At 45.2% G+C, this 72,089-nt stretch overlaps 1 protein-coding gene across 2 annotated transcripts; it reads right to left on the reverse strand.

The window, feature by feature from the left end:
• Window positions 1–33,204: 33,204 nt before the first annotated feature.
• LOC109755827 (mitogen-activated protein kinase 2) lies at window positions 33,205–39,624 on the reverse strand. 2 transcript variants are annotated; one of them, XM_073503391.1, is made up of 10 exons: window positions 39,210–39,624; window positions 38,250–38,349; window positions 37,991–38,050; window positions 37,297–37,390; window positions 35,902–36,119; window positions 35,434–35,563; window positions 34,907–35,044; window positions 34,478–34,810; window positions 33,896–34,079; window positions 33,205–33,688 (listed from the first exon to the last, which is right to left on the reverse strand). In XM_073503391.1, the coding sequence occupies exons 1-10, from the start codon at window positions 39,622–39,624 to the stop codon at window positions 33,516–33,518; spliced, it is 1,845 nt and encodes a 614-aa protein (XP_073359492.1). In that variant the 3' UTR covers window positions 33,205–33,515. The 2 variants fall into 2 exon arrangements, with proteins under 2 accessions (XP_073359492.1, XP_020170307.1); XM_020314718.4 differs by lacking the exons at window positions 37,297–37,390; window positions 37,991–38,050; window positions 38,250–38,349; window positions 39,210–39,624 and having other exon boundaries at window positions 35,902–36,446.
• Between the last annotated feature and the right edge of the window lie 32,465 nt (window positions 39,625–72,089).

The following is a 72,089-nucleotide window of genomic DNA, read 5'->3' on the forward strand; positions in this document are numbered from 1 at the left end:
CATCGATTTCAGCATCGGGAAGAGCTCGGGAATTACTTTCGTCATCCCTTGCATATTATAGTTCATCACGAAGTTCTAGTAACTTGGTGATAGTGACTAGAGAATTCTGTCAATTACTATCTTATCTAGAAGATTAACTCCCACTTGATTCAAGCAATTGTAGTACCCAGATAATCTGAGCACATGCTCACTAGTTGAGCTATTCTCCTCCATCTTGTAGGCAAAGTACTTGTCAAAGGTCTCATACCTTTCGACATGGGCGTGAGTCTGAAATACTAATTTCAACTCTTGGAACATCTCATATGCTCCATGGCATTTCAAAAACGTCTTTGAAGCCCCGATTCTAAGCCGTAAAGCATGGTGCACTAAACTATCAAGTAGTCATCATATCAAGCTTGCCAAACGTTCATAACGTCTGCATTTGCTCCTGCAATCGGTCAGTCACCTAGCGGTGCATAAAGGACATAATTCTTCTGTGCAGCAATGAGGATAATCCTCAGAACACGGATCCAATCCGCATTATTGCTACTAACATCTTTCAACTTAGTTTTCTCTAGGAACATATCAAAATAAAACAGGGGAGCTAAACGCGAGCTATTGATCTACAACATAGATATGCTAATACTACCAGGAGTAAGTTCATGATAAATTTAAGTTCAACTAATCATATTACTTAAGAACTCCCACTTAGATAGACATCCCTCTAATCATCTAAGTGATCACGTGATCCAAATCAACTAAACCATAACCGATCATCACGTGAAATGGAGTAGTTTTCAATGGTGAACATCACTATGTTGATCATATCTACTATATGATTCACGCTCGACCTTTCGGTCTCAGTGTTCCGAGGCCATATCTGCATATGCTAGGCTCATCAAGTTTAACCTGAGTATTCTGCGTGTGCAAAACTGGCTTGCACCCGTTGTAGATGGACGTAGAGCTTATCACACCCGATCATCACGTGGTGTCTGGGCACGACGAACTTTGGCAACGGTGCATACTCAGGGAGAACACTTTTATCTTGAAATTTAGTGAGAGATCATCTTATAATGCTACCATCAATCAAAGCAAAATAAGATGCATAAAAGATAAACATCACATGCAATCAATATAAGTGATATGATATGGCCATCATCATCTTGTGCTTGTGATCTCCATCTCCGAAGCACCATCATGATCACCATCGTCACCGGCGCGACACCTTGATCTCCATCGTAGCATCGTTGTCGTCTCGCCAACTACTGCTTCTACGACTATCGCTACTGCTTAGTGATAAAGTAAAGCAATTACAGGGCGATTGCATTGCATACAATAAAGCGACAACCATATGGCTCCTGCCAGTTGCCGATAACTCGGTTACAAAACATGATCATCTCATACAATAAAATATAGCATCATGTCTTGACCATATCACATCACAACATGCCCTGCAAAAACAAGTTAGACGTCCTCTACTTTGTTGTTGCAAGTTTTACGTGGCTGCTACGGGCTGAGCAAGAACTGTTCTTACCTACGTATCAAAACCACAACGATAGTTCGTCAAGTTAGTGTTGTTTTAACCTTCTCAAGGACCGGGCGTAGCCACACTCGGTTCAACTAAAGTTGAAGAAACTGACACCCGCTAGTCACCTGTGTCCAAAGCACGGCGGTAAAACCAGTCTCACGTAAGCGTATGCGTAATGTCGGTCCGGGCCGCTTCATCCAACAATACCGCCGAACCAAAGTGTGACATGCTGGTAAGCAGTATGACTTGTATCGCCCACAACTCACTTGTGTTCTACTCGTGCATATAACATCAACGCATAAAACCTGGCTCGGATGCCACTGTTGGGGAACATAGTAATTTCGAAAAAATTCCTACGCACACGCAAGATCATGGTGATGCATAGCAACGAGAGGGTAGAGTGTGTCCACGTACCCTCGTAGACCGAAAGCGGAAGCGTTAGCACAACGCGGTTGATGTAGTCGTACGTCTTCACGATCCGACCGATCAAGTACCAAACGCACGACACCTCCGAGTTCAGCACACGTTCAACTCGATGACGTCCCTCGAACTCTGATCCAGCCAAGCTTTGAGGGAGAGTTCCGTCAGCACGACGGCGTGGTGACGATGATGATGTTCTACCGACGCAGGGCTTCGCCTAAGCACCGCTACGATATGACCGAGGTGGATTATGGTGAAGGGGGGCACCGCACACGGCTAAGAGATCCAAGGGATCAATTGTTGTGTCTATGGGGTGCCCCCTGCCCCCGTATATAAAGGAGCAAGGTAGAGGCCGGCCCTAGAGGGGGTGCGCCAAGTGTGGGGAGTCCTACTAGGACTCCCAAGTCCTAGTAGGATTCCCCTTTCCTTTCTGGAGTAGGAGAGAAGGAAAGAGGGGGAGAGGGAGAAGGAAAAGGGGGCTGCACCCCTTGTCCAATTCGGACCAGAGGGGGGGGGGCGCCTCCTTCCTTTTGGCCTCTCTCCTCTATTCCCGTATGGCCCAATAAGGCCCAATACTTCTCGCGGTGAATTCCCGTAACTCCGTGGTACTCCGAAAATACCTGAATCACTCGGAACCTTTCCGATGTCCGAATATAGTCGTCCAATATATTGATCTTTACGTCTCGACCATTTTGAGACTCCTCGTCATGTCCTCGATCTCATCCGGGACTCCGAACTACCTTCGGTACATCAAATCACATAACTCATAATACAAATCGTCATCGAACTTTAAGCGTGCGGACCCTACGGGTTCGAGAACTATGTAGACATGACCGAGACATGTCTCCGGTCAATAACCAATAGCGGAACCTGGATACTCATATTGGCTCCCACATATTCTACGAAGATCTTTATCGGTCAAACCGCATAACAACATACGTTGTTCCCTTTGTCATCGGTATGTTACTTGCCCGAGATTCGATCGTCGGTATCTCAATACCTAGTTCAATCTCGTTACCGGCAAGTCTCTTTACTCGTTCCGTAATACATCATCCCGCAACTAACTAATTAGTTGCAATGCTTGCAAGGCTTAAGTGATGTGCATTACAGAGTTGGCCCAGAGATACCTCTCTGACAATCGGAGTGACAAATCCTAATCTCGAAATACGCCAACCCAACAAGTACCTTCGGAGACACCTATAGAGCACCTTTATAATCACCCAGTTACATTGTGACGTTTGGTAGCACACAAAGTGTTCCTCCGGTAAAGGGGAGTTGCATAATCTCATAGTCATAGGAACATGTATAAGTCATGAAGAAAGCAATAGCAACATACTAAACGATCAAGTGCTAAGCTAACGGAATGGGTCAAGTCAATCACATCATTCTCCTAATGATGTGATCCCGTTAATCAAATGACAACTCATGTCCATGACTAGGAAACTCAACCATCTTCGATTGACGAGCTAGTCAAGTAGAGGCATACTAGTGACAATATGTTTGTCTATGTATTCACACATGTACTAAGTTTCTGGTTAATACAATTCTAGCATGAATAATAAATATTTATTATGATATAAGGAAATAAATAATAACTTTATTATTGCCTCTAGGGCATATTTCCTTCACTTGCAAGGCTTATAGTGATGTGCATTACCGAGAGGGCCCAGAGATACCTCTCCGATACACGGAGTGACAAATCCTAATCTTGATCTATGCCAACTCAACAAACACCTTCGGAGACACCTATAGAGCATCTTTATAATCACCCATTTACGTTGTGACATTTGATAGCACACAAGGTGTTCCTGCGGTATTCAGGAGTTGCATAATCTCATAGTTAGAGGAATATGTATAAGTCATGAAGAAAGCAATAGCAATAAAACTAAACGATCATAATGCTAAGCTAACGGATGTGTCTTGTCCATCACATCATTCTCTAATGATGTGATCCCGTTCATCAAATGACAACACATGTCTATGGTCATGAAACTTAACCATCTTTGATTAACGAGCTAGTCAAGTAGAGGCATACTAGGGACACTTTGTTTGTCTATGTATTCACACATGTACTAAGTTTCCGGTTAATACAATTCTAGCGTGAATAATAAACATTTGTCATGATATAAGGAAATATAAATAACAACTTTATTATTGCCTCTAGGGAATATTTCCTTCAGTCTCCCACTTGCACTAGAGTCAATAATCTAGATTACATTGTAATGATTCTAACACCCATGGAGTCTTGGTGCTGATCGTGTTTTGCTCGTGGAAGAGGCTTAGTCAATGGGTCTGCACCATTTAGATCCGTATGTATTTTGCAAATCTCTATGTCTCCCTCCTTGACTTGATCGCGGATGGAATTGAAGCGTCTCTTGATGTGTTTGGTTCTCTTGTGAAATCTGGATTCCTTCGCCAAGGAAATTGCTCCAGTATTGTCACAAAAGATTTTCATTGGACCCGATGCACTAGGTATTACACCTAGATCGGATATGAACTCCTTCATTTGCTGCTTCCGAAGCAGCTATGTACTCCGCTTCACACGTAGATCCCGCCACGACGCTCTGCTTGGAACTGCACCAACTTACAACTCCACCATTCAATATAAATACATATCCAGTTTGTGACTTAGAGTCATCCGGATCAGTGTCAAAGCTTGCATCGACGTAACCATTTACGACAAGCTCTTTGTCACCTCCATAAACGAGAAACATATCCTTAGTCCTTTTCGGGTATTTCAGGATGTTCTTAACCGCTGTCCAGTGATCCACTCCTGGATTACTTTGGTACCTCCCTGCTAAACTTATAGCAAGGCACACATCAGGTCTGGGACACAACATTGCATACATGATAGAACCTATGGCTGAGGCATAGGGAATGACCTTCATTTTCTCTCTATCTTCTGCAGTGGTCGGGCATTGAGTCTGACTCAACTTCACACCTTGTAACACAGGCAAGAACCCTTTCTTTGACTGATCCATTTGAACTTCTTCAAAACTTTATCAAGGTACGTGCTTTGTGAAAGTCCAATTAAGCGTCTTGATCTATCTCTATAGATCTTGATGCCCAATATATAAGCAACTTCATCGAGGTCTTTCATTGAAAAATTCTTATTCAAGTATCCTTTTATGCTATCTAGAAATTCTGTATTATTTCCAATCAACAATATGTTGTCCACATATAATATTAGAAATGCTACAGAGCTCCCACTCACTTTTTGTAAATACAGGCTTCTCAAAAAGTCTGTATAAAACCATATGCTTTGATCACACTATCAAAGCGTATATTCCAACTCCGAGAGGCTTGCACCAGTCCATAAATGGATCGCTGGAGCTTGCACACTTTGTTAGCACCTTTAGGATCGACCAAACGTTCTGGTTGCATCATATACAACTCTTCTTTAACATATCCATTAAGAAATGCAGTTTTGACATCCATTTGCCAAATTTCATAATCATAAAATGCAGCAATTGCTAACATGATTCGGACAGACTTAAGCATCGCTACGGGTGAGAAGGTCCATCGTATTCAACTCCTTGAACTTGTCGAAAACCTTTCGCAACAAGTCGAGCTTTGTAGATAGTAACATTACCGACAACGTCAGTCTTCTTCTTGAAGATCCATTTATTCTCTATGGCTTGCCGATCATCGGGCAAGTCAACCAAAGTCCACACTTTGTTCTCATACATGGATCCCATCTCAGATTTCATGGCCTCAAACCATTTCGTGGAATCTGGGCTCATCATCGCTTCCTCATAGTTCATAGGTTTGTCATGGTCAAGTAACATGACCTCCAGAATAGGATTACCGTACCACTCTGGTGCGGATCGTACTCTGGTTGACCTACGAGGTTTGGTAGTAACTTGATTTGAAGTTTCATGATCATCATCGTTAGCTTCCTCACTAATTGGTGTAGGAATCACTAGAACTGATTTCTGTGATGAACTACTTTCCAATTCGGGAGAAGGTACAATTACCTCATCAAGTTCTACTTTCCTCCCACTCACTTGTTTCGAGAGAAACTCCTTCTCTAGAAAGGATCCATTCTTAGCAACGAATATCTTGCCTTCGGATCTGTGATAGAAGGTGTACCCAACAGTCTCCTTTGGGTATCCTATGAAGAAACATTTCTCCGATTTGGGTTCGAGCTTATCAGGTTGAAGCTTTTTCACATAAGCATCGCAGCCCCAAACTTTAAGAAAAACGACAGCTTAGGTTTCTTGCTAAACCACAGTTCATATGGTGTCATCTCAATGGCTTTAGATGGTTTCCTATTTAACGTGAATGCAGCCGTCTCTAAAGCATAACCCCAAAACGATAGCGGTAAATCGGTAAGAGACATCATAGATCTAATAAAGTACGATTACGATGTTCAGACACACCATTACGCTGTGGTGTTCCAGGTGGCGTGAGTTGTGAAAGCAGAAGCGGAAACGAGAAGGGGAGAGTGTGTCCACGCACCCCCATAGACCAAAAGCAGAAGCGTTAGATTAACGCGGTTGATGTAGTCGAACGTCTTCACGATCCAACCGATCCAAGAACCGAACGTATGGCACCTCCGTGTTCAGCACACATTCAGCTCGATGACGTCCCTCGAACTCTTGATCCAGTAGAGGGTCGAGGGAGAGTTCCGTCAGCATGACGGCGTGGTGATGGTGATGGTGATGTGATCCGCGCAGGGCTTCGCCTAAGCACTACGACATTATGACCGGAGGAGTAAACTGTGGAGGGGGGCACCGCACACAACTAAGAGAATTATTGGTGTGTCTTTGGGGTGCCCCCTGCCCACGTATATAAAGGAGGGGGAGAGAGGCCGGCGGCTAGGAGGGGCACGCCATGGGGGGGTTAGTAGGATTCGCCCCCCTTTTTCCTTTGTTCCACCGGAGGGAATAGGAAGGAGAGGGAGAGGGAAAGGGAAGGGGGGTGCCGCCCCTCCTCCTTGTCCTATTTGGACTCCCAAGGAGGGGGGTGCACGGCCACCTCCCGCGGGCTTCCCTCTCTCTCCCTTAGGCCCATGTTGGCCCAACACTTCTCCGGGGGGTCCGGTAACCCCTCGGTACTCCGGTAAAATACCCGAATCACTCGGAACCATTCCGATGTCCGAATACAACCTTCCACTATATGAATCTTTACCTCTCGACCATTTCGAGGCTCCTCGTCATGTCCGTGATCTCATTCGGGAGTCCGAACAAACTTCGGTCACCAAAACACATAACTCATAATTATCGTCATCGAATGTTAAGCGTGCGGACCCTACGGGTTCGAGAACTATGTAGACATGACAGAGACACATCTCCGGTCAATAACCAATAGTGGAACCTGGATGCTCATATTGGTTCCTACATTCTTTATCGGTCAAACCGCATAACAACATACGTCATTCCCTTTGTCATCGGTATGTTACTTGCCCGAGATTCGATCGTCGGCATCCTCATACCTAGTTCAATCTCATTTCTGGCAAGTCTCTTTACTCGTTCCGTAATGCATCATCCCGTAACTAACTCATTAGTTACATTGCTTGCAAGGCTTATAGTGATGTGCATTACCGAGAGGGCCCAAAGATACCTATCCGATACATGGAGTGAGAAATCCTAATCTTGATCTATGCCAACTCAACAAACACCTTCGGAGACACCTGTAGATCATCTTTATAATCACCCAGTTACGTTGTGACGTTTGATAGCACATAAGGTGTTCCTCCGGTATCTGGGAGTTGCATAATCTCATAGTCGGAGGAATATGTATAAGTCATGAAGAAAGCAATAGCGATAAAACTAAACGATCATAATGCTAAGCTAACGGATGGGTCTTGTCCATCACATCATTCTCTAATGATGTGATCCCGTTCATCAAATGACAACACATGTCTATGGTCAGAAAACTTAACCATCTTTGATTAACGAGCTAGTCAAGTAGAGGCATAGTAGGGACACTCTGTTTGCCTATGTATTCACACATGTACTAAGTTTCCAGTTAATACAATTCTAGCATGAATAATAAACATTTATCATGAATAAGGAAATATAAATAACGACTTTATTATTGCCTCTAGGGCATATTTCCTTCACTACTCTTCTTCAAGTACTCTGAATGGTTCATGATATATTAGCCAACTATTACCATAAGCCCATTATAATGTGTCATGTATCAATATTTAAAAAAGGTGAGTGAAAAACAACAACAACAATAATAATAATCAAACAATTACAAAATTACGGTCATTTGACCTGGGGTGGGGGCATAGGGAGAAAGGAGAAGTATCGAAGACTATTAAATATCAATATCAATTTCGTCATAACTTGCACTCTCACTGGTGCTTCTCTAAAGAAACAACAACATATGATTAGTACTTCGATTAAAAACAATTGAATGAAAACGCATACAACAAACACATATAGATTTAGAGTGTAACGTCCCAAATTTTCAATTTGGAATGTTATACATTAGATCATCATGCATATCATATTTTATTGCATTTTGATTTGCGATCCTAGAAATTTCACGCAACTCAAGGACCCACGGAGAGAGTTGGGGATTTCGTTATTTACATATTTGGGTTTTCTCAAATTTTGAAAATAGGATCATTTGTTTTAATTATTTTTCTCTCCGAAAATATTTCATATCAAAATATATGAGAGGGGATAAAATGACTTCTCCACAAATAATGAAATATTGGAGGAAAAATATTAAAAACAAATATTTGATTCTATTTGGATTTTATTTGATTTTATTCGAATTAGGAAAAATACGCGTTTTTCAAAATTGCATTTTAGGCCCAAATAAATGTTCATCTTGTCCGGAATATTTTTATAGGACCGGGAAAATTTATTTCGGTATTTTTGGAGTCCGTTTAGTATTTCTTTTCTTACTTTTTCTGCATGTCCGATTTTTTTTAAAAAAGTCAACCGCCTTACGGGCCGTGTCCGACCCGGACACCTCAGCCCGGCCGGCCTTTAAAGCCGCGGCCCGAGCCCCGCCTCAGCCCAAGTCGCTGCCGCCCCGAAACCCTAGCCGCCGCCGCCGCCCGCGTCGCCCCGCCGCCCGACCCGCCACCCGCCGGAGCCCCGCCGCCTCTCGCCCGACGCCGCCACCCGCCGGAGCCGCTCGCCGCCGCCGCCGTCACGCGAACCGAGGTAGCCACCGGTTTTTCTCGAAAAACCGTTCGGTTTTATTTCGAAACCGAGATGCGTTTTTTTATATTAGATCGGTTTATTTTTTTTCCGGTTTAGTTAAATAGCGTGGTTTTCAATTTTTTTACAGACAGCGAACGTTCGATCGTTAGCCTGTTCGTCAGTTTTTCTTTTTCTCGGATTTTCCGCGATTATTCTTGATCGCGATTTCCGATCTGTTTTTCGTTTTAGTATAACTTTTCGCTCGTTTATCGGAATCAGGCGATTCAAGCTCCTAGAGTTTCGTCTCGAAATTCTCTTTCCGTTTAAGCAACTCAAACAAGTTTTTGCTACTATAAAATTTGACTTAGATCCAGATTAGTAAACGAAGCTTGTTTCTTTCGCCGTTTGACCTTCGTTGCTTCGTTTGAATTGATTCTTTTTGCAAACCGGAGTTCTTAAGTTGAACTTTCTGGTTAGATCTATTATTTTGAGTTTTATTTCGTGCACCCTTGCTTGATTGCTTATGTATGTATTGTTTGTTTGCGATAGAGTATCCGGAGTGCGAAGCGTGCTACTACGAGTCTCTAGGTTTCACGGATCATCAGCAAGGCAAGTAACACTTTGATCATACTTTCATCACTCAGTTTTATTGCATTAGATCAATCCTCAAATAGTTGCATGATTAGGATCTGATTTATATGTGGGTTTTGGGAAGTAGATGAGGTAGTACCTATTGTCCTGTTTACTATCAAACCTTTGGGAGTTACTTCTACGTTGCTTATATTGCTATGCTATGCTCGTAGACGTGGATTGGGTTTGAGTGAATTCTTCATGACAGATGTGAGATTATTAATTTATGGTTCAACTTAATGAGGCTACTTTAATTTACATCTGGGTGGATTGAGGCACCTGGAGAAACCAGTGTTGCCTGTATTTTTGGATATCCCGGAGTACCCGTGTGATCATCCTATGGACCGCCACCCAGACTCAAAGGGATCATGAGATTATTCATGTAGAAACTTCCGTGTGCAGCCACAAGCTATTATGGGCTCTAGCATAGTTGAGTAGGTTACATGACCTCTTGAAGAGGTGGGCTAGAAGATGTAGGGGAAAGTAGGTGTAACTGTCCACCCGGAGTAAAGAGTAGTGTTTCTGAAAGACTGTGTCTCGGTCATCCGTTTCTCAAACACCATGTAGTGCGAGAAATCAAGCGGAGGCGATCGAGTTTTGTGGGGAAAAGTGCACAAACCTCTGCAGAGTGTACAAACTAATCATGATTAGCCGTGTCCCCGGTTATGGACATCTTGAGTATCTAGTTCTTGGATTATCATGTGAATCTCATCATCATGTTACTTAATTTAATTTGATTGGGTTAATCACGTTCTTAATTGGGATTGAGTTGGAGGTACCTTCTCAATGTTTAACAACCACCATGATAGTTAAATAAAACTTATTCCTTTGTGGTAGGGAAAATTGGCTTTTCGCAAAACTGTAACCATGGAGCTTTCCACCAGCCAAATATGCATGTAGTGATAGCATTATTCTGTTCATTACTCTCTATGTGTTACTTTGCCAGCATATTCCATGTGCTGACCCATTTTCGGGCTGCAACGTATCATGTTGCAGACTTTTCACACGATGAGTAAGGAGCCTTAGGTCGTGGTCTTATACTCAGTGATGCCGTTGGAGTTGATGGACTCACTTTATCTTCCAAGCCTTCCGCTGTTATCGTATTTTAGATGGCCTTAAGCCATATTTATTGTATTGAGTTCTCTTGAACTATTTGATGTAATAAGTGTGTGATTGCTACTCTGTTATAAATCCTTCAAAGTACTGTGCGTGTCAGCATTACCGATTCAGGGATGAAACTGATGCACAGAGACTAGACTGTTTGAGGTCTGATCGCCGCAGAGATGGTATCAGAGCACACGCTGACTGTCGACCACTAAGCTAAAGCCCTAGATCACTACTCTCTTCTCATTTTTGACTCCTCTCCTTTCTTCCACTCTTTTAGGATGGCGGATGCAAGGAACAAGTTCGCGCAACCAGATGAGGATACACCTTTTGGACGACACTTGAAGGAAGTTACTAAGTACCTGAACATCGGAATACCAAGCTTCACCGGAACCTACAACACCACACTACCAGAAGAGGAGCGCTGGATGATTCAAGTTCAAGTTCCAGGAAGGACGTTCACGCCAATCACTGAGCCCATAGAGTTTTCCTTTGATGCACCAACCTGGAGTCTAGGAAAGAGCATGGCAGCCCACATCACCATGGGACGCATTGGAGAAGTGTACCACAATGATCTCAAGGATACTATCTATCAGATTTTTGGGCGCCGAGACGAGCAATGGGAGATGATCAGTACCAGGAAGGATAGATCTATTGCAGCTTTCATCCAGGAGTTGAACCAGCACATTCGTCGCCAGGAGAACCAGATGTGCGTAGACATGATAGAACTGAAGAAGGCAAAGACTAGGATCATGGAACTGGAGGAAGAACTCAAGGCTACACGCGAGGATTATATGGAGGAAATCGTCGCACTAGTGGAGAAGAATGACGACCTGACAAAGAAGCTAGGAGTTTTCATGGGAGACCCAGCACCAGGAGGAGATGATGACGATTCTACTTGCCCGGAGAATTACATCATCATTGACGACACCGACTCGGACCCCAGTGAGGATGATTTGGAGGATGAAGCCGGAGCAGATATCATGGAGTCTTCGACTGAGCAATTTTCTAGTAGACCACCAAATTAGTAGTAGTATTCCACCATGTATATATTATAGTCCAAGCACTTTGTAACGATAGTTAGATCGATTGTATGCCTTGTTTGAATTGATTGGAGTGATATGATTTGTTTGTCTCATGTGCATATGGGTAGTGTTTTCCCTCTAGACCTCATTCTATTCTATTTTCTCATCTTTTCTAAATCACCAGATGCCTCCGAGACGCGACACCGGATTTGTTTTCCCACCGGAGATCACTCAGTTGATTCAGCAGCAGAATGCCCTGATGCAAGTGCTAGTTCAAAACCAAGGCAACAACAACAACAACAACAACAACCCACCACCACCACCACCTGTTGATCACTTAGCCCGATTTCTTAGGCTGAATCCACCGGTGTTTTCCAGTAGCACCGAGCCGATTGTGGCAGATGATTGGCTCCGCAAGGTTGGAAGGGAGCTGACCACTGCAGGATGCACAGATGCGGAGAGAGTGCGTTTTGCCGCGCATCAGCTTGATGGACCCGCAGCATCATGGTGGGAGAATACATAGCCACTCACCCCATTGACACTGTCACATGGGACCAGTTTCAGCAAGCTTTCCGTACTGCCTATGTTTCAGCAGGAGCTATGGCCATGAAGAAGCGTGAGTTTCGCAACTTACGCCAAGGAGGACGTACCGTTGGCCAGTACGTGGAGGATTTTAGTAAGTTAGCACGTTATGCCCCAGATGACGTTGCTACGGATGCAGCTAAGCAGGAGAAGTTTCTGGAAGGACTGAATGATGAGCTGAGCATGCAGTTGATGGTGGCAACTTCTAACAACTATCAGGAGTTGGTAGACAGAGCTCTCATGATTGAAGGGAAGCATCAGCAGATTGAGAGTCGTAAGAGGAAGTATGGACAAGGAAAGTACAGTACAGGAGCTCACCAGAAGCCTCGTTTTACCCCGAACTCGGGAGGACACCTTCAGCAAAACCATGGAGGTCACAATCACAATGGAGAAAGTTCGCACAATCATAGTGGCCCCAAGAATGGCAATGGGAACGGAGGAAGCAACTGACAGAACCGTACCAGCCCATCAACCCCAGCCAAGGGGGATCTAAGCCACGTTACCTGTTTCAAGTGCCAGAAGACTGGACATTATGCCACTGATTGTCCAGAAGCAAAGAATGGAAATGGCAATGGAAGCTCGGGGAAGAAGCCGAACCCTTTCAACAGGGGACAGGTGAACCACGTTAATGTGGAGGAGGTTGAAGCACAGCCTGATGCAGTAATAGGTAAGTTCTTGGTTAAGTCATTTACTGCAATCGTTCTTTTTGATACTGGTGCATCACATTCATACATATCAAGGGGATTTGTGGATAAGTTTAAGTTGCCCACCAAAGTTCTTAGAACACCTATGTTAGTAACCTTGCTAGGAGCAGAGTATATGGCAAGCCAAGGATGTTTTCAGTTGCCATTGGCCATAGGTAGGCATGTTTTCCCCTCAGACCTAATAGTTTTGGAGTCACAAGGTTTGGATGTGATTTTGGGAATGGATTGGCTATCGATGTATGGAGGAAACATCGATTGCGCCAGTAAGACGATTTTGCTTACTACCCTAGAAGGAAGAAGGATTAAGTATGTATCCCGACATGTGCCGAAGAGGACTCGAGTGAATTCCTTATCAGGAGTTGTACAGGAGGAAGTACCAGTTGTGAAGGAATTCCCTGACGTATTTCCAGAGGAGTTGCCAGGCATGCCACCGGATAGAGACATTGAGTTTTTGATTGAGCTTTTGCCAGGCACTGGGCCAATATCTAAGAGACCGTACAGGATGCCCGCTAAGGATTTGGAAGAAATTAAGAAGCAGATTAAGGAGTTACTGGATAAAGGATATATTCGCCCAAGTTCGTCACCTTGGGGATCACCCGTACTTCTAGTGGAGAAGAAAGGTGGATCGTTGAGGATGGTTGTTGATTATCGTGGATTGAATGAAGTAACAATCAAGAACAAGTACCCACTGAAGGAAATATGCCCTAGAGGCAATAATAAAGTATTATTTATTTCCTTATATCATGATAAATGTCTATTATTCATGCTAGAATTGTATTAACCGGAAACATAATACATGTGTGAATACATAGACAAACAGAGTGTCACTAGTATGCCTCTACTTGACTAGCTCGTTAATCAAAGATGGTTATGTTTCCTAGCCATAGACATGAGTTGTCATTTGATTAACGGGATCACCTCATTAGGAGAATGACGTGATTGACTTGACCCATTCCGTTAGCTTAGCACTCGATCGTTTAGTATGTTGCTATTGCTTTCTTCATGACTTATACATGTTCCTATGAATATGAGATTATGCAACTCCCGTTTACCGGAGGAACACTTTGTGTGCTACGTCACAACGTAACTGGGTGATTATAAAGGTGCTCTACAGGTGTCTCCAAAGGTACTTGTTGGGTTGGCGTATTTCGAGATTAGGATTTGTCACTCCGATTGTCGGAGAGGTATCTCTGGGCCCACTCGGTAATGCACATCACTATAAGCCTTGCAAGCATTATGACTAATGAGTTAGTTGCGGGATGATGTATTACGGAACGAGTAAAGAGACTTGCCGGTAACGAGATTGAACTAGGTATCGAGATACCGACGATCGAATCTCGGGCAAGTAACATACCGATGACAAAGGGAACAACGTATGTTGTTATGCGGTCTGACCGATAAAGATCTTCGTAGAATATGTAGGAACCAATATGAGCATCCAGGTTCCGCTATTGGTTATTGACCGGAGAGGTGTCTCGGTCAGTCTACATAGTTCTCGAACCCGTAGGGTCCGCACGCTTAACGTTACGATGACAGTTATATTATGAGTTTATATGTTTTGATGTACCGAATGTTGTTCGGAGTCCCGGATGTGATCACGGACATGACGAGGAGTCTCGAAATGGTCGAGACATAAAGATTGATATATTGGACGACTATATTCGGACACCGGAAGTGTTCCGGAGAAGTTTCGGATAAAACCGGAGTGCCGGAGGGGTTACCTGAACCCCTGGGGGAAGTATTGGGCCTTAGTGGGCCTGAGGGGAGAGAGAGGGCAGCAGCCCAGGAGGTGGCGCGCCCCCTCCCATGAGGTGTCCGAATTGGACTAGGGGAGGGGGGCGCAGCCCCTCTTTCCCTCTCCCTCTCCCTCTCTTTCCTTCCCCCTTCTCTCTTCCTAGTTGGACTAGGAAAGGGGAGTCCTACTCCTACTAGGAGGAGGACTCCCCCCTCTTTGGCGCGCCCCAAGGGCCAGCCGGCCTCCCCCTTGCTCCTTTATATACGGGGGCAGGGGGGCACCTCTGAACACACAATTGATCATCGATCTTTTAGCCGTGTGCGGTGCCCCCCTCCACCATATTACACCTCGATAATATCGTTGCAGAGCTTAGGCGAAGCCCTGCGTCGGTAGAACATCATCATCGTCACCATGCCGTCGTGCTGACGAAACTCTCCCTCAACACTTGGCTGGATCGGAGTTCGAGGGACGTCATCGAGCTGAACGTGTGCTGAACTCGGAGGTGCCGTGCGTTCGGTACTTGATCGGTCGGATCGTGAAGACGTACGACTACATCAACCGCGTTGTGATAACGCTTCCGCTTTTGGTCTACGAGGGTACGTGGACAACACTCTCCCCTCTCATTGCTATGCATCACCATGATCTTGCGTGTGCGTAGGAATTTTTTTGAAATTACTATGTTCCCCAACACCCACTGCCGATGATCAATGATCTGTTTGACCGACTACAAGGAGCTAAAGTATTTTCCAAGATTGATTTGCGATCAGGATACCACCAGTTGAAGATTCGAGAGCAGGATATACCCAAGACAGCTTTTACCACAAGGTATGGGCTATATGAGTACACCGTTATGTCATTTGGTCTGACTAACGCACCTGCCTATTTCATGAACATGATGAACAAAGTGTTTATGGAGTTTTTGGATAAGTTCGTTGTAGTGTTCATTGATGATATTCTGGTCTATTCGAAGAATGAAGAAGAGCATAAGGAGCATTTGCGTTTGGTACTTGGAAAGCTCAGAGAACATCAGTTATATGCCAAGTTCAGCAAGTGCGAGTTTTGGTTAAAGGAAGTTGGATTCCTTGGACATGTTATATCCGGAGAAGGAATAGCAGTAGATCCCACCAAGGTTAACACTGTGACAAGTTGGGAAGCACCCACGACAGTTGGAGAAATCCGCAGTTTTCTTGGACTCGCAGGATATTACCGGAGATTCATCGAGAATTTCTCGAAGATTGCAAAGCCTATGACGGAGTTGTTGAAGAAGGACACCAAATTCATTTGGACTAAGGAATGTGAGGCTAGTTTCCAGGAATTGAAGAAACGTTTGGTTACAGCGCCAGTGTTGATTCTGCCAGATCAACGCAAGGATTATGAAGTATATTGCGATGCTTCTCGTCGAGGACTTGGAGCAGTGCTAATGCAGGAGGGAAGAGTTGTTTCATATGCCTCACGACAGCTTAAACCCCATGAGTTGAATTATGCTACACATGATTTGGAGTTAGCAGCCGTAGTGCATGCGTTGAAGACATGGAGACATTTTCTCATCGGAAACCATTGTGAGGTGTACACGGATCACAAGAGTTTGAAGTACATTTTCACGCAGAAGGAGTTGAATCTCAGGCAAAGGAGATGGTTGGAGCTCATTAAGGATTATGATATGAGATTGCATTATCACCCAGGGAAGGCTAACGTAGTAGCCAATGCGTTGAGCCGCAAGAGCCATGTCAACACGCTCATGACCGGAGAGTTACCCAAGAAGTTAGCAGAGGATCTTCGTGAACTATGTTTGGAAATAGTTCCAAGAGGTTTTGTAGCAGCATTGGAGATTCAGTCTACTTTGATGGATAAGATCAGAGAAGCTCATAAAACAGACAAGGAAATTGCTAAGATAAAGGAAAGGATGAGTAAAGGAAAAGCCAAGGGATTTTGTGAGGATGAACACGATACCTTATGGTTTGAGGACCGTGTTTATGTGCCCAATGATCCGGAGATCAGGAAGTTGATTCTGCAAGAGGCCCATGATTCACCATATTTGATTCACCCAGGAAATACCAAGATGTATTTGGATTTGAAGGATACTTTCTGGTGAACCAGAATGAAGAAGGATATTGCGGAGTATGTAGTAGTTTGTGATGTATGTCAGATAGTAAAGGCAGAGCATCAGAAGCCAGCAGGATTGCTACAACCATTGCCGATACCCGAATGGAAGTGGGATAAGCTAGGCATGGATTTTATCATAGGATTGCCCAGGACTCGTTCAGGCTATGACTCGATATGGGTTGTAGTTGATCGTTTGACGAAGGTAGCTCATTTCATCCTAGTAAAGACCACGTATACAAGTGCTAAGTTGGCAAAGATATACATGACCAGGATCGTATGTCTGTATGGAGTTCCGAGGACCATTGTATCAGATAGAGGAACCCAGTTTACTTCAAAGTTTTGGAATCAGTTGCACAAGACTTTGGGTACCAGGCTAGAGTTCAGTACAGCCTTTCATCCACAGATAGACGGACATACCGAGAGAGTCAATCAGATTTTGGAGGACATGCTGAGAGCTTGTGTGCTAGATTATGGATCTAGTTGGGACGACAATTTGCCATATGCAGAGTTCTCTTACAACAACAATTATCAATCCAGTTTGAAGATGGCCCCTTTCGAAGCTCTGTACGGAAGGAGGTGCAGGACACCGTTGTTGTGGGACGAAGTTGGAGACCGCCAGTTGTTTGGACCAGATTTGATTGAAGAGTCTGAACAGAAAGTGAAGTTGATTCGCGATAGGCTCAAGGTAGCCCAGTCCAGGCAGAAGAGTTATGCAGATTCTAAACGCAAGGAGACAGTTTACGAAGTCGGAGACAGAGTTTATCTTCGAGTATCACCACTTCGAGGAGTAAAGCACTTTGGAGTTAAGGGAAAGTTAGCGCCACGTTTTGTAGGACCATACAAAGTTTTGGAGCGTATGGGGGAAGTTGCTTACAAGTTGGAATTGCCCGAAGGATTGTCGGGAGTTCACGATGTGTTCCATGTTTCTCAGCTGAAGAAGTGCCACGCAGAGATGGCTGAGATACCACTGGGAGATACAGTGCCATTGGAAGCGATTCAGCTGGATAGTGACTTGACCTATGAGGAGAAACCAGTTAAGATTCTTGAGTATGCCAGCCGAGTCACCCGCCCGGCGGAGCCCCGCCGCCTCTCGCCCGACGCCGCCACCCGCCGGAGCCGCTCGCCGCCGCCGCCGTCACGCGACCCGAGGTAGCCACCGGTTTTTCTCGAAAAACCGTTCGGTTTTATTTCGAAACCGAGATGCGTTTTTTATATTAGATCGGTTTATTTTTTTCCCAGTTTAGTTAAATAGCGAACGCCCGTTCGTTCGTTCGTTTTAACGAACGGTTTTCATTTTTTTTACAGACAGCGAACGTTCGATCGTTAGCCTGTTCGTCAGTTTTTCTTTTTCTCGGATTTTCCGCGATTATTCCTGATCGCGATTTCCAATCTGTTTTTCGTTTTAGTATAACTTTTCGCTCGTTTATCGGAATCAGGCGATTCAAGCGCCTAGAGTTTCGTCTCAAAATTCTCTTTCCGTTTAAGCAACTCAAACAAGTTTTTGCTACTGTAAAATTTGACTTAGATCCAGATTAGTAAACGAAGCTTGTTTCTTTCGCCGTTTGACCTTCGTTGCTTCGTTTGAATTGATTCTTTTTGCAAACCGGAGTTCTTAAGTTGAACTTTCTGGTTAGATCTATTATTTTGAGTTTTATTTCATGCACCCTTGCTTGATTGCTTATGTATGTATTGTTTGTTTGCGATAGAGTATCCGGAGTGCGAAGCGTGCTACTACGAGTCTCTAGGTTTCACGGATCATCAGCAAGGCAAGTAACACTTTGATCATACTTTTCATCACCCAGTTTTATTGCATTAGATCAATCCTCAAACAGTTGCATGATTAGGATCGGATTTATATGTGGGTTTTGGGAAGTAGATGAGGTAGTACCTATTGTCCTGTTTACTATCAAACCTTTGGGAGTTACTTCTACGTTGCTTATATTGCTATGCTATGCTCGTAGACGTGGATTGGGTTTGAGTAAATTCTTCATGACAGATGTGAGATTATTAATTGATGGTTCAACTTAAGGTGGCTACTTTAATTTACATCTGGGTGGATTGAGGCACCTGGAGAAACCAGTGTTGCCTGTATTTTTGGATATCCCGGAGTACCCGTGTGATCATCCTATGGACCGCCACCCAGACTCAAAGGGATCATGAGATTATTCATGTAGAAACTTCCGTGTGCAGCCACAAGCTATTATGGGCTCTAGCATAGTTGAGTAGGTTACATGACCTCTTGAAGAGGTGGGCTAGCAGATGTAGGGGAAAGTAGGTGTAACTGTCCACCCGGAGTAAAGAGTAGTGTTTCTGAAAGACTGTGTCTCGGTCATCCGTTTCTCAAACACCATGTAGTGCGAGAAATCAAGCGGAGGCGATCGAGTCTTGTGGGGAAAAGTGCACAAACCTCTGCAGAGTGTACAAACTAATCATGATTAGCCGTGTCCCCGGTTATGGACATCTTGAGTATCTAGTTCTTGGATTATCATGTGAATCTCATCATCATGTTACTTAATTTAATTTGATTGGGTTAATCACGTTCTTAATTGGGATTGAGTTGGAGGTACTTTCTCAATGTTTAACAACCACCATGATAGTTAAATAAAACTTATTCCTTTGTGGTAGGGAAAAATTGGCTTTTCGCAAAACTGTAACCATAGAGCTTTCCACCAGCCAAATATGCATGTAGTGAGAGCATTATTCTGTTCATTACTCTCTATGTGTTACTTTGCCAGCATATTCCATGTGCTGACTCGTTTTCGGGCTGCAACGTATCATGTTGCAGACTTTTCACACGACGAGTAAGGAGCCTTAGGTCGTGGTCTTATACTCAGTGATGCCGTTGGAGTTGATGGACTCACTTTATCTTCCAAGCCTTCCGCTGTTATCGTATTTTAGATGGCCTTAAGCCATATTTATTGTATTGAGTTCTCTTGAACTATTCGATGTAATAAGTGTGTGATTGCTACTCTGTTATAAATCCTTCAAAGTATGGTGCGTGTCAGCATTACCGATCCAGGGATGACACTGATGCACAGAGACTAGACTGTTTGAGGTCTGGTCGCCGCATAGAGACAACAACACATGACGACCATGGTGGCAAACACATTAAGATAAATAACATCACATGCCAACAATTTTTATAACAACACCCAATTTGAATGTTACACAAGACAACACATCCAATTTTGAATTTTACATCCCCCGCAAAAAGTTTTTTTTGAATGTTACACAAGATAAATAACAATAATTGTATGTTGTCAAAGAGAAATAACACATTAAATAAGAAATAACATCGGGTTGTGCTGATACATGGTAGGAAGATAGTTGTTCTAGTTCCTCTTCCAATTTTCAAACATCCTTGTTAGCGTTGAGGGAAAGTGGTTTCATTGTATTCCTTTGCCGCCCATACTGTATTTTTGGTCATATTTGTCTATGTACTTGCGGTGCGAGGGGGGAACTCTTAGGTGTCCGACTTCCCTGAGTGCACCATCCTGATTTTTGAAGGATGAATCACACATCTACCAAACATGGAGAAGTCCATGTTATGCGGTGCAAGAGGGTCAAGATGGAGGAACCTTGACAACCAACCTACACCTTATATAAAGGGACTTGACACCAAGGCAAAGAAGGGACACATGCAACAGCAAATGGTCCCTAGACAAGCTTGATAGTAGATTCGATCTAGACATCCCGTCTACGGTCATCCACATAGAACTCGGCGGCAGACTAAGGCATAGCCTAGTGGTGGGAAGGGGCTGATGCCTTCCTACCCATCCATGTTCAAGGCATGGTACTTGCAATTTGGGTTTGTTGCACCAATTATACTGTAGGGGGTTCCCTTACAGTCTTTCTGTCAAAAAAATAGAACTCGGTGGTTGACATCCAACTCGCCGAGAGCCTCATTGCATTCGTCCATTGGGATATCACCTGATATAATCCATATAAGTAGGAGTGGGGCTATTACCTACCATAGGGGCACAAACCTAGGTAAATATGTGTCATGTGTTTTTCTGGTAACCCAAGGTTACATCCCAGTACCAAACAAATCTATGTGCAACTACCATACTGCTCTTGGGTCCTTTGTGAAGCATCCTTGACAGTTGGCCACATGAAACGTCCATCCTTTGTCTTCATAGTATAGAATGAGACACAATTTTTAGCTTTACTAAACAATTTTGTTGCCATGTAATACTTTTCACTTCTTTCATGTGCACCACAACACATAACTTTGGTCATGATAGCTTCAATTTTAGATGTCAAGTTGACAGCAACAAATGCAGCCAATGACTTACCAGAAGTGTAAGGATCAACCATACTCTTGAAATATTTTTGCATACAAGTCTATTTCATCTTTGGGATAGCGCCAACTCCGAGTGGACACTCTCAAGACCCATGCGCCTTGTTCAATGGGCGTAAAAACTACTTCCCAAACTCCATCATATACTTCACACACACACACACACACACACACACACCTTGTTTTACTATGTAAAAGAACACTTGAAGTTAGCGAAAAGTTGTAGTGCCAAAGGTAGAAGAAATAAACAAGATGGTAATTCTACCTTTATGGTTTCTTTCCACTTATCATTGGCTGAAACAATATTATTCTCATGGTCCCAACCATCTCTAGTTGATTTATCTTTAGAATGTTTCCATGCTAACTACAAAGTTTTTATCACATCCCATCTATTTTGGAAGTGTTTTCTGCTATAAGCACTTCTAGCTTTTTGGAAAAACTTCATTTTTAGGTTCTTGTACTCGTTGTTTCTCAAATACGCAATTGGTCTATTTCCAGCTATAACTTCTCCTCAACACAGATTCCACAAAATTCTTGTGCAACAATTGGATCCAATTTTCTTTAGGATTACTACCATGTTCCACTTATGTAATCATCGCACATATATGAACATACATATAAGATAACCATTCAAGATCAGCTAGTACCATGATGATAACAAGCAACCCTTCAAAATCACAAAGTACCATCTATGTAAATGATAACAGCAACTACCATGACCATGTTCAGTACAATGTATGTAAATATACAAAGAAAACATACAAATAAACAACAAGTACAATGATACACCAATATATGCAATGATAGACCAATTTATGCTGTCGTACACTAAGAAAAAGAAGAAGAAAAAGTAACATACATATGACCGATTAAGGATGGCTCAGAAATATTTCTTCCGCTATGGTTCCTTCTTGATTAAGGATGATTCGGAAATTAGATTCTCGGAGGATAAGTTGCTAGGTAATGCTACACTCCAGGAACTATATCCAGCTCTATACAATATTGTGCGTCACAAGGGTGATACTATCGCCAAGTTATTGGAATCATTTCCGCAAATGTGACGTTCTGAAGGGATTTAATTGGACCTAGACTCCAATCGTGGAACATACTACTCCAGCGGTTAACCAAGGTACAGTTGTCACAAGGGTCCGATGTATTTCATTGGAACCTACATGGGAATGGGCAATTCTCACTGAAGTCTATGTATAGAGCTTTGATCCAGTCTGACGTGACAATTGATAATAACAAGAAGATCTAGAAGATGTAGATACTGTTGGGGAACGTAGCAGAAATTCAAAATTTTCTACGCATCACCAAGATCAATCTATGGAGTAATCTAGCAACGAGGGGAAGGGGAGTGAATCTACATACCCTTGTAGATCGCGATGCGGAAGCGTTGCAAGAACGCGGATGAGGGAGTCGTACTCGTAGCGATTCAGATCGCGGTTGATTCCGATCTAAGCACCGAAAGAACGGTGCCTCCGCGTTCAACACACGTGCAGCCCGGTGACGTCTCCCACGCCTTGATCCAGCAAGGAGAGAGGGAGAGGTTGGGGAAGACTCCATCCAGCAGCAACACGACGGCATGGTGGTGTTGGAGGAGCGTGGCAATCCCGCAGGGCTTCGCCAAGCACCGCGGGAGATGAGGAGGAGGAAGAGGGGTAGGGCTGCACCAAAAGGAGACGTTCTCATGTCTGTATGGCAGCCCAAACCTCAACTATATATAGGGGGGAGGGGGCTGCGCCCCCCTTAGGGTTTCCCACCCCAAGAGGAGGCGGCCAGCCCTAGATCCCATCAAAGGGGGGCGGCCAAGGGGAGGAGAGGGGGGGCGCCCCACTAGATGGGCCCTAAGGCCCATCTGGACCTAGGGTTTGCCCCCTCCCACTCTCCCATGCGCCTGGGTCTTGGTGGGGGGGGGGGGGCGCACCAGCCCACCTGGGGCTGGTCCCCTCCCACACTTGGCCCACGCAGCCTTCTGGGGCTGGTGGCCCCACTTGGTGGACCCCCGGGACCCTCCCGGCGGTCCCGGTACATTACCGATTTCACCCGAATCTTTTCCGGTGACCAAAACAGGACTTCCCATATATAAATCTTTACCTCCGGACCATTCCGGAACTCCTCGTGACGTCTGGGATCTCATCCGGGACTCCGAACAACATTCGGTAACCACGTACATACTTTCCCTATAACCCTAGCGTCATCGAACCTTAAGCGTGTAGACCCTACGGGTTCGGGAACCATGCAGACATGACCGAGACGTTCTCCGGTCAATAACCAACAGCGGGATCTGGATACCCATGTTGGCTCCCACATGTTCCACGATGATCTCATCGGATGAACCACGATGTCGGGGATTCAATCAATCCCGTATTCAATTCCCTTTGTCTATCGATATGTTACTTGCCCGAGATTCGATCGTCGGTATCCCTATACCTTGTTCAATCTCGTTACCGGCAAGTCTCTTTACTCGTTCCGTAACTCACATCATCCCGTGATCAACTCCTTGGTCACATTGTGCACATAATGATGATGTCCTACCGAGTGGGCCCAGAGATACCTCTCCGTTTACACGGAGTGACAAATCCCAGTCTCGATTCGTGCCAACCCAACAGACACTTTCGGAGATACCCGTAGTGCACCTTTATAGCCACCCAGTTACGTTGTGACATTTGGCACACCCAAAGCATTCCTACGGTATCCGGGAGTTGCACAATCTCATGGTCTAAGGAAGTGATACTTGACATTAGAAAAGCTCTGAGCAAACGAACTACACGATCTTGTGCTAGGCTTAGGATTGGGTCTTGTCCATCACATCATTCTCCTAATGATGTGATCCCGTTATCAACGACATCCAATGTCCATGGTCAGGAAACCGTAACCATCTATTGATCAACGAGCTAGTCAACTAGAGGCTTACTAGGGACATGGTGTTGTCTATGTATCCACACATGTATCTGAGTTTCCTATCAATACAATTCAAGCATGGATAATAAACGATTATCATGAACAAGGAAATATAATAATAACCTATTTATTATTGCCTCTAGGGCATATTTCCAACAGTCTCCCACTTGCACTAGAGTCAATAATCTAGTTCACATCACCATGTGATTAACACTGACAGGTCATATCACCATGTGACCAACACCCAAGAGTTTACTAGAGTCAACAATCTAGTTCACATCTCTATGTGATTAACACTCAATGAGTTCTGGTTTGATCATGTTATGCTTGTGAGAGAGGTTATTAGTCAACGGGTCTGAACCTTTCAGATTTGTGTGTGCTTTACGAATATCTATGTCATCTTTGTGGATGCTACCACGCGCTATTTGGAGCCATTTCAAATAATTGCTCTACTATACGAATCCGGTTTACTACTCAGAGTCATCCGGATTAGTGTCAAAGTTCGCATCGACGTAACCCTTTACGACGAACTCCTTTTCACCTCCATAATCGAGAAAATTCCTTAGTCCACTAGATACTAAGGATAAGTTCGACCGCTGTCATGTGATCCATTCCCGGATCACTATTGTACCCCTTGACCAACTCATGGCAAGGCACACTTCATGTGCGGTACACAGCATAGCATACTGTAGAGCCTACATCTAAAGCATAGGGGACGACCTTCGTCCTTTCTCTCTCTTATGCTGTGGTCAGGTCTTGAGTCTTACTCAATACTCACACCTTGTAACACAGCCAAGAACTTCTTCTTTGCTGATCTATTTTGAACTCTTTCAAAATCATGTCAAGGTGTGCGTTCTTTGAAAGTATCATCGGGCATCTTGATCTATCTCTATAGATCTTGATGCCCAATATGTAAGTAGCTTTTATCCAGGTCTTCCTTTGAAAACTCCTTTCAAACAACCCTTTATGCTTTCCAGAAATTTTACATCATTTCGGATCAACAATATGTCATTCACATATACTTATCAGAAATGTTGTAGCGCTCCCACTCACTTTATTGTAAATACAAGTTTCTAACAAACTTTGTATAAACCCAAAAACTTTGATCACTCCATCAAAGTGTATATTCTGACTCCGAGATGCTTGCTCTAATCCATGGAAGGATCGCTGGAGCTAGCATACCTTTTAGCATCCTTAGGATCGACAAAAACTTTCTGATTGTATCACATACAACCTTTCCTTACGAAAACTGGTAAGGAAACTTGTTTTGACATCCATCTGCTAGATTTCACAAATGCAGATAATGCTAACATGATTCCGACGGACTTAAGCACCGCTACGGATGAGAAAATCTCATCGTAGTCAACTCCTTGAACTTGTGGAAATACTCTTTGCCACAAGTCGAGCTTCATAGACGGCAACATTACCGTCCTTGTCCGTCTTCTTCTTAAAGATCCATTTATCTCAATGGCCTTACGACCATCAAGCAGTACTCTCAAAGTCTATACTTTGTTTTCATACATGGATCCTCTCGGATTTTATGGCTTCTAACCGTTTGTCGGAATATGGGCCCACCATCGCTTCTCCATAGCTCGTAGGTTCAGTGTTGTCCTACAACATGATATCTCAGACAGGATCACGTACCACTCTGAAGTAGCACGCATCCTCGTCGTCCTACGAGGTTTGGTAGTGACTTGATCCGAAGTTTCATGATCACTGTCATAAGCTTCCACTTCAATTGGTGTAGGTGCCACAGGAACAACTTCCTGTGCCCTGCTACACACTAGTTGAAGTGACGGTTCTATAACCTTATCAAGTCTCCACCATCCTCCCACTCAATTCTTTCGAGAGAAACTTTTCCTCGAGAAAGGACTCGTTTCTAGAAACAATTACTTTTGCTTCCAGATCTGAAATAGGAGGTATACCCAACTGTTTTGGGTTTTCTATGAAGATGTATTTATCCGCTTTGGGTTCGAGCTTATCAGCCTGAAACTTTTTCACATAAGCATCGCAGCCCCAAACTTTTAAGAAACGACAACTTAGGTTTCTATAAACGGTGTCGTCTCAACGGAATTGCGTGGTGCCCCTTTTAAAGTGAATGCGGTTGTCTCTAATGCCTAACCCATAAACGACAGTGGTAATTTGATAAGAAACATCATGGTATGCACCATATCCAATAGGGTGCAGTTATGATGTTCGGACACACCATCACACTATGGTGTTCCAGGCGGTATTAATTGTGAAACACTTTCCACAATGTCTTAATTGTGTGCCAAACTCGTAACTCAGATATCTCTATGATCATATCATAGACATTTTATCCTCTTGTCACGACAATCTTCAACTTCACTCTGAAATTACTTGAACCTTTCAATAATTCAGACTTGTGTTTCATCAAGTAAATATTCTCAGCATCTACTCAAATCATCTGTGAAGTAAGAACATAATGATATCCACTGCATGCCTCAGCACTCATTGGACTGCATACATCAAAATGTATTACTTCCAATAAGTTGCTCTCTTGTTCCATCTTACTGAAAACGAGGCTTTTCAGTCATCTTGCCCATGTGGTATGATTTGCATGTCTCAAGTGATTCATAATCAAGTGAGTCCAAACGATCCATCTGTATGGAGTTTCTTCATGCATATATACCAATTGACATGGTTCGCATGTCTCAATCTTTTCAAAAACGAGTGAGTCCAAAGATCCACCTACATGGAGCTTCTTCATGCGTTCTACACCAATATGACTCAAGTGGCAGTGCCACAAGTATGTGGTACTATCATTACTATCTTATATCTTTTGGCATGAACATGTGTATCACTACGATCGAGATTCATTTTAGGTGCAAGACCATTGAAGGTATTATTCAAATAAACAGAGTAACCATTATTCTCCTTAAATGAATAACCGTATTGCGATAAACATAATCCAATCATGTTTATGCTCAACGCAAACACCAAATAACAATTATTTAGGTTTGACACCAATCTCGATGGTAGAGGGAGCATGCGATGCTTGATCACATCAACCTTGGAAACACTTCCAACACATATCGTCATCTCACCTTTAGCTAGTCTCCATTTATTCCGCAGCTTTTATTTCGAGTTACTAACACTTAGCAACCGAACCGGTATCTAATACCCTTGTGCTGCTCGGAGTACTAGTAAAGTACACATTCATATAATGTATATCCAATATACTTCTGTCGACCTTGCCTGCCTTCTCATCTACCAAGTATCTAGGGTAGTACTGCTTCAGTGACCGTTCCCCTCATTACAGAAGCACTTAGTCTCGGGTTTGGGTTCAACCTTGGGATTCTTCACTAGAGCAGCAAATGACTTGTTGTTTCATGAAGTATCCCTTTTTCCCTTGCCCTTCTTAAAACTAGTGGTTTTACTAACCATCAACAATTGATGCTCCTTCTTGATTTCTACTCTCGCGGTGTCAAACATCGCGAATAGCTCAAGGATCATCATAACTATCCCTGATATGTTATAGTTCATCACGAAGCTCTACTAGCTTGGTGGCAGTGACTATGGAGAACTATCACTATCTCATCTGGGAGATTAACTCCCACTCGATTCAAGTGATTGTGGCACTCAGACAATCTGAGCACATGCTCAACGATTGAGCTTTTCTCCCTTAGTGTGCAGGCTTAAGAAACTTGTCAGAGGTCTCATACCTCTTGACGTGGGCACTAGTCTCAAATCCCAATTTCAGTCTTCGGAACATCTCATATGTTCTGCGACGTTTCAAAAACGTCTTTGGTGCCACAATTCTAAACCGTTAGCATTACGCACTGAACTATCACGTAGTTATCAAAACGTGTATGTCAGATGTTCCGCAACATCTACAGACGACGCTGAGGTTCAGCACACCGAGCGGTGCATTAAGGACATAAGCCTTCTGTGCAGCAATGAGGACAATCCTCAGTTTACGGACCCAGTCCGCATAATTGCTACTACCAACTTTCAACTAAATTTTCTCTAGGAACATATCTTAACCAGTAGAACTAAAGCATATGACATAATTTGCAAATACCTATTTGACTATGTTCATGATAATGAAGTTCATCTGATTATGAACTCCCACTCAGATAGACATCCCTCTGGTCATCTAAGTGAAACATGATCCGAGTTTAACTAGGCCGTGTCCGATCATCACGTGAGACGGACTAGTCAAGATCGGTGAACATCTCCATGTTGATCGTATCTTCTATACGACTCATGCTCGACCTTTCGGTCCTCCGTGTTCCGAGGCCATGTCTGTACATGCTAGGCTCGTCAAGTCAACCTAAGTGTATTGCGTGTGTTCCGAGGCCATGTCTGTACATGCTAGGCTCGTCAACACCCGTTGTATTCGAACGTAAGAATCTATCACACCCGATCATCACGTGGTGCTTCGAAACGACGAACCTTCGCAACGGTGCACAGTTAGGGTGAACACTTTCTTGAAATTATTATAAGGGATCATCCTACTTGCTACCGTCGTTCTAAGCAAATAAGATGCAAAAACATGATAAACATCACATGCAATCAAATAGTGACATGATATGGCCAATATCATTATGCTCCTTTGATCTCCATCTTCGGGGCACCATGATCATCTTTGTCACTGGCATGACACCATGATCTCCATCATCATGATCTCCATCATTGTGTCTTCATGAAGTTGTCACGCCAACGATTACTTCTACTTCTATGGCTAACTCGTTTAGCAACAAAGTAAAGTAATTTACATGGCGTTATTCAATGACACGCAGGTCATACAAAATAATAAAGACAACTCCTATGGCTCCTGCCGGTTGTCATTCTCATCGACATGCAAGTCGTGATTCCTATTACAAGAATATGATCAATCTCATACATCACATATATCATTCATCACATCTTCTGGCCATATCACATCACATAGCACTTGCTGCAAAAACAAGTTAGACGTCCTCTAATTGTTGTTGCAAGTTTTTACGTGGCTTGTATAGGTTTCTAGCAAGAACGTTTCTTACCTACGTAAGACCACAACGTGATATGCCAATTTCTATTTACCCTTCATAAGGACCCTTTTCATCGAATCCGTTCCGACTAAAGTGGGAGAGACAGACACCCGCTAGCCACCTTATGCAACTAGTGCATGTCAGTCGGTGGAACCTGTCTCACGTAAGCGTACGTGTAAGGTCGGTCCGGGCCGCTTCATCCCACAATGCCGCCGAAACAAGATAAGACTAGTAGCGGCAAGAAGAATTGGCAACATCAACGCCCACAACTACTTTGTGTTCTACTCGTGCATAGAAACTACGCATAGACCTAGCTCATGATGCCACTGTTGGGGAACGTAGCAGAAATTCAAAATTTTCTACGCATCACCAAGATCAATCTATGGAGTAATCTAGCAACGAGGGGAAGGGGAGTGAATCTACATACCCTTGTAGATCGCGATGCGGAAGCGTTGCAAGAACGCGGATGAGGGAGTCGTACTCGTAGCGATTCAGATCGCGGTTGATTCCGATCTAAGCACCGAAAGAACGGTGCCTCCGCGTTCAACACACGTGCAGCCCGGTGACGTCTCCCACGCCTTGATCCAGCAAGGAGAGAGGGAGAGGTTGGGGAAGACTCCATCCAGCAGCAACACGACGGCATGGTGGTGTTGGAGGAGCGTGGCAATCCCGCAGGGCTTCGCCAAGCACCGCGGGAGATGAGGAGGAGGAAGAGGGGTAGGGCTGCGCCAAAAGGAGACGTTCTCATGTCTGTATGGCAGCCCAAACCTCAACTATATATAGGGGGGAGGGGGCTGCGCCCCCCTTAGGGTTTCCCACCCCAAGAGGAGGCGGCCAGCCCTAGATCCCATCAAAGGGGGGCGGCCAAGGGGAGGAGAGGGGGGGCGCCCCACTAGATGGGCCCTAAGGCCCATCTGGACCTAGGGTTTGCCCCCTCCCACTCTCCCATGCGCCTGGGTCTTGGTGGGGGGGGGGGGGGCGCACCAGCCCACCTGGGGCTGGTCCCCTCCCACACTTGGCCCACGCAGCCTTCTAGGGCTGGTGGCCCCACTTGGTGGACCCCCGGGACCCTCCCGGCGGTCCCGGTACATTACCGATTTCACCCGAATCTTTTCCGGTGACCAAAACAGGACTTCCCATATATAAATCTTTACCTCCGGACCATTCCGGAACTCCTCGTGACGTCTGGGATCTCATCCGGGACTCCGAACAACATTCGGTAACCACGTACATACTTTCCCTATAACCCTAGCGTCATCGAACCTTAAGCGTGTAGACCCTACGGGTTCGGGAACCATGCAGACATGACCGAGACGTTCTCCGGTCAATAACCAACAGCGGGATCTGGATACCCATGTTGGCTCCCACATGTTCCACGATGATCTCATCGGATGAACCACGATGTCGGGGATTCAATCAATCCCGTATTCAATTCCCTTTGTCTATCGATATGTTACTTGCCCGAGATTCGATCGTCGGTATCCCTATACCTTGTTCAATCTCGTTACCGGCAAGTCTCTTTACTCGTTCCGTAACTCACATCATCCCGTGATCAACTCCTTGGTCACATTGTGCACATAATGATGATGTCCTACCGAGTGGGCCCAGAGATACCTCTCCGTTTACACGGAGTGACAAATCCCAGTCTCGATTCGTGCCAACCCAACAGACACTTTCGGAGATACCCGTAGTGCACCTTTATAGCCACCCAGTTACGTTGTGACGTTTGGCACACCCAAAGCATTCCTACGGTATCCGGGAGTTGCACAATCTCATGGTCTAAGGAAGTGATACTTGACATTAGAAAAGCTCTGAGCAAACGAACTACACGATCTTGTGCTAGGCTTAGGATTGGGTCTTGTCCATCACATCATTCTCCTAATGATGTGATCCCGTTATCAACGACATCCAATGTCCATGGTCAGGAAACCGTAACCATCTATTGATCAACGAGCTAGTCAACTAGAGGCTTACTAGGGACATGGTGTTGTCTATGTATCCACACATGTATCTGAGTTTCCTATCAATACAATTCAAGCATGGATAATAAACGATTATCATGAACAAGGAAATATAATAATAACCTATTTATTATTGCCTCTAGGGCATATTTCCAACAGATACCTCTTAAGAATAAAATCTTTGCATGGTATCTTTGTCACAGAGTCATTCTTACTAAAGATAGCCTTTTTTTACAGAAAGACTGTAAGGGAACCCCCTACAGTATAATTGTTGCAACAAACCCAAATTGCAAGTGCCATGCCTTGAACCTGGGTGGGTGGGAAGGCATCAGCCTCTTCCCACCACTAGGCTATGCCTTAGTCTGAAAGATAGCCTTATTAAGAGAAATTGACATGGAAGTACGTAATGTGTCTTTTGTTTGCATGATGAGACAATAAAACATTTGTTCTTCCAATGTAAATTGGCTCATTCTATATGGCCAGTCATCCAAATAGCTTCTGATTTGTACTGTCCTTGTAGTGTTGCTAATATATTTGGCAACTGGGTACATGGGATTGATCACAGGTTTAGAATTCTTCTCAGGGTGGGAGCGCTTGCCGTGATTTGGTCGCTTTGGCTATGTAGAAATGATAAGGTTTTTAACGATAAAAGTACTTCTCTTATGCATGTTATCTACAGATGTACCGGGACTCTTCGTTTATGGCCCTCTCTACAATGAGTGGAGAATCGAGACCTGTTTACGGAGGTGTGTACGTGATTGGAGGCTATGGCGAGGGGTACTTTTACCCAACATGGGGGGCAACATACATGTTTAGGTGTTATACATATCATACATGTTTCCTTCTATTTCGCCTTCTTTTATTTTGGCTTGGTGTGAGGACTTTGTTGGCTGTGTGCATCTTAGTTATGCAGAGGTCAGGTGTTTACTTAAATGTTTTAAGTAATAAAGCGCCCCTTTTCGAAAAAATATGACCGATTAGACTATTTTGGAGGAGTGTGAAGGACTCACCATGCTCTGATTCTTGTTGTGAGGCAGAGAGGCATCATCAGCAACAGTAAGAGAGGCTTGTAGTTGACGAGATAGGTTGGGAAGCCAGAGAGCAGACATGAGGCAACATGGAGGCATGTGGCCGATGGTAGCTACGTTGGGTAGCAGGTGCCAGGTGGCACGCCAGAGAAGGAGGCATGTGCTCTGGCCACCAGCGAGGCTAGAAGAGGCAGGTGGCGGAGACCCTAACCCACCAATCTCGTTGACGGAGGATGCTCAGAGGCACAATGGAAGCTTATGGATTGGAGTGTGAATAGAGGGAGGAGGCAAAGGCGGTCTAATCTGACCCTGTTCTACCACTCTGTCGGAGGGGAGAATAGTTGTCTTGGACCTCCCCATCGACCCCTGTTGCATGACGATGCAATAGTATTAGTCAATATTATGGGGCTAAGATTTGTTAGTAGCTATGTGTTCTCTCTCCCTCTCTCTCTATCTCGGGCATATGAGCTGCCGAACACAATTGTGACCTTGGGCATTATTAATGCAGGTAAACTATATGATGTATCTCTGATTATGAATTTCTTTATCTTGGATTGAACCTTATTCATATTGTGTATTGAACTTTGAGAACCATGAGACCATATGGCGATTGTTTAGTAAATTGTTTTGGGAGACACCTCAGGTGACAATGGCGTGCCCATTAGATCTAGATTAGAAAGACAACACTGGGTGTGATTCTTTACCATGCCTGTGGGGTCTCATTCTATTTTCATCCAATAAAATGAGAACTTTGGGTGTGATCCTTTACCACATTTTGTGAGGTTATATCATACTCTATATGTTAATGAAGTTATTAATGTTGCGAGTTGCCACTAGTGAACCATTAAAACCTCATTTTACTCATTTCTGTACACTTTTATTTAGCTAGTTTTATTTATTCCAAAAATACAAAAACACTTATATCATGCAAATTATCAATCTCTTGGTCAAACTAGTGCAACTGCACAATTGACAACTTTGTTAGGTGTATTGGGGACACAATAGACTACATGTATATTGATTGCAGGGTTTAGAACACAATAATAATAAGTAACATCCGTTGGATGGTGAACAACACTGACAACGGAAGAGTGGCCGGAAACTGTAATACCATAGTCCATAACTCAGGTCTTGTTAAGCATACAACAAAAAGGGGGTAGATACAACCTAACATGATACAGATAATGGCCCCACTTTTTTTGGCTAACAAATTATTGATCAAGCATTCATGGTTCTTAAATTTCCAGGTTTTCGACGTCATGGTGTCATCAACAAGCCGTATGACAAGATGCTGAGACGTGATCACTGATTACTCTGTACATCGTGCTGTCAGCTCATGTATTTTCCCACGGAGCTGATAGATTTGCCATTTGAAATTGCTTCTTTTCTACATTGGGAACTTTTCAGTGAATTGATTCAGGGTTGAACTTCAGAGCCTCCCTCCAAATGAGTTCTTTAATATCTTCCTCAGTAAATGATGGCTGCTCAAAGTCGAAGCTGAAAGGCGCTGGGCAGACAGGTTCATCATTTATCTCATGAAGGGATGCTAAATAAGGATGGCATAGAGCCTCATCAACTGCGAAGCCACCAAGAAAGAAAAATAAAGGTTAAACTTCCAAGAGAAAGTTCCTCGTAATATTTCTTACATTAATGGTTTAATTAACGTAAGAAGTGTCATTTCAACTTGGTTTTAATAATTCGCACACGATTCTGAAATGATGGTTCACATTATTAAATTTGTCATTTTGCAATCAAGCAAGATAATGCTATGCTGCAAGATTACCAGTAATCCTCTTGCTCGGATCAAATACGAGCATCCTCTCAAGCAAATCCATGGCGCCAGTGGACATACTGGGGAACCGTGAACCAAAATGCTGTTTCGGGTATTGAGGAAGAGACCTCACGTATCTGCGGGCATTATCACTTCGAAGAAACCCAAGGCTCGTGTCATCTGGTGAGCCTATCAGCTTTGGATCAAGAATGAATCAGGATTACAAACAGCATCGAGAAGATTTATTAGACATTTCCATTTAGTAGAACAAGAGAAGATGTTAGTGCATCTAGAATAATCACATGCTTGGACCAAAACATTAGTCTGAATGAAGGCATATGCATGAAGTATCATGCTACACCAGATACCAGTGTAAGCTTCAACCTATGTGGTGTACTTGTGCTAATTGAATTGGTAATCCAAGAGATATAAGCATGGAAAAAGCATAGCAGTTGGAACCTATGCTAAATCAGAACTGACAATCAGTGTCAGACTCTGAGGCAAAAAGAGAGCAGGAGAATATACAAAAAGAAGAAAAAAGAAACAGAAGGGAAAAAACAAAATCTTGACTCATGTAGTAGTGAGTGGCCATACCTCAGTAATTAGCCTCAGCTGATGAACATAATCTTTTCCAGGAAACAGTGGCTCCCTCGTAGCAATCTCACCGAGGATGCAACCCACTGACCAGATATCAATTGCTGCAGTGTACTCCGAGCAGTTGAGCAGGAGCTCCGGTGCCCTGTACCACCGAGTAACAACATACTCCATCATGAAGTCAGTCTCAGTGGTGGTCCTAGCCAAGCCAAAATCTCCAATCTTGAGTTCACACTTGGCATTGAGCAGCAGGTTGCTCGGCCTGAGGTCCCGGTGCAAGACCTTTGCTGAATGCACATACTTCAATCCTCGGAGCACTTGGTAGAGAAAATACTGCATCATGAAAATGTTAAGGTGAAAGGAAAGCTGACCAATTGTGGAATGTTTGGACTGATGCTGATGGGATGATGGAAAGAACAATGTACATACCTGACAGTGATCATCTGTGAGTGGCTGGTTTGATCTTAGAAGGTGGTGAAGATCAGTGTCCATCAGTTCGTAGACGATGTAAACATCATTGAAGTTCTCCCGCCTTGGTGGGCGTATGATGTCCTTTATTGAAATCACCTGCCAAAAGTCATATTTTGTCATGATCATACCACCAAATTCAGGGTCACACCATATATATTTTCGATATCATACGTGGAGATAATCACACATCATGTGGACTTATGTTGCAAGATAGTTCAAAGTTTAAACACAGTAGCACAGGTAGGGAACTTCAAATTTTGTCACACATGTCGTCTGCATAGTAACTAAATAATGACAGGCGATTCTGGCTTTGAAAGAAAATCACCAGAATTTCCGGCAGATCTCCTCAGGACGGCTTACCTTTGCTATAAACTACAGAGTTAACCATGGTCAAATAGAAATCACAAAACATTTCAATTATAAGCATGTGAACCACAGAGGTTTATCGCAAGAAGGCACATGGGAGAGAAGGAAAGATGGCTCACATTCTCATGATTCATGTGGCGAAGCAGCTTTACTTCTCGCAAAGTGCGTTTGGCATCGATCTGGTTGTCAAACGCATTACCAATCTTCTTGATAGCGACCTCCTCACGAGTCTGTGCATTTACAGCAGCACTGAAGAAGAAGATCACAGAAAATAATTTGTCACCACAGGCTCAAAATCAACAAGAAACAGCTCTTGTTTCCTTTTAGTATTGAGAAGCTATTTTTGCTGTTAAATATAGCCATACCATAACAATTAACTAGTACTGGTCCATTATAGAAAGCTTTATGGTTTAATACTATATACGCTAGGCTATGGTAATCTGTAGCTTTAATCAAGACCCACTTTCAGTCGTATATGCTACAGTGAACTCGCAACAGGATCGCAATTAGCTGATCGAGCAAAGCAATCCATATTCTGAGGTAACTGAGGAATATAGGCGAGCAGATGCAGCGCATGACGTACGTACCAGATGATGCCGCAGGCGCCGCGGCCGACAGGTCGGATGGGCGGGACGTACTTAGCAGAGACCTCAAAGAGGTTGCCGTAGACGTTGTACTGCACGTACCTGCCGCCGTGGGTGAGCGTGCCCTTGATCTGCGCCTCGCCGCCGAGGCCATGGCCGCCGCCGTGGCCTCCTCCTCCTGCCCCGGCACCTCCACCCTCCATGCGCATCGACCCGCACGCCTGCGCGCGAATACCTTGATCGAGGAGCTAGCCAAGAAAGAAAGAAACGCACGCCGCGGGGAGGATGAGAGAGAGAGAGAGAGAGAGAGATTGCTAGCTTGGTTGGATGGACGAGGGAGGAGATAAGAGCGTTGGGGAAAAGGGGAAAAAGGAGGAGAGGAAGCTTTTTGGAGGGAAAATGCCCGTGATCCGGCGAGGAGTTGGTTGGCTTGCTGCTCCAGACCATTCCCGCCTCCCTTTTCTCGCCCCCCTCCCCTTGAGCCTTCAATTCTCTTCCCTTCCCTTCGCTTGTGCATGGCAGCAGCCTGCTTTGCTCCTTTCTTGCATACAGTACTACTTGGTTTTCTTTCTTCTCGGCTATAGTGGTCGCTGTCCTTTGATTTCTTTTGTTGTAGTAGCTCTTTTGGCCCGGCTGATATGACATTTCTGTCACACCTAGCTGATCTTACCTGCGGAACCTAGTCCATGGAATTCAATTTTTTTTTTGAGAAATTACGTTAAGCATGCAAAGTTAGGTTGTTTTTTAAATTTCCACGCCTGGTTGATCTTCGGTTATAGGAAGAAAACCTGCCGATGGAACTTAGATTTGATTACAACATTTTGGATTCACGGTTCTTGCAGTTGGTCATTCGTTGGTTACCGCCATGTAAAATTTGAATGTAAGCGTAATACTAATATTTATGTATGTTTAATAGACGTGCTATAGTGAATTCCGTGTTGATATGTTACTTTCGACACATGGCCACTCACGTTTGAAATCCGACTATGAAATCTGAATACGCATTCAAGATTTTGAATTTTTGTTAACTCTTTCGAGAAGAAGGGTGTATCGCCTGCCTTTGCATCCATTCATGTGCTCAACCACCTTGATTGTGGAGGGTTTTTTAGGGCTCATTTGGATGGCGTCATGGCCAACCACGCCAAATCAAGGCGAGTCAAATAATTGGCGATTGAATTTGTCGTCGCTGATTCGCCCTGGAGTTGGCGTAAAAAGTGAAGTACGGCCAAAATTTTATCGTTGTTTAGAAGTTTTGGCATCCAACCAAACAGACGCCCATGATTTGGGTCAACACTCATATTTGTTGGGGAACGTAGTATTTCAAATTTTTTACCTACGATCACACAAGATCTATCTAGGAGATGCATAGCAACGAGACGGGAGAGTGTGTCCACGTACCCTCATAGACCGAAAGCGGAAGCGTTTAGTAACGCGGTTGATGTAGTCGAACGTCTTCACGATCCAACCGATCCAAGTACCGAACATACGGCACCTCCGTGTTCAACACACGTTCAGCACGATGACGTCCCTCGAGCTCTTGATCCAGTTGAGGACGAGGGAGAGTTCCGTCAGCACGACGGCGTGGCGACGGTGATGATGAAGTTACCGGCGCATGGCTTCGACTAAGCACTACGACGATATGACCGAGGTGTGTAACTGTGGAGTGGGGCACCGCACACGGCTAAGACAAATCTTGGAGTGCCTTTGGAGAGCCCCCCTCACACGTGTATAAAGGGGGGAGGAGAGGAGGCCGACCCTAGAGGGGGCGTGCCAAGGGGGGGGAGTCCTACTTGGACTCCCGGTCCAAGTAGGATTCGCTCCCCCTTCCTATTCCAACTAGGAGAAGGAAGGGAAGGGAGAAGAGGGGAGAAGGAAAGAGGGGGGCGCCGCCCCCTCCTAGTCCAATTCGGACCAGCCCATGGGGGGGCGCGTGGCCGCCCCTTGAGGCCCTCCTCTCCTTTCCACTAAAGCCCATTAAGGCCCATTACTTCCCCGGGGGGTTCCGTTAACCTCCCGGTACTCCGAAATTCACCCGAAACAACCCGAACCGTTCCGGTGTCCGAATGTAACCTTCCAATATATGAATCTTTACCTCTCGACCATTTCGAGACTCCTCGTCATGTCCGTGATCTTATTCGGGACTCCGAACAAACTTCGGTTCATCAAATCACATAACTCATAACACAAATCGTCATCGAACGTTAAGCGTGCGGACCCTACGGGTTCGAGAACTACGTAGACATGACCGAGACACATCTCCAGTCAATAACCAATAGCGGAACCTGGATGCTCATATTGGCTCCTACATATTCTATGAAGATCTTTATCGGTCAAACCGCATAACAACATACGCCATTCCCTTTGTCATCGGTATGTTACTTGCCCGAGATTCGATCATCGGTATCATCATACCTAGTTCAATCTCGTTACCGGCAAGTCTCTTTACTCGTTCTGTAATGCATCATCCCGCAACTAACTCATTAGTCACATTGCTTGCAAGGCTTATAGTGATGTGCATTACCGAGAGGGCCCAGAGATACCTCTCCGATACACGGAGTGACAAATCCTAATCTCGATCTATGCCAACCCAACAAACACCTTCAGATACATCTGTAGAGCATCTTTATAATCACCCGATTACGTTGTGACGTTTGATAGCACACAAGGTTGTAAGGGCACATTTATCCCTTAGTTGTTTTGGTGATTGATGACAATGCTCTTGCGGACTAATCGTGTGCATTGAGTATTTCAGACATTTCTTCACTAGGCACAAGACGATTTGGTGCCCCTCGAAGACTATTGAAGACGGCGTTTCTCTACGTTTCCTTTCGGTGGATTTGAGTCGTAGGAAAGCCGTACTATTAAGAGGGGGTCCGCTTTGGAAAGGTTTGGGTGGAATCATCACGTACACGTCTACTCCTTTTGCACCGCCTTTCCTTTGGCACTTTGGAGCATCCTCCGTCTTTTCTTGTCTATGCAAAATGTCATGTTTGCTGAACTGGGGCATGCGGTAGTACTGCTCCTAGAAGCGGTAGTACCGCAGGCCCTTGCGGTAGTACCGGCCTCTGGCGCGGTAGTACCGCAAGTGCCCACGGTAGTACCGCTTCCCTGGAGCGGTAGTACTCTGGCCTCAGGCCAGGCGCTGTTGCTATTGCGGTAGTAGGGGCGGATGTAATTTTTTACATCCGCGCCCTACACGGTAGTACCGCGCCAGGGGCGCGGTAGTACCGTGCGCTCTGGCCAGGCTCAGCAGCTTGCGCGACAGTAGGAGCGGATGTAATTTTTTACATCCGCACCCCGCGCGATAGTACCGCTCCTGGCTTGCAGTACTACCGTGTCGGATTTTTGCATAGATCCCAACTCAGCGGAAGTTGCCACGGATGTATTTTTATATGTCCGTGCCTTCCCAAAATCTGGACTATCCCTGCCTTGCGGTAGTACCGCAAGGGGGAGAGGTAGTACCACGCCAGCGGTTCTACCGCCCTCTGCTTCATTGCATCTGGGTTGTTCTAGTTTCTGCTGCACGGGCGGTAGTACCACGGGGCCCTGCGGTAGTACTGTGTGCCCTTGCGGTAGTACCACGTCCCCGACGCGGTAGTACCGTGCTACACAGGCTGAGTTGGTGGATAATGGTTGGATTTGTTCCTCCACTATATAAGGGGTGTCTTCTTCTCCGAGTTGACTACCTCTTCCATCCCCAAGCTCCATTGTTGCTTCAAGCTCCATTTTTGCCCGATCTCTCTCCCTAGCCAATCAAACTTGTTGATTTTCTAGGGATTGGTTGAGAAGGCCCCGATCTACACTTCCACCAAGAGAAATTTGATTCCCCCCACTCATCCCTTGCGGATCTTGTTACTCTTGGGTGTTTGAGCACCCTAGACGGTTGAGGTCACCGCGGAGCCATATTCCATTGTGGTGAAGCTTTGTGGTGTCGTTGGGAGCCTCCAATTAAGTTGTGGAGATTGCCCCAACCTTGTTTGTAAAGGTCCGGTCGCCGCCTCCAAGGGCACCAATAGTGGAATCACGACATCTCGCATTGTGTGAGGGCGTGAGGAGAATACGGTGGCCCTAGTGGCTTCTTGGGGAGCATTGTGCCTCCACACCGCTCCAACGCAGACGTGCTTCCCCTCAAAAGGAAGGAACTTCGGTAACACATCCTCGTCTTCACCGGCTCCACTCTTGGTTATCTTGTTCCTTTACTTGTGCAAGCTTATTTGTGTTATATCCCTTGCTTTCTTGTGTGCTTGTTGTTGTTGCATCATATAAGTTGCTCACCTAGTTGTATATCTAGACAACCTACTTTGATGCAAAGTTTAAATTGGTGAAGAAAAGCTAAAAATTGTTAGTTGCCTATTCACCCCCCTCTAGTCAACTATATCGATCCTTTCAATTGGTATCATAGCCTCGTCTCTTTTTAAGGACTTTACCGTCCGAAGCGTATGGTTGACACCGTAGACGGTGGTGAGGAGCACTCCGGTGTGAATCCAATCTCGTCTACGGCAGATGGGGGAACCGCGGTCTCTCGTGAGGAATTCAATGTGGCTTTGGACACATAAAACCTCCATGACGACTGAGGTTGAAAGCATGTTTAATAAATTCTTAGAAGGGCTTAAACTATCTACCGCACCGATGAAAGTGGGTGATCCCACTAACAAGGTGACGGATGCTAACTCCGACAAGGGGGAAGCTACTAGTGAAAAGGCTCCTTCTTCTAGTGGTAAAAATGGCAACGACATCTTTGCCCATGTGGAACCTCCACTTACTTATGGTGGACCGATTCCTTCCACTCATTTGAATCATGCCGGTCCTCCCCCTAAGATTGTGAAAAATGAGGACTTTGATTCTTGGGTTTATCGCTTTAAGCGTCATTTGAACCATGTTAATACTAATATTTGGAGAATCATTGAAGAAGGTTTTTATCCACATGACCGAAGTAACTTCACCCCTAGAGAAGCCGCGGACAATCAATTCAATGAGAATGCTCTCTTCATCATCCAAGATGCAATTCCACCCGAAGATCTTGCTCACCTCCGGCCATTCACCGTGGCCAAGGATGCATGGCGCCACGTTGTGTCCCTCTACCGGGGAAGTGCAAGCATTCAACGCTCCAACTATGAAGTGGTGCAAGATGAAGCCGATGAGTTTGCAATGAAAGAAGATGAAGAACCTCGTGAGCTCTATCGGAGATTAACTACTCTCGTGGTCTCACTCCGAGATCATGGGAGCAAGGATACGGATGACAATTGGATCAAGCGCAAATTCCTCAAGGCCATGATACCTTACCACAAGGCCATATCCTTCTTCATTTGTCAAAGGCTGGATTTCCACACCTTGTCCTCAAGTGAAGTGTTGGATGAGTTTGTGGCTATGAGAATCTTGGACAAGACCGCCGACAATGTGGTGTTACGTTCTCAAAGAGCAAAGAAGCCCAATCTTGCCTTGAAGGCCAAGGCTAGTGTGGAAGAAGAGGGCGTAGAGGAAGAAGAGGAGAGCAACCCCGAAGATCAAAGTATGCTTATCATGAACACATGGCTCTTGCTTCAAGTAAATTTTGGAGCAAGGAGAACACAAGGCCCAACTTCAACAAGAACAACTCAAGTGGCGCGAAGGTCAAGCAATGAGTGAGGACTTGCTATAATTGTGGCAATGTGAGCCATTTTGTTGCGGAATGTCCTTATGAGAAGAGGGAATACAATGGTGATAAGCTCATCCGAAAGGACAAGGCCAAGTCTTTCCCCAACAAGAGCAACTTCACCAAGAAGACTCCTCCCAAGGGGTTGGTGGCACAAGAAGAGTACCATGAGGATCATGATGATGATGAAGACGGTGAGTCGGTTGCCATGGCCTCCATTGCCATTGCGACAACTCCACGGGTGTCTCTTTTCGACTCACCCAATGAGAACATCACCGCCAAGTGCCTCATGGCTAAAGCCACCAACAAGGTAACCCCCAACATCAAAACTACTATCATCAATAATCCTTCGTCGACGGATTGCATTGATGAACATGAGGGGTCCAATGTGGAGGAAAATGAATTTGAGTCTTTTATGAGTAAACTCAAGGGTAAATCCAAGAAGCACTTCGTTGCTCTCCTGGAACAACTTGGTGAAGCCAATGACATGATCGAGGCTCACGAAGATACCATCTCTAAGATGGAGGGGCATAGTCGTGACTATGCCGATGAGATTTCGGATCTTTCCAATGCTCTTGAGGAAGAGCGAGGTCTTCGTTTGGCTCTTGAGGAGTCATACAACGATGACCATGATAAATTAAAGAAAGATCTTGATCATGCACTTGTTGTATCTCGTGTGCTAAACTCCGAGAAGGCCAAGCTTGGGGTTGATCTTGCTAGACTCAAGGAGGAGTTTGATATACTTGACAAGGCTCACAAGGCCTTGAAAGGTGTTCATGCTAACCTAAAGGAGTCTCATGATCAACTCCAAGTGAAGCTAACCAAGGAGAAATCCACTTTTCCTCACATGGTTTTAATTGATAATACAAATGCTACCAACCCATGTTGTGAGCATGTGCATATTGTTGAGGAGAATGCTAAGTTGAAGAAGCAACTTGAGGAAGGCCTTGTGTCGTGTATACAAGGTGAGAAGAACCTCAACAACCTTTTGAGCAATCAAAAGGAAGTTGTGGCCAAGGAAGGGATTGGGTTCGCACCCGTGTCCAAGAACAAGAAGAAGAATGACAAGACCAAACGACCTCCTCCTCTCAAGCAAACTTTTGTGAAGGAGGGAGAGGGTGCTTCCAAGGAGAAGAAGAACAATGTGAAGGGTGGTGGTGTCAAGAAGGGCAATGCCACCCCTTCTAACAAAGCCGACGACTTTAACCCTTCTTATGTGTTGTGTCATGCTAGTGATGGGCATGTTTATGCCAAATTTGTTGGTTCTCCTTATGAATACATTGAATGGTCTATTTGGGTTCCTAAGACCCTTGTCACTAACATCAAAGGACCCATTACAAAATGGGTACCTAAAACCAAGCATTGATCTCTTGTAGGTGTTTGCTTCCGGTGGGGGATCATGGTTGCTCGATAGTGGAGCTACAAATCATATGACCGGAAGCAAGGACTTGGTGGTGGACGTACACAAGATTCCATCTATGCCCTCCAATGTTGAGTGGGGTGATGCATCGTCTTCTAAGGTATTGGGACTCGGCAAGGTTGTCATTTCTCATGATCTCACGATCGAGAAGGTCATGCTTGTTGAGTCCCTTGCATACAATTTACTTTCCGTTCGTCAACTTGCACTCATGGGCTTTGCCACTTTCTTTGATATTGATACCGTGGCCCTCTTGTGGAGCAAGACTCTTAAAGTGGCCTTTGTTGGGCATGTCGAGAACGGTCTCTATGTGATTAACTTTTTGGAGCGACCCACTAAGACCGCGACATGCCTAATGGCTAAAGTTGACGTGGGATGGCTTTGGCATCGCCGTTTATCCCATGCCAATATGAGATCTTTGCAAATTCTTCTCAAGGGGGACCATGTCCGTGGACTAACAAATGTTAGTTTTGCTAAAGATCGTGCTTGCGGTGCTTATATCGAAGGAAAGCTACATGAAAAGGCTCACCCTCCCACGACTATCATTTACTCGAAGAGGCCTTTGGAGCTCCTTCACCTTGACCTCTTTGGGCCTCCATCCTTTGATAGTCTTGGGGGTAGAAAGTATTGCTTGGTGATTGTGGATGATTATTCAAGATACACTTGGGTATACTTCTTCAAGAGGAAGATCGAGACCCAACAAACCGTCATTGACTTTGCAAATGAAGCCCAACGTCAACACAATGTAAAGATCTTGACTATAAGAAGTGAAAACGGCACCGAGTTCAAGAACTACACCTTGGATGAGTTTCTTAGTGATGAGGGGATCAAGCATCAATATTCCACACCGTACACCCCTCAACAAAATGGTGTAGCGGAGAGGAAGAACCGAACATTGATGGATGCGGCAAGGACCATGATGGCGGAGTTCAAGTCTCCATACAACTTTTGGGCCGAAGCCATCAACACCGCGTGTCATGCATCAAATCGGCTCTATCTCCGCAAAGGCTTGAACAAGACTCCATATGAGATACTCACCGGTAACAAGCCCAACCTCAAGTACTTTCGGGTGTTCGGGTGTAAGTGTTTCATTCTCAAGAAAGGTGTTCGTTTGTCTAAATTTGAGTCTACAGCTCAAGAGGGCATATTTGTTGGTTATGCTACAAACTCTCATGCTTACCGTGTCCTCAATAAATCCACGGGACTTATTGAGGAGACGTGTAACGTGGAGCTTGATGAGAATAACGGCTCCCAAGTGGAGCAAAGTGGCACTTGTGATGTAGGTGATGAAATTCCTCCCCAAGCCATAAGAAGAATGGGAGTTGGTTTTATCCTACCCACTGAGGAACCCCTTGTGGCCGAAGGAGAAGGACAATGCTCCACTCAAGTGGAGCCATCACCAACCCAAGGCCCACACGCTTCTGAAGAACAAAGTCAAGGCCCTCAACATCATGAACAAGACCAAGGGCAAGATCAATCTCAAGATGGTGTTCAATCACCAAGTGATGCCCAAGGTCAAGTTCTCTCCTCCGAGCATGTTCAAGACCAAGAGCAAGCTCAAGACGGCGCTCAAGATGATCAAATGACCGCTCCTCAACTCACCCCCGAGGAGGAATTGGAGCGTCGTGCCGCCAAGATTGCATCCAAGCTCTCTACCAAGGGTCATCTCATGTAGAATGTGCTTGGAAGCATTCAAAAGGGGGTAAGCACTCGTAGACAATTGGCAAACTATTGTGAACATCACGCGTTTGTCTCTTGTGTTGAACCCCAAAAGGTCTATGAGGCACTCGAAGATCCGGATTGGCTCAATGCCATGCATGAAGAGCTCAACAAATTCGAGTACAACAAGGTGTGGAGATTTGTGCCAAGGCCAACGGGGAACCACAATGTCATTGGAACCAAGTGGATATTCAAGAACAAGTAAGATGCTCATGGGACCATCGTTCGCAACAAGGCAAGATTGGTGGCACAAAGCTACTCCCAAGTCGAGGGTATCAACTACGGTGAAACCTTTGCTCCCGTTGCTCGCCTTGAATCCATTCGTTTGTTGATTGCTTATGCTTCTCATCATAACTTTAAGTTGCAACAAATGGATGTGAAGAGTGATTTTCTTAATGGTCCCATTAATGAGTTGGTGTATGTCAAACAACCCCCCGGGTTCGAGGATCCCTACTTCCCCGATCATGTGTATCAACTCGATAAGGCACTCTATGGCCTTAAACAAGCCCCACGTGCGTGGTATGACCACCTTACCGAGTTGTTACAAGATCGTGGATTTGAAGTTGGGAAAATCGACCCCACTCTTTTTACTAAGAAGGTCAAAGGGGAGTTGTTTGTGTGCCAACTATATGTTGATGATATTATCTTTGGTTCCCCTAACAAATCTTTCAATGAGGAATTTGCCGCTCTCATGACCTCAAAGTTCAAGATGTCTTCGATGGGAGAATTGAAGTTCTTTCTCGGGTTCGAAGTCAAGCAAAGAAGAGAAGGAACCTTCATCAACCAAGCCAAATATACTCAAGACATGCTCAAGAGATTCAAGCTAAGTGATGTCAAGCCGGCTTCCACTCCAATGCCCGTCAAATGCCAACTTGACATAGATCCCAATGGTAAAGCGGTGGATCAAAAGGTATATCGCTCCATGATTGGCTCCTTGCTTTACCTTTGTGCATCTAGACCGGATATCATGTTGAGTGTGGGAATTTGTGCACGGTTTCAAGCCGCACCTAAGGAAGCCACTTTGTGGCTGTCAAACGAATCTTTTGATATTTGGCTCATACCCCAAACTTTGGCTTATGGTACCCAAGAGGAGCAAACTTCAAGCTTGCAGGATATTCGGACTCGGATTGGGCAGGAGACAAAGTGGATAGGAAGTCCACTTTCGGAGGGTGCCAATTCCTTGGTTGCTCTTTGGTAAGTTGGTCTTCTAAGAAGCAAAGTTGTGTGTCTCTCTCGTCCACCGAAGCGGAGTATGTGGCGGCCGGTAGTTGTTGTGCACAACTCCTATGGATGAGGCAAACTTTAAAGGATTACGGTGTCATTTGTGACAAAGTGCCTCTTTGGTGTGACAATGAAAGTGCCATCAAGATTTCTCTCAACCCGGTTCAACACTTCAAGACGAAGCATATTGAGATTCGGTATCACTTCACCCGGGATCACATTAGTCGAGGGGAGATCGAGCTCAACTATGTCAACACACATGATAACCTTGCAGATATTTTCATGAAGCCCTTGGATGAAGCAAGATTTCGCGAGTTAAGGCATGAGCTAAATATCATTGATTCGAGCAATGTTGCTTGAAACCTTGCACACCCTACCATACTCAACTTGTTATCTTGTTTAGGTGTAGGCATGGACATAGGGGGAGTGTTGTTCTCTCAATGAACTCTCCCTCCCCCCATTATGCATAAATTGATCAACTTTTTCACATTAGCCATTGTTGATGGTACTTGTGCTTCAAAGACGAGTTTTGGTCATGGGCCCAAGGATAATTCTTCGCGGTGCCATACCAATTGACTCAAACATAGGTGGCTCCGGCCACCGCCCTCTCTCTGGAGAGGTTGTGTTGCATGTATAGTCCTTGTTGCCTCTTGCTTCCCCTTCTTTGTGCCTTGCTTGAGTGTGTTGTCTCGTGGGTTAGCTCTTTGGTGTGTCCGTTCGCTGGAAGGTTGCTTTGCAAAGGCCCTCTTCTTCTCTGCTTTCGAAACGTGCATTTTCTTGGTTCTGCGGTACTACCGTGGCCTGCCATGGTACTACCACGGGAGCTGCGCACGGTACTACCGCACCCAGCACGACAGTACTTTTTTACTGCCGCTGGGGGAGCGGTACTACCGCCCTCGGTGGCGGTACTACCGCGATGACACGCGGTACTACCGCACAGTCAATAGCGCGTGGGGGTTATGAGCGGGCAGGGGGAGTTCCATCTCCCACATACCCATTCAACTCCTTTTCCCCATGCCGTCTCTCTCTCTCCTGCCCAAGAACGGCGCCGAAGACCCTCGCCGGATCTCCTTCTCTGGCCGCTCTCCTCGGATTCCGATCGGTGGGATCGTTCCCCACCACTTCCTCTTGCCATGGAACAAGGTTTCTCCCCAAGTCCCTCTCTCTTTGGTTCGTTCTTTTGCTTCTAGATTTTTGGGGAGATGCATGTTGTTCTTGAGATTTTAGGCCAAATCTTTGCAAGAGTAGGATGTAGGAGAGTAGTAATGCGTAGAGATTGTACTTGATATGTTGCCCCGTGGTAGAGTTGATCAACCGTAGTACCGCTTCGTTGTCACGGGTGTGCTCAGATCCAGTTGAGGATTCGGATCTGACACCGTGCGGTACTACCGCATCTCTGGTGCGGTACTACCGCTCGAACGGTACTACCGCTCCTCCGGAGCGATACTACCGCGTGAGGCGCGGCACTAAAATTTTATTGCCGCTTCGAGACACGGTACTACCGTGCCACCCTGGCACGGTACTACCGTGGCTAGGAGCAGCACTAAAATTTTAGTACCGCGCACCCATGCGGTACTACCGTTGTTGTCAAATCTCCCAAGTGGCAATTACCAAGTGCGAGTTCTACTTGTTTCACCTATTTTGTTGTTGTATTTGCATTGATCCTTCTCGCTTCTCTTGCATGTTTTTGTGTTTTGTGTCATAGGTGGTGGCTCCGGTGCCCATGCACGCCGTTCCAATCCCAGCCGTGACACGGGCTCCAAGCGTTTGCGCAACCAAGATGAAGCTCCAGAGGGATCCAATGCTCCCCAACACAGGACCAAGACCACCGCCACTAAGAACAAGGAGCCCTCCATGGGCATGGATGAGATACCCCTTGCTGAGTTTGTCACTCGAAGGAAGATCAACCCCTATGTGAATCCTCGTGCCAACTTCAGAGGGAATGACCTGTTCTGGACCATGCAGTAGAATCTCATTTATCTGGATGTGATCAAGGCCAAGCAGAACATCTATGTGGATGTGCACTGGATTGACATGAACCATATGCGGCAGGATAAGCATCGTGCCTACTTTGGTGAGGCATTGGATCTGGTGGAGCAGTTTGGCATTGAGGATGTGATCTCTTTCCACCTGGACTTTGATCCTGAGATTGTGGCCCAGTTCTTTGCCTCGGTCCACTTTCATACTGATGGGGAACGGAAGATGACCTGGATGACCAATGGACAGCGGATGTCTGCTACATGGAAGGACTTCATGGATTTGCTTCATGTTCCCGATGAGGGGCTCAACACGCCCATTGGTGTTCGCCCTCATGCCAATTCCAAGTCAGCCAACAAGAACAAGCTTCAGCCCTACTATGTTGAGAAGTTGCTTCCCAGTGGCAAGACATCATGTATCGCATCTTCCGCAACTCCCTCTTTCCACGCATTGGTGACAAGGACAAGGTGCATGCCTATCTTGTAGATATGATGCTCATTTGTGAGGAGGCACGCCATTCTCAGACACAACCACTTGATGTCTCACATATCATGTGGTGCGAGCTTCGGTTTGCGGTGTTCAACCGTAAGGTACCCATCTATGGACCTTACCTGTTTCTGTTGATCTCGAAGACTTGGGAGAAGTTGTATCCCGGTGATGAGTTTCTTGCTCCTGACTGGACTCGTAATGAGCCCATCAAGCTCCGTGTCAAGACCCAGTGGGCCAACACTACTACTCGTGCTAAGGTTGAGGCTCCTAAGATGGATGTTGATGAGGAGGAGATTGAGGAGGAGGACGCAGATAAGGACAACTCTGCTGGGTATGCTCCTCCCTCTTCTGAGCCCTCATGGGCTAAGAAGCTGAAGGCCAAGATGAAGGCCTTGTTCTGCATGCAAGCAAAGGGGCAGTACCGGACTCACGTTGCCTCCAAGGAGAGTCGCTGCCGCGACAAGAGGATCTTGAGGACTTTTGGAGAGGACATTTCCAGCGGCTCCGAGAAGCACATCACTCCAGAGGCTGAATGGATGGCAAAACAAGGCTACAAGTGGACTGATTCTGAGGAGGAGCTCATCCCCGCCGCCGAGTCCGACGAAGAGCGTGCGAGTGATTACTCCGCCTGAGCCACCACTTGTGTTGTAGGTGTCCTCTCTGCCTTTTTGGCGTCTCGATGCCAAAGGGGGAGAGAGTGTAGGATTTGCGAGTTGTGTGTCGTGTTTGTTTCACTTGCTTTCGTTCCGTTGAACCTCGTTTGCTTTGGTTTGGTTTGTGCTTGTGAGACCTTTCTATCATATGGTGTAGGACATATGCACTCTATCGTACCTTATTGAGCTTATGCTATCCTGTGCTATTTACTTTATGCTCATATTTATCATCTTGCTTAGCGTTAGCCTTTTTGTTGCCAGATATGCCTTGTCTATAAAATATAGGGGGAGTGTTGATCCTAGTATGTGTGCCGTGCAGTCCAAAGCACTTATCTAGATAGCACACATCTAGGGGGAGCCCGTCTATATTTTAGAGATGTGGGGTTTGCTCATGTTCTATGTTATCTCCCTTTGTGCAAATCCCGTATTGTCATCAATCCACCAAAAACGGGGAGATTGTAAGGGCATACTTATCCCTTAGTTGTTTTGGTGATTGATGATAATGCTCTTGCGGACTAATCATGTGCATTGAGTATTTCAGACATTTCTTCACTAGGCACAAGACGATTTGGTGCCCCTCGAAGACTATTGAAGATGATGTTTCTCTACATTTCTTTTCGGTGGATTTGAGTCGTAGGAAAGCCGTACTATTAAGAGGGGGTCCGCTTTGGAAAGGTTTAGGTGGAATCATCACGTACACGGCTACTCCTTTTGCACCGCCTTTCCTTTGGCACTTTGGAGCATCCTTCGTCTTTTCTTGTCTATGCAAAATGTCGTGTTTGTTGAACTGGGGCATGCGGTAGTACCGCAGGCCCTTGCGGTAGTACCGGCCTCTGGCGCGGTAGTACCGCAAGTAACATATCGATAGACAAAGGGAATTGCATATGGGATTGATTGAATCCCCGACATCGTGGTTCATCCGATGAGATCATCGTGGAACATGTGGGAGCCAACATGGGTATCCAGATCCCGCTGTTGGTTATTGACCGGAGAACGTCTCGGTCATGTCTGCATGGTTCCCGAACCCGTAGGGTCTACACACTTAAGGTTCGATGACGCTAGGGTTATAGGGAAAAGATGTACGTGGTTACCGAATGTTGTTCGGAGTCCCGGATGAGATCCCGGACGTCACGAGGAGTTCCGGAATGGTACGGAGGTAAAGATTTATATATGGGAAGTCCTGTTTTGGTCACCGGAAAAGTTTCGGGTGATATCAGTAATGTACCGGGACCACCGGGAGGGTCCCGGGGGTCCACCAAGTGGGGCCACCAGCCCCAGAAGGCTGCGTGGGCCAAGTGTGGGAGGGGACCAGCCCCAAGTGGGCTGGTGCGCCCCCCCACCAAGGCCCAAGCGCATGGGAGAGTGGGAGGGGGCAAACCCCAGGTCCAGATGGGCCTTGAGGCCCACCCTAGTGGCGCCCCCCCTCTCCTCCCCTTGGCCGCCCCCCTTGGATGGGATCTAGGGCTGGCCGCCTCCTCTTGGGGTGGGAACCCTAGAGGGGGGCGCAGCCCCCTTCCCCCCTATATATAGTTGAGGTTTGGGCTGCCCAAGATACAGGAGAACGTCTCTCTTTCGGCGCAGCCCTACCCCTCTCCCTCCTCCTCCTCTCCCGTGGTGCTTGGCGAAGCCCTGTGGGATTGCCACGCTCCTCCATCACCACCACGCCGTCGTGCTGCTGCTGGATGGAGTCTTTCCCAACCTCTCCCTCTCTCCTTGCTGGATCAAGGCGTGGGAGACGTCACCGGGCTGCACGTGTGTTGAACGCGGAGGCGCCGTGGTTCGGCGCTTAGATCGGAATGAACCGCGATCTGAATCGCTATGAGTACGACTCCCTCATCCGCGTTCTTGCAACGCTTCCGCATCGCGATCTACAAGGGTATGTAGATGCACTCCCCTTCCCCTCGTTGCTAGATTACTCCATAGATTGATCTTGGTGATGCGTAGAAAATTTTGAATTTCTGCTACGTTCCCCAACAGTGGCATCATGAGCTAGGTCTATGCGTAGTTTCTATGCACGAGTAGAACACAAAGTAGTTGTGGGCGTAGATGTTGCCAATTCTTCTTGCCGCTACTAGTCTTATCTTGTTTCGGCGGCATTGTGGGATGAAGCGGCCCGGACCGACCTTACACGTACGCTTACGTGAGACAGGTTCCACCGACTGACATGCACTAGTTGCATAAGGTGGCTAGCGGGTGCCTGTCTCTCCCACTTTAGTCGGAACGGATTCGATGAAAAGAGTCCTTATGAAGGGTAAATAGAAATTGGCATATCACGTTGTGGTTTTACGTAGGTAAGAAACGTTCTTGCTAGAAACCTATACAAGCCACGTAAAAACTTGCAACAACAATTAGAGGACGTCTAACTTGTTTTTGCAGCATGTGCTATGTGATGTGATATGGCCAGAAGATGTGATGAATGATATATGTGATGTATGAGATTGATCATATTCTTGTAATAGGAATCACGACTTGCATGTCGATGAGTATGACAACCGGCAGGAGCCATAGGAGTTGTCTTTATTTTTGTATGACCTGCGTGTCATTGAATAACGCCATGTAAATTACTTTACTTTATTGCTAAGCGCGTTAGACATAGAAGTAGAAGTAATCGTTGGCGTGACAACTTCATGAAGACACAATGATGGAGATCATGGTGTCATGCCGGTGACAAAGATGATCATGGTGCCCCGAAGATGGAGATCAAAGGAGCAAAATGATATTGGCCATATCATGTCACTATTTGATTACATGTGATGTTTATCATGTTATGCATCTTATTTGCTTAGAACGACGGTAGCATAAATAAGATGATCCCTCACTAAAAAATTCAAGAGACGTGTTCCCCCTAACTGTGCACCGTTGCGAAGGTTCGTTGTTTCGAAGCACCACGTGATGATCGGGTGTGATAGATTCTAACGTTCGAATACAACGGGTGTTGACGAGCCTAGCATGTACAGACATGGCCTCGGAACACATGCAAAACACTTAGGTTTACTTGACGAGCCTAGCATGTACAGACATGGCCTCGGAACACAAGAGACCGAAAGGTCGAACATGAGTCGTATAGCAGATACGATCAACATGGAGATGTTCACCGATGATGACTAGTCCGTCTCACGTGATGATCGGACACGACCTAGTTTGACTCGGATCATGTATCACTTAGATGACTAGAGGGATGTCTATCTGAGTGGGAGTTCATTAATCAGATGAACTTAATTATCATGAACATAGTCAAAAGGTCTTTGCGAATTATGTCATACACTTTAGTTCTACTGTTTAAGATATGTTCCTAGAGAAAATTTAGTTGAAAGTTGGTAGTAGCAATTATGCGGACTGGGTCCGTAAACTGAGGATTGTCCTCATTGCTGCACAGAAGGCTTATGTCCTTAATGCACCGCTCGGTGTGCTGAACCTCAGCGTCGTCTGTAGATGTTGCGGAACATCTGACATACACGTTTTGATGACTATGTGATAGTTCAGTGCGTAATGCTAACGGTTTAGAATTGTGGCACCAAAGATGTTTTTTGAAACGTCGCAGAACATATGAGATGTTCCGAAAACTGAAATTGGGATTTCAGACTAGTGCCCACGTCAAGAGGTATGAGACCTCTGACAAGTTTCTTAAGCCTGCAAACTAAGGGAGAAAAGCTCAACCGTTGAGCATGTGCTCAGATTGTCTGAGTACCACAATCGCTTGAATCGAGTGGGAGTTAATCTCCCAGATGAGATAGTGATAGTTCTCCATAGTCACTGCCACCAAGCTAGTAGAGCTTCGTGATGAACTATAACATATCAGGGATAGTTATGATGATCCTTGAGCTATTCGCGATGTTTGACACCGCGAGAGTAGAAATCAAGAAGGAGCATCAATTGTTGATGGTTAGTAAAACCACTAGTCTAGAAGGGCAAGGGCAAAAGGGATACTTCATGAAACAGCAAGTCATTTGCTGCTCTAGTGTAGAATCCCAAGGTTGAACCCAAACCCGAGACTAAGTGCTTCTGTAATGAGGGGAACGGTCACTGAAGCGGAACTACCCTAGACACTTGGTAGATGAGAAGGCAGGCAAGGTCGACAGAAGTATATTGGATATACATTATATGAATGTGTACTTTACTAGTACTCCTAGCAGCACCAGGGTATTAGATACCGGTTCGGTTGCTAAGTGTTAGTAACTCGAAATAAAAGCTGCGGAATAAACGGAGACTAGCTAAAGGTGAGATGACGATATGTGTTGGAAATGTTTCCAAGGTTGATGTGATCAAGCATCGCATGCTCCCTCTACCATCGAGATTTGGTGTTTGCGTTGAGCATGATTGGATTATGTTTATCGCAATACGGTTATTCATTTAAGGAGAATAATGGTTACTCTGTTTATTTGAATAATACCTTCAATGGTCTTGCACCTAAAATGAATCTCGATCGTAGTGATACACATGTTCGTGCCAAAAGATATAAAATAGTAATGATAGTACCACATACTTGTGGCACTGCAATTTGAGTCATATTGGTATAGAACGCATGAAGAAGCTCCATGTAGATGGATCTTTGGACTCAGTCGTTTTTGAAAAGATTGAGACATGCGAACCATGTCTATTGGTATATATGCATGAAGAAACTCCATGCGGATGGATCGTTTGGACTCACTTGATTTCGAATCACTTGAGACATGCAAATCATACCACATGGGCAAGATGACTGAAAGTCCTCGTTTTTCAGTAAGATGGAACAAGAGAGCAACTTATTGGAAGTAATACATTTTTGATGTATGCAGTCCAATGAGTGCTGAGGCATGCAGTGGATATCGTTATGTTCTTACTTCACAGATGATTTGAGTAGATGCTGAGTGTATTTACTTGATGAAACACAAGTCTGAATTATTGAAAGGTTCAAGTAATTTCAGAGTGAAGTTGAAGATCGTCGTGACAAGAGGATAAAATGTCTGTGATATGATCATAGAGATGAGTATCTGAGTTACGAGTTTGGCACACAATTAAGACATTGTGGAAAGTGTTTCACAAGTAATACCGCCTGGAACACCATAGTGTGATGGTGTGTCCGAACATCATAACTGCACCCTATTGGATATGGTGCATACCATGATGTCTCTTATCGAATTACCACTATCGTTTATGGGTTAGGCATTAGAGACAACCGCACTCACTTTAAATAGGGCACCACGCAATTCCGTTGAGACGACACCGTTTAGAGAAACCTGAGTTGTCGTTTCTTAAAAGTTTGGGGCTGCGATGCTTATGTGAAAAAGTTTCAGGCTAATAAGCTCGAACCCAAAGCGGATAAATGCGTCTTCATAGAATACCCAAAAACAGTTGGGTATACCTCCTATTTCAGATCTGGAAGCAAAAGTAATTGCTTCTAGAAACGGGTCCTTTCTCGAGGAAAAGTTTCTCTCAAAAGAATTGAGTGGGAGGATGGTGGAGACTTGATAAGGTTATTGAACCGTCACTTCAACTAGGGTGTAGCAGGGCACAGGAAGTTGTTTCTGTGGCACCTACACCAATTGAAGTGGAAGCTTATGATGGTGATCATGAAACTTCGGATCAAGTCACTACCAAACCTTGTAGGACGACGAGGATGCGTGCTACTTCAGAGTGGTACGTGATCTTGTCTTGAAAGTCATGTTGTTAGACAACAATGAACCTACGAGCTATGGAGAAGCGATGGTGGGCCCATATTCCGACAAATGGTTAGAAGCCATGAAATCCGAGATAAATGGATCTTTAAGAAGAAGACGGACATGGACGGTAATGTTACCGTCTATGAAGCTCGACTTGTGGCAAAGAGTATTTCCACAAGTTCAAGGAGTTGACTACGATGAGATTTTCTCATCCGTAGCGATGCTTAAGTCCGTCGGAATCATGTTAGCATTAGCTGCATTTATGAAATCTGGCAAATGGATGTCAAAACAAGTTTCCTTACCAGTTTTCGTAAGAAAAATTGTATGTGATACAATTAGAAAGGTTTTGTCGATCCTAAGGATGCTAAAAGGTATGCTAGCTCCAGCGATCCTTCCATGGATTAGAGCAAGCATCTCGGAGTCAGAATATACGCTTTGATGGAGTGATCAAAGTTTTTGGGTTTATACAAAGTTTGTTAGAAACTTGTATTTACAATAAAGTGAGTGGGAGCGCTACAACATTTCTGATAAGTATATGTGAATGACATATTGTTGATCCGAAATGATGTAAAATTTCTGGAAAGCATAAAGGGTTGTTTGAAAGGAGTTTTTCAAAGGCAGACCTGGATAAAAGCTGCTTACATATTGGGCATCAAGATCTATAGAGATAGATCAAGACGCCCGATGATACTTTCAAAGAACGCACACCTTGACATGATTTTGAAAGAGTTCAAAATAGATCAGCAAAGAAGGAGTTCTTGGCTATGTTACAAGGTGTGAGTATTGAGTAAGACTCAAGACCTGACCACAGCAGAAGAAAGAGAAAGGACGAAGGTCGTCCCCTATGCTTCAGACGTAGGCTCTACAGTATGCTATGCTGTGTACCACACATGAAGTGTGCCTTGCCATGAGTTGGTCAAGGGGTACAATAGTGATCCGGGAATGGATCACATGACAGCGGTCGAACTTATCCTTAGTACCTAGTGGACTAAGGAATTTTCTCGATTATGGAGGTGAAAAGGAGTTCGTCGTAAAGGGTTACGTCGATGCGAACTTTGACACTAATCCAGATGACTCTGGGTAGTAAACCGGATTCGTATAGTAGAGCAATTATTTGAAATGGCTCCAAATAGCGCGTGGTAGCATCCACAAGATGACATAGATATTCGTAAAGCACACACGGATCTGAAAGGTTCAGACCCGTTGACTAAATAACCTCTCTCACAAGCATAACATGATCAAACCAGAACTCATTGAGTGTTAATCACATAGAGATGTGAACTAGATTGTTGACTCTAGTAAACTCTTGGATGTTGGTCACATGGTGATGTGACCTGTGAGTGTTAATCACATGGTGATGTGGACTAGATTATTGACTCTAGTGCAAGTGGGAGACTGTTGGAAATATGCCCTAGAGGCAATAATAAATTGGTTATTGTTATATTTCCTTGTTCACGATAATCGTTTATTATCCATGCTAGAACTGTATTGATAGGAAACTCAGATACATGTGTGGATACATAGACAACATCATGTCCCTAGTAAGCCTCTAGTTGACTAGCTCGTTGATCGATAGATGGTTACGGTTTCCTAACCATGGACATTGGATGTCGTTGATAACGGGATCACATCATTAGGAGAATGATGTGATGGACAAGACCCAATCCTAAGCCTAGCACAAGATCGTGTAGTTCGTTTGCTCAGAGCTTTTCTAATGTCAAGTATCATTTCCTTAGACCATGAGATTGTGCAACTCCCGGATACCGTAGGAATGCTTTGGGTGTACCAAACGTCACAACGTAACTGGGTGGCTATAAAGGTGCACTACAGGTATCTCCGAAAGTGTCTGTTGGGTTGGCACGAATCGAGACTGGGATTTGTCACTCCGTGTAAACGGAGAGGTATCTCTGGGCCCACTCGGTAGGACATCATCATAATGTGCACAATGTGACCAAGGAGTTGATCACGGGATGATGTGAGTTACGGAACGAGTAAAGAGACTTGCCGGTAACGAGATTGAACAAGGTATAGGGATACCGAGGATCGAATCTCGGGCAAGTAACATATCGATAGACAAAGGGAATTGCATACGAGATTGATTGAATCCCCGACATCGTGGTTCATCCGATGAGATCATCGTGGAACATGTGGGAGCCAACATGGGTATCCAGATCCCGCTGTTGGTTATTGACCGGAGAACGTCTCGGTCATGTCTGCATGGTTCCCGAACCCGTAGGGTCTACACACTTAAGGTTCGATGACGCTAGGGTTATAGGGAAAAGATGTACGTGGTTACCGAATGTTGTTCGGAGTCCCGGATGAGATCCCGGACGTCACGAGGAGTTGCGGAATGGTCCGGAGGTAAAGATTTATATATGGGAAGTCCTGTTTTGGTCACCGGAAAAGTTTCGGGTGATATGGTAATGTACCGGGACCACCGGGAGGGTCCCGGGGGTCCACCAAGTGGGGCCACCAGCCCCAGAAGGCTGCGTGGGCCAAGTGTGGGAGGGGACCAGCCCCAAGTGGGCTGGTGCGCCCCCCCACCAAGGCCCAAGCGCATAGGAGAGTGGGAGGGGGCAAACCCTAGGTCCAGATGGGCCTTGAGGCCCACCCTAGTGGCGCCCCCCCTCTCCTCCCCTTGGCCGCCCCCCTTGGATGGGATCTAGGGCTGGCCGCCTCCTCTTGGGGTGGGAACCCTAGAGGGGGGCGCAGCCCCCTTCCCCCCTATATATAGTTGAGGTTTGGGCTGCCCAAGATACAGGAGAACGTCTCTCTTTCGGCGCAGCCCTACCCCTCTCCCTCCTCCTCCTCTCCCGTGGTGCTTGGCGAAGCCCTGCGGGATTGCCACGCTCCTCCATCACCACCACGCCGTCGTGCTGCTGCTGGATGGAGTCTTCCCCAACCTCTCCCTCTCTCCTTGCTGGATCAAGGCGTGGGAGACGTCACCGGGCTGCACGTGTGTTGAACGCGGAGGCGCCGTGGTTCGGCGCTTAGATCGGAATCAACCGCGATCTGAATCGCTACGAGTACGACTCCCTCATCCGCGTTCTTGCAACGCTTCCGCATCGCGATCTACAAGGGTATGTAGATGCACTCCCCTTCCCCTCGTTGCTAGATTACTCCATAGATTGATCTTGGTGATGCGTAGAAAATTTTGAATTTCTACTACGTTCCCCAACAATCATCACGTACACGGCTACTCCTTTTGCACCGCCTTTCCTTTGGCACTTTGGAGCATCCTTCGTCTTTTCTTGTCTATGCAAAATGTCGTGTTTGTTGAACTGGGGCATGCGGTAGTACTGCTCCTACGAGCGGTAGTACCGCAGGCCCTTGCGGTAGTACCGGCCTCTGGCGCGGTAGTACCGCAAGTGCCCACGATAGTACCGCTTCCCTGGAGCGGTAGTACTGTGGCCTCAGGCCAGGCGCTATTGCTACTGCGGTAGTAGGGGCAGATGTAATTTTTTACATCCGCGCCCTACACGGTAGTACCGCGCTAGGGGCGCGGTAGTACCGTGCGCTCTGGCTAGGCTCAGCAGCTTGCGCGGCAGTAGGAGCGGATGTAATTTTTTACATCCGCACCCCGCGCGGTAGTACCGCTCCTGGCTTGCAGTACAACCGTGTCGGATTTTTGCATAGATCCCAACTCAGCGGAAGTTGCCACGGATGTATTTTTATATGTCCGTGCCTTCCCAAAATCTGGACTATCCCTGCCTTGCGGTAGTACCGCAAGGGGGAGCGGTAGTACCGCGCCAGCGGTTCTACCGCCCTATGCTTCATTGCATCTGGGTTGTTCTGGTTTCTGCTGCACGGACGGTAGTACCGCAGGGCCCTGCGGTAGTACCGTGTGCCCTTGTGGTAGTACCGCGTCCCCGACGCGGTAGTACCGTGCTATGTAGGCTGAGTTGGTGGATAACGGTTGGATTTGTTCCTCCACTATATAAGGGGTGTATTCTTCTCCGAGTTGACTACCTCTTCCATCCCCAAGCTCCATTGTTGCTTCAAGCTCCATTTTCGCCCGATCTCTCTCCCTAGCCAATCAAACTTGTTGATTTTCTAGGGATTGGTTGAGAAGGCCCCGATCTACACTTCCACCAAGAGAAAATTGATTCCCCCACTCATCCCTTGCGGATCTTGTTACTCTTGGGTGTTTGAGCACCCTAGACGGTTGAGGTCACCGCGGAGCCATATTCCATTGTGGTGAAGCTTTGTGGTGTCGTTGGGAGCCTCCAATTAAGTTGTGGAGATTGCCCCAACCTTGTTTGTTAAGGTCCGTTCGCCGCCTCCAAGGGCACCAATAGTGGAATCACGGCATCTCGCATTGTGTGAGGGCGTGAGGAGAATACGGTGGCCCTAGTGGCTTCTGGGGGAGCTTTATGCCTCCACACCGCTCCAACGGAGATGTACTTCCCCTCAAAAGGAAGGAACTTCGGTAACACATCCTCGTCTTCACCGGCTCCACTCTTGGTTATCTCGTGCCTTTACTTGTGCAAGCTTATTTGTGTTATATCCCTTGCTTGCTTGTGTGCTTGTTGTTGTTGCATCATATAGGTTGCTCACCTAGTTGCATATCTAGACAACCTACTTTGATGCAAAGTTTAAATTGGTAAAGAAAAGCTAAAAATTGTTAGTTGCCTATTCACCCCCCTCTAGTCAACTATATCGATCCTTTCAAAGGTGTTCCTCCGGTATTCGGGAGTTGCATAATCTCATAGTCATAGGAACATGTATAAGTCATGAAGAAAGCAATAGCAATAAAACTCAATGATCATAATGCTAAGCTAACGGATGGGTCTTGTCCATCAAATGACAACACATGTCTATGGCTAGGAAACTTAACCATCTTTGATTAACGAGCTAGTCAAGTAGAGTCATACTAGGGACACTCTGTTTGTCTATGTATTCACACATGTACTAAGTTTCTAGTTAATACAATTCTAGCATGAATAATAAACATGTATCATGATATAAGGAAATATAAATAATAACTTTGTTATTGCCTCTAGGGCATATTTCCTTCAGTCTCCCACTTGCACTAGAGTCAATAATCTAGTTCACATCGCCATGTGATTTAACACCAATAGTTTACATCGTCATGTGATTAACACCCTATAGTTCACATTGCCATGTGACCAATACCCAAAGGGTTTACTAGAGTCAATAATCTAGTTTACATCGCTATGTGATTAACACCCAAAGAGTACTAAGGTGTGATCATGTTTTGCTTGTGAGAGAAGTTTAGTCAACGGCTCTGCCACATTTAGATCCGTATGTATTTTGCAGATTTCTATGTCTACAATGCTCTGCATGGAGCTACTCTAGGTTATTGATCCCACTTTCAATATGCATCCAGATTGAGACTCAGAGTCAACCGGATCAGTGTCAAAGCTTGCATCGACGTAACCCTTTACGATGAACTCTTTTGTCACTTTCATAACCGAGAAACATATCCTTATTCCACTAAAGATAATTTTGACCGCTGTCCAGTGATCCACTCCTGGATCACTATTGTACCCTCTTGCCAAACTCATGGTGAGGTACACAATAGGTCTGGTACACAGCATGGCATACTTTATAGAACCTATGACCGAGGCATAGGGAATGACTTTCATTCTCTTTCTATTTTCTGCCGCGGTCGTGTTTTGAGTCTTACTCAACTTCACACCTTGCAACACAGGCAAGAACTCCTTCTTTTATTGTTCCATTTTGAACTACTTCAAGATCTTATCAAGCATCTTGATCTATCTCTATAGATCATGATGCTCAATGTGTAAGCAGCTTCACCGAGGTCTTTCTTTGACAAACTCCTTTCAAACACTCCTTTATGCTTTCCAGAAAATTCTACATCATTTCCGATCACATATAATTATCAAAAAGGCTGTAGTGCTCCCACTCACTTTCTTGTAAATACAGGCTTCATCATAAGTTTGTATAAAACCATATGCTTTGATCACCTCATCAAAGCGTATATTCGAACTCCGAGATGCTTGCACCAGTCCATAGATGGACCGCTGGAGCTTGCACACTTTGTTAGCACCTTTAGGATCGACAAAACCTTCTGGTTGCATCATATACAACTCTTCTTTAAGAAATCCATTAAGGAATACAGTTTTGACATCCGTTTGCCAGATTTCATAAAATGTGGCAATTGCTAACATGATTCGGACAGACTTAAGCATCGCTACGAGTGACAAAATCTCATTGTTGTCAACACCTTGAACTTGTCAAAAACATTTTTGCGACAATTCGAGCTTTGTAGATAGTAACACTACCATCATCGTCTGTCTTCCTCTTGAAGATCCATTTATTCTCAATGGCTTGCCTATCATGGGGCAAGTCCACCCAAGTCCATACTTTGTTCTCATACATCGATCCCATCTCAGATTTCATCGCCTCAAGCCATTTTGTGGAATCTGGGCTCATCATCGCTTCCTCATAGTTCGTAGGTTCATCATGGTCAAGTAATATGATCTCCAGAACAGGATTAACGTATCACTTTGGTGCGGAACGTGCTCTGGTTGACCTACGAGGTTCGGTAGTAACTTGATCTGAAGTTTCATGATCATTATCATTAGCTTCCTCACTAGTTGGTGTATGCATCACAGGAACGATTTTCTTGTGATGAGCTACTTTCCAATTCGAGAGAAGGTACATTTACCTCATCAAGTTCTACTTTCCTCCCACTCACTTCTTTTGAGAGAAACTCCTTCTCTAGAAAGGATCCATTCTTAGCAACAAATATCTTGCCTTCGGATCTGTGATAGAAGGTGTACCCAACAATTTCTTTTGGGTATCCGATAAAGATTCATTTCTCCGATTCGGGTTCAAGCTTATCATGCTGAAGCTTTTTCACATAAGCATCGCAACCCCAAACTTTAAGAAACGACAGCTTAGGTTTCTTGCTAAACCACAGTTCATACAGCGTCATCTCAACGGATTTAGATGGTGCCCTATTTAACGCGAATGCTGCCGTCTCTAATGCATAATCCCAAAATGATAGTGGTAAATAGGTAAGAGACATCATAGATCGCACCATATCCAATAAAGTACGATTACGACGTTCGGACACACCATTACGCTGTGGTGTTCCAGGTGGCGTGAGTTGTGAAACTATTCCACATTATTTTAAATGAAGGCCAAACTCGTAACTCAAATACTTGCCTCCATGATCAGATCGTAGAAACTTTATTTTCTTGTTACGATGATTCTCCACTTCACTCTGAAATTCTTTGAACCTTTTCAAATGTTTCAGACTTGTGTTTCATTAAGTAGATATACCCATATCTGCTCAAATCATCTGTGAAGGTCAGAAAATAATGATACCCACCGCGAGCCTCAACACTCATTGGACCACATACATCAGTATGTATTATTTCCAACAAGTCGGTTGCTCGCTCCATTGTTCCGCAGATCGGAGTCTTAGTCATCTTGCCCATGAGGCATGGTTCGCAAGCATCAAGTGATTCCAAAAGTCCATCAGCATGGAGTTTCTTCATGCGCTTTACACCAATATGATCTAAACGGCAGTGCCACAAATAAGTTGCACTATCATTATTAACTTTGCATCTTTTGGCATCAATATTATGAATATGTGTATCACTATGATCGAGATTCAATAAACCATTTATATTAAGTGTATGACCATAGAAGGTTTTATTCATGTAAACAGAACAACAATTATTCTTTGACTTAGATGAATAACCGTATTACAATAAACATGATCCAATCATATTCATGCTCAACGCAAACACCAAATAACATTTATTTTAGGTTCAACACTAATCCTGAAGGTACAAGGAGTGTGCGATGGTGATCTTATCAACCTTGGAATTACTTCCAACACACATCGTCACCTCGTCCTTAACTAGTCTCTGTTTATCTTGCAACTCCTATTTCAAGTTACTACTCTTAGCAACTGAACCAGTATCAAATACCGAGGGGTTGCTATAAACACTATTAAAGTACACATCAATAATATGTATATCAAATATACCTTTGTTCACTTTGCTATCCTTCTTATCCGCCAAGTTTTTAGGGCAGTTCCGCTTCCAGTGACCATTTCCTTTGCAGTAGAAGCACTCAGTTTCAGGCTTGGGTCTAGCTTTGTGCTTCTTCATGGGAGTGGCAACTTGTTTGCCATTCTTCTTGAAGTTCCCTTTCTTTCCCCTGCCCTTTTACTTGAAACTAGTGGTCTTGTCAACCATCAACACTTGATGCTTTCTCTTGATTTCTACCTTCGCCAATTTTAGCATCGTGAAGAGCTTGGGAATGGTGTCCGTTATACCTTGCATATTTATAGTTCATCACGAAGTTCTAGTAACTTGGTGATAGTGACTAGAGAACTCTGCCAATCACTATTTTATCTAGAAAATTAACTCCCACTTGATTCAAGCAATTGTAGTACCCAGACAATCTGAGCACATGCTCACTGGTTGAGCTATTCTCCTCCATCTTGTAGGCAAAGTACTTTCAGAGGTCTCATACCTCTTGACACGGGCATGATTCTAAAATACGGATTTCAGCTCTTGGAACATCTTATATGCTCTGTAGTGTTCAAAACATTTTTTAAGTCCCGGTTCTAAGCCGTAAAGCATGGTGCACTAAACTATCAAGTAGTCATCATACCGAGCTTGCAAAATGTTTATAACGTCTGCATCTGCTCCTGCAACAGGTTCGTCACCTAGTGGTGCATCAAGGACATAATTCTTCTGTGCAGCAATGAGGACAATCCTCAGATCACAGACCCAATCCGCATCATTGCTACTATCATCCTTCAACTTAGTTTTCTCTAGGAACATATCAAAAATAAACGGGGAGCTACATCGCAAGCTATTGATCTACAACATAGATATGCAAATACTATCAGGACTAAGTTCATGATAAATTTAAGTTCAATTAATCATATTACTTTAGAACTCCCACTTACATAGACATCCCTCTAGTCATCTAAATGATCACGTGATCCATATCAACTAAACCATGTCCGATCATCACGTGAGATGGAGTAGTTTTCAATGGTGAACATCACTATGTTGATCATATCTACTATATGATTCACGTTCGACCTTTCGGTCTCAGTGTTCCGAGGCCATATCCGCATATGCTAGGCTCCTCAAGTTTAACCCGAGTATTCTGCGTGTGCAAAACTGGCTTGCACCCATTGTATGTGAACGTAGAGCTTATCACACCTGATCATCACGTGGTGTATCGGCACGACGAACTGTAGCAATGGTGCATACTCAGGGAGAACACTTGTACCTTGAAATTTAGTGAGGGATCATCTTATAATGCTACCGCCATACTAAGCAAAATAAGATGCATAAAGGATAAACATCACATGCAATCAAAATAAATGATATGATATGGCCATCATCATCTTGTGCCTTTGATCTCCATCTCCAAAGCACCATCATGATCACCATCATCACCGGATTGACACCTTGATCTCCATCGTAGCATCGTTGTCGTCTCGCCAACTATTGCTTCTACGACTATCGCTACCGCTTAGTGATAAAGTAAAGCAATTACATGGTGATTGCATTTCATACAATAAAGCGACAACAATAAGGCTCCTGCCAGTTGCCGATAACTTTTACAAAACATGATCATCTCATACAACAATTTATATATCATCACGTCTTGACCATATCACATCACAACATGCCCTACAAAAACAAGTTAGACGGCCTCTACTTTGTTGTTGCAAGTTTTACATGGCTGCTACGGGCTTCTAGCAAGAACCGTTCTTACCTACGCATCAAATCCACAATGATTTTTTGTCAAGTGTGTTGTTTTAACCTTCAACAAGGACCGGGCGTAGTCAAACTCGATTAAACTAAAGTTGGAGAAACAGACACCCGCTAGCCACCTGTGTGCAAAGCACGTCGGTAGAACCAGTCTCATGAACGCGGTCATGTAATGTCGGTCCGGGCCACTTCATCCAACAATACTGCCGAATCAAAGTAAGACGTTGCTGGTAAGCAGTATGACTATTATCGCCCACAACTCATTGTGTTCTACTCGAGCATACAACATCTATGCATAGACTTGGCTCTGATACCACTGTTGGGGAACGCAGTATTTCAAAAAATTTACCTACGATCACGCAATATCTATCTAGGAGATGCATAGCAATGAGACATGAGAGTGTGTCCACGTACCCTCGTAGATCGAAAGCGGAAGCGTTTAGTAACGTGGTTGATGTAGTCGAACGTCTTCACGATCCAACCGATCCAAGTGCCAAACATACGGCACCTCCGTGTTCAGCACACGTTCAGCACGATGATGTTCCTCGAGCTCTTGATCCAGTTGAGGACGAGGGAGAGATCCGTCAGCACGATGGCGTGGTGAAGGTGATGATGAAGTTACCGGCACAGGGCTTCGCCTAAGCACTACGACGATATGACCGAGGTGTGTAACTGTGGACGGGGGCACCACACACGGCTAAGACAAATCTTGGAGTGCTTTTGGGGTGCCCCCTCCCACATATATAAAGGGGGGAGGAGAGGAGGCCGGCCCTAGAGGGGGCGCGCCAAGGGGGGAGTCCTACTTGGACTCCCGGCCCAAGTAGGATTCGCCCCCCTCCCTTTCCTATTCCAACTAGGAGAAGGAAGGGAAGGGAGAAGAGGGGAGAAGGAAAGAGGGGGCCCCCCCTCCTAGTCCAATTCGGACCAGCCCATGGGGGGGCGTGCGGCCACCCCTTGAGGCCCTCCTCTCCTTTCCACTAAAGCCCATTAAGGCCCATTACTTCCCCGTGGGGTTCCGGTAACCTCCCGGTACTCCGAAATTCACCCGAAACAACCCGACCATTCGTGTCTGAATGTAACCTTCCAATATATGAATTTTTACCTCTCGACCATTTCGGGACTCCTCGTCATGTCCGTGATCTCATCCGGGACTCCGAACAAACTTCGGTCATCAAATCACATAACTCATAATACAAATCGTCATCGAACGTTAAGCGTGCGGACCCTACGGGTTCGAGAACTGTGTAGACATGACCGAGACACATCTCCGGTCAATAACCAATAGCGGAACCTGGATGCTCATATTGGCTCCTAGATATTCTACGAAGATCTTTATCGGTCAAACCGCATAACAACATACGTCATTCCCTTTGTCAACGGTATGTTACTTGCCCGAGATTCGATCGTTGGTATCTTCATACCTAGTTCAATCTTGTTACCGGCTAGTCTCTTTACTCGTTCCGTAATGCCTCATCCCGAAACTAACTCATTAGTCACATTGCTTGCAAGGCTTATAGTGATGTGCATTACCGAGAGGGCCCAGAGATACCTCTCCGATACTCGGAGTGACAAATCCTAATCTCGATCTATGCCAACCCAACAAACACCTTCGGAGACATCTGTAGAGCATCTTTATAATCATCCAGTTATGTTGTGACGTTTGATAGCACACAAGGTGTTCCTCCGGTATTTGGGAGTTGCATAATCTCATAGTCAGAGGACCATGTATAAGTCATGAAGAAAGCAATAGCAATAAAACTCAACGATCATAATGCTAAGCTAACGGATGGGTCTTGTCCATCACATCATTCTCTAATGATGTGATCCCGTTCATCAAATGACAACACATGTCTATGGCTTGGAAACTTAACCATCTTTGATTAACGAGCTAGTCAAGTAGAGGCATACTAGGGACACTCTGTTTGTCTATGTATTCACACATGTACTAAGTTTCCGGTTAATACAATTCTAGCATGAATAATAAACATTTATCATGATATAAGAAAATTTAAGTAATAACTTTATTATTGCCTCTAGGGCATATTTCCTTCTATATATTTTGGTAAGGCGCGCGCCGGCTGCCATCCAAACAACCCCTTAGTTCATGTCAAAAGTCTCGACTAAATTCCATAGTGATATATGTTTCCTGACTGGTTCAGGTCCACCTGGAGTCCCACTCAAGGAATACCCTCCAAAATTGTGTCAGGATTAGAACATAGACTATGGTGCTTCGAGCCCCAAGGGGTTCGGTGTCCAATTGATGGCCCATTGGAGGCGTACCGCAGCTGCCCTTCACTCCGGTGTATCTCGGTGGTTGTGGATCTTTGAAGGTCAACCACCAAAACCCTTTCATGTTGTGGTGCTTTGGTCCCAGATTAGTGGAGGACTGAAAAGTGGCCCGCTGGAGGTGCACTATATTTGTTTCTTATTTGGGCTTTATCCAAATGGTAACGAGTCCCTAGGGGTCAATCACGGAAGTCGTAAGTAAAATGTGTGCACGCGTCAGGTGGCTTCGCTCACGAAAGTCAGGCCAGGCTGTCACCATCGTTCGCCCCTACATGTCATGTCGCGGACGCAAGCTGAGCACGCACGAGCAGCAGGCTCAGCGTGCGACAGTTGGGTGGTTGGAGAGGGCCATCCAGCAAGGGCCACGACGGTGAGTTAGTCGCCCACGAGGGCCATTTAGCCTGGGGCTGCGATGGCGAGTTAGCCTCCCACGAGGGCCATTTAGACAGGGGTCGCGACGACAGGAGGTCGGCTGGCCAGCACCTCCACACATCTGAATGCGGCCCCAAGGGTTGTTCGGTCTCTTTCTTAAGGTGGATGTGTTTTCCTATAAGTCTGTTGTTTTATGCCACACGTCGGTATGGTCGAATACGTATGAAAGGCTTTGCTTCGTAGCTCCTGCTCCGAAGCGCTCTTTGCCCGTGTCGGCATGGTCGAACACGTCTCCAGCCTCTCCCTTCTCGCACGTTTCCAGCCTTTGCCTTCAAGCATGAATGTGCAACCTCCCCTGCTCTATGGCGTCTAAAACTGTGAATTTCAACTCGGCCAGTGTACTGTGTCTATCTCAGGTGGTTACCTCCTTTCCTGTAGTGTTTGTGGCCATGTTCTCTTCTGTTTGACATCTTTTTCCTTTCAACGTGCCACCGCAAGACACACTGTTTCCTCTGTTCATTTTTGTTGTCGGTTTGGCATCGCGTTTTAAATGCCGGCCATGTTTTAGGCCATGGCACGTTTCTTATTGCTGCAGCAATCGGATGGGGGTTTATATAGGTGCTAGTCATAATGGTTGGCCTTTAGTTTCGGGATTGCATTGACATTAATGGTATGAACCGATGTGGTGATGGGTTTAGTCCTTGGGGTTGCTCTTGTTGGGGAACGTAGTATTTCAAAAAATTTGCCTACGATCACGCAAGATCTATCTAGGAGAAGCATAGCAACGGGCGGGGAGAGTGTGTCCACGTACCCTCGTAGACCGAAAGCGGAAGCGTTTAGTAACGTGATTGATGTAGTCGAACGTCTTCGCGATTCAACCGATCCAAGTACGGAATGCATGGCACCTCCGTGATCTGCACACGTTCAGCTCAATGACGTCCCTCGAACTCTTGATCCAGTTGAGGCGAAGGGAGAGTTTTCTTAGCACGACGGCGTGGTGACGGTGATGATGGAGTTACCGGCGCAGGGCTTCGCCTAAGCACTACGACGATATGACCGAGGTGTGTATCTGTGGAGGGGGGCACCGCACACGGCTAAAAGATCAACTTGTGTGTCTATGGGGTGTCCCCCTCCCCTGTATATAAAGGAGGGGAGGAGGAGGCCGGCCAACAAGGGGCGCACCAGGGAGAGGGGAGTCCTACTAGGACTCCATTCCTAGTAGGATTCGACCCCACCCTTTTTTCCTTCTACCGGAGGGGGAAAAGAGGAAGGAGAGGGAGTAGGAGAAGGAAAGGGGGGTGACGCCCCCTTCCCAAGTCCAATTCAGCCTCCTCCCTTGTGGGGGCGCACCAGCCCCTTGTGGGCTGGTTAGCCTCCCTCCTATGGCCCATAAGGCCCATATCTTTCCCCGGGGGGTTCCGGTAACCTCCTAGTACTCAGAAAAAAATACCCGAATCACTCAAAACCATTCTGATGTCCGAATGCAACCTTCCAATATATGAATCTTTACCTCTCGACCATTTTGAGACACCTCGTCATGTCCGTGATATCATCCGGGACTTCAAACAAACTTCGGTACATCAAATCACATAACTCATAATACAACTCGTCATCAAACGTTAAGCGTGCGGACCCTACGGGTTCGAGAACTATGTAGACATGACCGAGACACATCTCTGGTCAATAACCAATAGCGGAACCTGGATGCTCATATTGGCTCCTACATATTCTATGAAGATCTTTATCGGTCAAACCGCATAACAACATACGTTGTTCCCTTTGTCATCGGTATGTTACTTGCTCGAGATTCAATTGTCGGTATCATCATACCTAGCTGAATCTCGTTACCGGCAAGTCTCTTTACTCGTTCCATAATGCATCATCCGCAACTAACTCATTAGTCACATTGCTTGCAAGGCTTATAGTGATGTGCATTACCGAGAGGGCCCAGAGATACCTCTCCGATACACGGAGTGACAAATCCTAATATCGATCTATGCCAACCCAACAAACACCTTTGGAGACACCTGTAGATCTTTATAATCACCCAGTTAGGTTGTGACGTTTGATAGCACACAAGGTGTTCCTCCGGTATTCGGGAGTTGCATAATCTCATAGTCAGAGGAACATGTATAAGTCATGAAGAAAGCAATAGCAATAAAACTCAAGATCATAATGCTAAGCTAATGGATGGATCTTGTCCATCACATCATTCTCTAATGATGTGATCCCGTTCATCAAATGACAACACATGTCTATGGTCAGGAAACTTAACCATCTTTGATTAATGAGCTAGTCAAATAGAGGCATACTAGGGACACTCTGTTTTGTCTATGTATTCACACATGTACTAAGTTTCTGGTTAATACAATTCTTGCATGAATAATAAACATTTATCATGATATAAGGAAATATAAATAACAAATTTATTATTGCCTCTAGGGCATATTTCTTTCAGTCTCCCACTTGCACTAGAGTCAATAATCTAGTTCACATCGCCATGTGATTTAACACCAATAGTTCACATCGTCATGTGATTTAACACTCTATAGTTCACATCGCCATGTGACCAATACGTAGAGGGTTTACTAGAGTCAATAATCTAGTTCACATCGCCATGTGATTAACACCCAAGAGTACTAAGGTGTGATCATGTTTTGCTTGTGAGAGAAGTTTATTCAACGGGTCTGCCACATTCAGATCCGTATGTTTTTTGCAAATTTCTATACAATGCTCTGCACGGAGCTACTCTAGCTAATTGCTCCCACTTTCAATATGTATCCAGATTCAGACTTAGAGTCATCCAGATCGATGTCAAAGCTTGCATCGACGTAACTCTTTATGACGAATTCTTTGTCACCTCCATAACCGAGAAACACTTCCTTATTCCACTAAGGATAATTTTGACCGTTGTTCAGTGATCCACTCCTGGATCACCATTGTCCCCTCTTGCCAAACTCATGGTGAGGTACACAATAGGTCTGGTACACAACATAGCATACTTTATAGAACCTATTACTGAGGCATAGGGAATTACTTTTCATTCTCTTTCTATTTTCTGCTGTGGTCGGGTTTTGAGTCTTTACTCAACTTCACACCTTGCAACACAGGCAAGAACTCCTTCTTTGATTGTTCCATTTTGAATTACTTCAAAAACTTGTCAAGGTATGTACTCATTGAAAAAATTTATCAAGCGTCTTGATCTATCTCTATAGATCTTGATGCTCAATATGTAAGCAGCTTCACCGAGGTCTTTCTTTGAAAAACTCCTTTCAAACACTCCTTTATGCTTTCCAAAAAATTCTACAATATTTCCGATCAACAACATGTCATTCACATATACTTACCTGAAATGTTGTAGTGCTCACACTCACTTTCTTGTAAATACAGGCTTCACCACAAGTCTGTATAAAACTATATATGCTTTGATCAAATCATCAAAGCGTATATTCCAACTCCGAGATGCTTGCACCAGTCCATAGATGGATCGCTGGAGCTTGCACACTTTGTTAGCACCTTTAGGATTGACAAAACTGTAACGCCCACGATGCGGCTATATCTCCCACGTGTCGAGGCACGACTTAGAGGCATAACCGCATAGTGGTTTTGTCGCAAGAAGGGTCATCTTCACACAATCCCATGTAATGAACAAGAATGGGATAAAGAGTTGGCTTACAATCGCCACTTCACACAATACATAAATATCATTCATACATCATCCAAAATACAAACATATGGACCGACTACGGCCAAAATCCAGATGAAAATAAGACAACCCCAAATGCTAGATCCCCGATCGTCCCAACTGGGCTCCACTACTGATCATCAAGAAAAGACACATAGTAACGACCACGTTCCTCGTCGAACTCCCACTTGAGATCGACGCCATCATCTGCACTGGCATCGTCGGCACCTGCAACTGTTTGGAAGTATCTGTGAGTCACGAGGACTCAGCAATCTCACACCCGCGAGATCAAGACTATTTAAGCTTATAGGACAAAGAGGTGCAAAGAGGTGGAGCTGCAGCGGCAAAAGCATATATGGTGGCTAACTTGCGCAAATGAGAGCGAGAAGAGAAGCAACGGAACGGACGTCATCTAGCAATGATCAAGAAGTGATCCTGAACACCTACTTACGTCATCCATAACACAGACCGTGTTCACTTCCCGGACTCCGCCGAGAAGAGACCATCACGGCTACACACGCACTTGGTGTATTTTAATTGGGTCAAGTGACAAGTTATCTACAACCGGACATTAACAAATTCCCATCTGCCTCATAACCGCGGGCACGGCTTTCGAAAGATAATACCCTGCAGGGGTGTCCCAACTTAGCCCATCATAAGCTCTCACGGTCAACGAAGGATAAACCTTCTCCCGGAAAGACCCGATCAGTCTCGGAATCCCCGTTTACAAGACATCTCGACAATGGTAAAACAAGACCAGCAAAGCCACCCGAATGTGCCGACAAATCCCGATAGGAGCTGCACATATCTCGTTCTCAGGGCACACCGGATGAGACATCCTACGAGTAAAACCAGACCTCGAGTTTCCAGGAGGGGGCCCCGCAGTCTGCTCAGTTCGGACCAACACTCGAAGGAGCACTGGCCCGGGGGGGGGGGGGGTTAAAATAAGATGACCCTCGGGCTCGCGAAAACCCGGGGGAAAGGTTTAGGTAGCAAATGGTAAAACCAAGGTTGGGCCTTGCTGGAGGAGTTTTATTCAAGGCGAACTGTCAAGGGGGTTCCATGGATCTCTCTGTAGCATCAAGTTTACATGGCAACAAAATTACAGCAGACTAGGACTTAGAGAAATCAGCAAGTCCCTGAAATCAGAAATATTACGGGACCTACTTTGCATGCTTGTGCTAGTCACCACAGAGATCACAAAAATACATGGGCTACACCAATGGAAAGATGGCATGGCATAATTCAAAACACATGTAGAGCTCATGCTCAAAAGATGCACAGAATAAATGATACAAAAATGACAAATCTCCAAGTTCTGATAAGAACCAGAGATTAACAGCAACTAGCCCTCTTCC

This window comes from Aegilops tauschii, chromosome 7 (assembly GCF_002575655.3).
Source record: "Aegilops tauschii subsp. strangulata cultivar AL8/78 chromosome 7, Aet v6.0, whole genome shotgun sequence".
In the NCBI taxonomy this organism is placed as follows: Eukaryota; Viridiplantae; Streptophyta; class Magnoliopsida; order Poales; family Poaceae; genus Aegilops; species Aegilops tauschii.

What these genes read in the sequence shown, in the direction of transcription:
- LOC109755827 (XM_073503391.1), bottom strand. Translation starts at nt 39,624, where the DNA reads ATGGAGCTTGAAGCAACAATGGAGCTTGGGGATGGAAGAGGTAGTCAA. An exon ending in AGTCTCGAAATGGTCGAGAG is followed by an intron (nt 37,391 to 37,990) that starts GTAAAGATTCAT and finishes TTGAACACGGAG; the next exon opens with GTGCCGTATGTTCGGTACTT. An exon ending in GCCACATGAATCATGAGAAT is followed by an intron (nt 35,045 to 35,433) that starts GTGAGCCATCTT and finishes GACTTTTGGCAG; the next exon opens with GTGATTTCAATAAAGGACAT.